The sequence below is a fragment of the Clarias gariepinus genome, chromosome 19, assembly GCF_024256425.1.
Source record: "Clarias gariepinus isolate MV-2021 ecotype Netherlands chromosome 19, CGAR_prim_01v2, whole genome shotgun sequence".
NCBI lineage: Eukaryota > Metazoa > Chordata > Actinopteri > Siluriformes > Clariidae > Clarias > Clarias gariepinus.
The window spans coordinates 1876503-1947087 of NC_071118.1; the positions used below are offsets into that span (position 1 = coordinate 1876503).

General features: G+C 40.0%; 4 protein-coding genes and 1 non-coding gene across 9 annotated transcripts in view; 1 reads left to right on the plus strand and 4 right to left on the minus strand.

Annotated features, from left to right (window-relative positions):
- Positions 1-692: 692 nt before the first annotated feature.
- zgc:77151 (uncharacterized protein LOC337153 homolog) lies at positions 693-12934 on the minus strand. Its single transcript, XM_053479312.1, has 10 exons — positions 12883-12934; positions 9736-9996; positions 7825-7993; positions 7479-7715; positions 6806-6918; positions 6560-6704; positions 6337-6389; positions 4405-4502; positions 4157-4307; positions 693-2515 (listed from the first exon to the last, which is right to left on the minus strand). Exons 1-10 carry the CDS (start codon positions 12901-12903, stop codon positions 1250-1252), a joined length of 2514 nt encoding a protein of 837 aa, XP_053335287.1. The 5' UTR covers positions 12904-12934; the 3' UTR covers positions 693-1249.
- Positions 12935-18089: 5155 nt separating this feature from the next.
- uimc1 (ubiquitin interaction motif containing 1) lies at positions 18090-31677 on the minus strand. Of its 4 annotated transcripts, none has more exons than XM_053478950.1 (18): positions 31226-31677; positions 31032-31113; positions 30820-30944; positions 28997-29302; positions 28423-28878; positions 27903-27969; positions 26693-26817; positions 26219-26599; positions 24701-24937; positions 24260-24315; positions 24013-24131; positions 22037-22092; positions 21623-21875; positions 21478-21538; positions 20008-20116; positions 18865-18913; positions 18681-18726; positions 18090-18575 (listed from the first exon to the last, which is right to left on the minus strand). In XM_053478950.1, exons 1-18 carry the CDS (start codon positions 31379-31381, stop codon positions 18383-18385), a joined length of 2877 nt encoding a protein of 958 aa, XP_053334925.1. In that variant the 5' UTR covers positions 31382-31677; the 3' UTR covers positions 18090-18382. The 4 variants fall into 4 exon arrangements, 3 of the variants coding, with proteins under 3 accessions (XP_053334925.1, XP_053334924.1, XP_053334923.1); XM_053478949.1 differs by having other exon boundaries at positions 18090-18572; positions 26693-26823; XM_053478948.1 differs by having other exon boundaries at positions 26693-26823.
- LOC128508121 (small Cajal body-specific RNA 14) lies at positions 27734-27862 on the minus strand. The gene has a single exon (XR_008355880.1). It is a non-coding gene; the product is annotated as a small Cajal body-specific RNA 14 (non-coding RNA).
- A 1757-nt stretch (positions 31678-33434) lies between the features above and the next one.
- Positions 33435-37656, plus strand: znf346 (zinc finger protein 346). 2 transcript variants are annotated; one of them, XM_053477753.1, is made up of 7 exons: positions 33435-33539; positions 33944-34047; positions 34386-34481; positions 35627-35780; positions 35895-36113; positions 36211-36310; positions 37206-37656. In XM_053477753.1, exons 1-7 carry the CDS (start codon positions 33482-33484, stop codon positions 37348-37350), a joined length of 876 nt encoding a protein of 291 aa, XP_053333728.1. In that variant the 5' UTR covers positions 33435-33481; the 3' UTR covers positions 37351-37656. The 2 variants fall into 2 exon arrangements, with proteins under 2 accessions (XP_053333728.1, XP_053333729.1); XM_053477754.1 differs by having other exon boundaries at positions 33436-33539; positions 35895-36101.
- Positions 37657-62081: 24425 nt separating this feature from the next.
- Positions 62082-70585, minus strand: part of fgfr4 (fibroblast growth factor receptor 4) — a 10720-nt gene continuing 2216 nt past the window's right edge. The window contains exons 3-21 of the mRNA XM_053478413.1: positions 69236-69417; positions 69000-69138; positions 68845-68898; positions 68349-68612; positions 68161-68250; positions 67895-68061; positions 67667-67790; positions 66871-67061; positions 66622-66760; positions 66336-66529; positions 66103-66248; positions 65897-66018; positions 65700-65810; positions 65382-65572; positions 64699-64821; positions 64324-64394; positions 64056-64193; positions 63846-63951; positions 62082-63734 (exon numbers count right to left, since the gene is read on the minus strand). Of these exons, the coding sequence (XP_053334388.1) occupies positions 63558-63734; positions 63846-63951; positions 64056-64193; positions 64324-64394; positions 64699-64821; positions 65382-65572; positions 65700-65810; positions 65897-66018; positions 66103-66248; positions 66336-66529; positions 66622-66760; positions 66871-67061; positions 67667-67790; positions 67895-68061; positions 68161-68250; positions 68349-68612; positions 68845-68898; positions 69000-69138; positions 69236-69417 (2729 nt within the window). The 3' untranslated portion in view covers positions 62082-63557. The remainder of the gene's footprint in view (positions 63735-63845; positions 63952-64055; positions 64194-64323; positions 64395-64698; positions 64822-65381; positions 65573-65699; positions 65811-65896; positions 66019-66102; positions 66249-66335; positions 66530-66621; positions 66761-66870; positions 67062-67666; positions 67791-67894; positions 68062-68160; positions 68251-68348; positions 68613-68844; positions 68899-68999; positions 69139-69235; positions 69418-70585) is intronic.

Consider the following 70585-nt stretch of genomic DNA (forward strand, 5'->3'; position numbering starts at 1 on the left):
CATTTAACAATCAAAAAAATCTAATCAAATCAATGCCCTTATTAAAAAAAATATATGAAAATCAAATAAAAACCCACAACTCTTGCTGGACCCTTAAAACCTAAAATTCGCTAATTGCACAAGTTTAATATGAACAACCACCAAACATGAAACACTCAAAGAATGTTGACTGCATGGCTAGTTTTTGGTTAACAGAAGGGAAAAATGTGTAAAAGATATAAAAGGATAAAAATCATAAAATTAACGGCACCTTAAGATTTAAGTCTTACAAAAAAATAAAATAATTTTTAAGTCCACTATATATATATATATATATATATATATATAAAGCAATAACGATAAAGCTAAAAATAGCATATTTATGACTGTAAAATGACCCCAAAAAATTTAAACTAACTACAGTAGCAGTCCAATTCCTGTGGAACTGTTTTTCTTTTTAAGTTAACACGCATATTTGTGATCTGCTAAGTGACATTTTGCAAGTTATCTTAAAATACAGGATTACGAATTAACTGTCGACATAAAAGCACCGTACATGTAGAGAACAAAATCTAAATGTTCCCCCGAGTCAAGTGAAATACCCTTCGTTGGCTGGGCCGCGCTATGTTGTGTAATAAAATAGGCTAAAAGTATAAAATAAGTCTTCTGACTGCATAAGACAATTGGTCTTTTGTTAAAAAAAAAAAAAAAAGAGTACAGTAGTAGTGTTTTAGATGCTTGGGCAAAAAAAAAAAAAAAAAAAAAAAAAAAGCAGGACTGTCCACCGACTGGTCACTTTTACAGGAACACCCGTACTCCTGCTCATTAACGCTGATGATCCGAATCAGCCAATCAGGTAGTGGCAATGGAATATATTAATGTTGAGAGAGGTCTGAGAAGAACTGGACTGACTGGTTTGAGGTACAGAACCTTAAGTAACCACTGTGTAGAGCCGTGATGAGCAGAAAATCATCAACACTGAAGTCGAAGCGGTTGAGCTACAACAGCGGATGACGTCTGGTTCCTCTCATTATAGTGAAGAGCAGAACTCTGAGGCTACCTAGTGGACACGTTTGTCCAAAACGGATTCCGTGCTGATGTTTGATTTTGACGTTTCATAGAGCGATTCTGCTCCAAGATTGGCTGATTTATGTAATTACATAAATAAACAGAGGAACGGCGATAGTGTCCAGTGAGTGTACGTACAAAAAGGAGTGAGGAGGACAAAGTTGGACTTTTCTTCAGACAGACATGCCTTTATGCCTGCACATCAACAACTTTGCGATGGCTTGGAAAAACTGGGGAACTCTTTGAGAGAGGGAACTTTATAATCCCTCGTCTTGGAATCCTCAAAAGGAATATGTTGGGAGAGCTGCTCACTTTTAGGGCAAGATTCCGCGGCCTGATTAACCACAATTCTCTCAGGAGTCTCGCCTAACTTCAGATCAACGACGTTTAAATTGTTTTCCTGCCATTTCAGAGCAGTGCCTGATGACGAGACGAGACTTAAAGGGAAAACGGAGTCTGTGGAAGGATTTAGGTCAGATGTTGGAGATAGAGGTGAATCCTGAGGTCCGGTCAAGACCAAGCTAGACATGTCCTGAAAAGCCCTGGCCCTGCGTGGACAGCTCAGATCAGCAGGCTCGTCCTGGACCGTCGTCTGTCCTGAAGACCCTCCGTTCTGCTTTAGTGTGAGACGAAGGTCTACAGGTTCCATCTTCAGCCGCTTGGTCTCAGAGTCTCTTTGCCACTGGGGATCCATGTCATCTGAAGACCTCTTGGTTGTGGGTTTCTTACTTAGGTTGAGAGGAACAGCCTGCTCCTGGGGAACCGGCACAGCATGACCGTTGGTCTTGCTAAGATCCTGAGCCAATGCTTCCGAAAGACGTTTGGTGAACGTGTTCATATGTGCGGCACCGAGGCGGGTGTGCATCAACTGCCGCAACTGAAGACTACAATCGATATCCAATGGGAGGATCTTAAGTGGAGGAAACTGAGGTCTGGCAGTCAGGCCCTCTCTTGGGCCTCCAGTCCAAGACGGATGCGTCGAGTTGCACCCAGAACACTGGTGATGCAAATCCTCTGGCGTGTCTGGACTCCTAGCATTGGTCTGGCTTGTGATTGAAGCCTCCTGTGTCGTCTCTGAACTGCTCACACCACTGAGGCCCAAGTGAGCTCTGAAGAAGTCCAGGGGACACATCCCCTTAGTCGGGCTGAAGCCTTCTAGAGAGCCCCCAATCTGCAGCTTGGATTGGCCAGACGTTAAGCAAGGACTGGAAGGTTCATTCTCCTGCTTTATCGTCTTATCTTCCTCATCTTTAGGTAGATGGGGCGTAGTGGTAGCAGTTGTGGGTGCTGGAGAAATCCTTAGCTCCTGGATGACGGAGATCGGGCTGGCGACTTTACTCACTACCTTCTCACTTGAAGGTTTAGGATGAGACGGGGGTCTACCAACTCTGCCTCGGACAAAAACTTTAACGTTCCGTTTGCCAGGAGGTCGCCCTCTTTTCCGTACACCGACGCCATCTTGTGGTGTCTGTTGAAGCGGAAAACAAAAATTCAGTTAAGGATTTTCCATAGTTTTCCCCTCCATGTCATTCTCAAATAACTATTATACAAAGGAACATTCGTAAAACCAATTTAAATTATGTGACTGATAGAATCCATATCGGAAATTTTATCTGCAGTTTTAACAATGCGCTCTTTTATAGTGACATCACAAGCTGGCTAAACTGGTTGTGTGTGTGTGTCTGTGCATTACACTTAAGTAAAGGTATGAGAAACAAAGACTGCACTGTGACAGAATACTCAAAGTAAAAGTATCTACTGTTATTAACATCATATTTCCCTTAAGCTGCTTGTGACGGTCCTTCGCTTAAAGTGTGTATAAATAAACCTGATGAATAATGCTCGTTGCTTCAAAGCTGCTACTTTACAGAAAGACACACCTCTAGAGGCTGGTTGTTGTTCTTTCCAAGCATTTAATTGGATGATTTTAAAAGTTTCGCCTGGATACAGTCAGGTCCATAAGTATTTGGACAGCATGACCATATTTAGTCGTATTTGGCTCTGTAAGCCACCACGCTAAATTTTAATTTAAGCAATTAGGATGGGGTTACAGTGCAGACGTTCAGCTTTAATTCAATGACTTTAACCAAAATACTGCAAAATAACACCCCCCCCCCCCCCCCCCAAGCTTGGCACAGATTTTATTGCGCCAGATGCCCTTTCTGATGCAACCTTCCATTTTATCCGGGCTTGGGACCGGCACTGCTTCCAGTGGCCTGGGGTTTGGGCACCGACAGGGAATGGAACCCTGGCCTTTTGCATGGTAGGTGAGAAACCTACCACTGAGCCACCAACGCCCTTTTACATTTTCTGAAGTATTTGACTGAATCTGAGCTGAAAGTGGATACATTCTATACACTTCAGAAACCACCGTGCTATCTCGAACACTAGTGAGGCCTTTTATTTCTTCAATCTGGTGTGAAAAAGGCCACAACTGGCTTATCAATCAGCTGTCCATTTAGTTTTGAACCTGCGAAGATGGAGGCACCTTCTAATAAAAGTGGCGTTAATTTTTGAACGGTTAATGCAATATTTTTGTTGAAGGTATTTGAATTGAAGCTGAAAGTCTGGACTTCAATCCCATCCTGATCACAGTGTAACAAACATGTGGTGGTAACACAGAGGCACGGAGACAAAACTGTGTCCAAATACTTATGGACATGACTGCATGAAACATAAAAACAAATAGTTTTCAAAATTAAAGCGAGATTATCTCAAAAAAATATTTTTGTATTAACTGTTTCAGATTGTATATTGTTTCAGATGTCCATAACACATAGTAACATAGTATGAAAAGCTCTTTAACATACATTTTACTTTGTTTTATCTGCAATAACTCTGCAATATTTACATAAATGCTGTATGTAATTCTTTACGCAGCATGTAAGTATTAAATCATAAGTCCCCCAAAATCATCTCTAAGCTACAATCATTTCCTTATTTTCAAAATGATAAAATCTGTTTGTTTTTCATATCATGCAAATCATCTTCAAAAACCCAAACCTTTCCTCCAGGGTGCTCTGTATTGGCCCTAATAAGCAGATTCACAAAAAACAAGCCCTGCGTCACATTGGAGAAGTTCTATTCCACAAAATCGAACCCGACTTACCCGACCGGTGATCCCGTTCTTCCTCTGAGCGCCCGGGAGTCTCCCGCGCACAGGCTTTCTGATGGACGTCACTGAAGCTGCTGGAGGTTTGGGTTTGCTGAGCTGCTGTTGATTTCCTCCCCTTATGTGCTGCTCGTACGGCAGCATCAACCTGTGGTTCCAGGAACAAATCAAATGAACCAGTGTCACAGTGTGAGCTGGGGATCATGACAGCGGCGCCACTGACTTGTTGCTGTAATGGGACTCACTTTTCATAATGTCTCCTGGTGCAGGTGGCAGCGCTGGTACTGCCTGGACTTCCGCCTAGCTCGTTGTAGACCGCTTTCCACATGCGCCGAGACGTCACCTGCAGGCAAAACACTGGCGTGAGAACTTGATATAGTGAGTCTCAGATTTACTCTCCCTTTTTCACAAGCTTTGCCATAACAAGAGCGATTCTTTCCAGAACATAATATAACATAAGCAACGTCCTAATGCACGTTTCCATCCAGCTTTAAAGCTCTGTTCTTTCTGCTCGACAGAAACGCTTGAGTAAGTGGACGAGCTTCTGTACAATTCAATAAAGAAAAGTGAACGACAAAGTCGGCGCAAGTTTCGACCGCAGGGCCTCCGAGTGGCGCAGTGGTAAAGCGCTCACCCTATCATCCGGAGGTCGCTGGTTCGAACCCCGGGTGATGCTGTTACCTCTCACAGCCGGAGGCACAGAGAGAGCTGATTGGCCGAGCTCTCTCAGGGGGGAGGGATGAGAGGTACTTGCGCTCCCACATTAGTCACGGCGCTACAGCCAATCAGGGGCGTCTGTGAGCTCGCGCACACGGTGGGAGCGGCTAGCGCTTTCCTCCGAGTGTGTTACTCCGCCCCTAACGGTGCGTGAGCGAGCAGTTCGAAAAGATGCGGTCGGCTCGCGTCACGTGGTTCGGAGGAAACACGGGATAGCTTTCGCCCTCCCGACTGAGTGGTTGTAGTAGCCTCGATGTGTGTGGGAGCCCCCTAGTGACGGGGAGTAATTGGCCACGACTAGATTGGGGAGAAAATCGGGGAAAAAAGAATTGGACAGGACTAAATTTATAAAAAAAAAAAAAAAAAAAAAAAAAAAAAAAAAAAGTTTCGACCGCAGTAAGATTTATTTGTACCATTCGGGATTTGCTAATTTTTGGGACCAGTGACCCCCATTGAAGAGTTGATGTTAATCTTTCGGCTGCTCTTGTTGAAGAGTCGCCACAGCGGGACCATCCAAGCTACACACAACTTGGCACAGGTTTTTTTACGCCCGGCTGCCCTTACTGACACAACCCTTCCAATTTAACTGGGCTTGGGACCGGCACTGCATCCAGAGGCTGGGGTTTGAGCATCGGCTGGGAATCGAACCCGGTCCTTCAGCATGGCAGGTGAGAAACCTACCACTGAGCCACCGATGCCCCATGACCACATGGAGTGCCAGTCTGAAACTAAATATTATAATATATGCTACCACTGTCTATCATATAAGCTTTAATATATTATACACAAATATATGCTTTATTTTAACTTTAAACAGTCACTCTGCAAGTCTCTGGTGTGAAAGACACTTTAATTAAAATAATAAATAAATAATTAATTATATAATAATAATAATAATAATAAGTTTAACAGTTTTGAAACCTGACAGTACAGTTTTAATTAATATTTTGCAACATTCTAGATATCAAGCTGCGTCAATAATCATCTTATCCTCACATTTTAACTCCCCGACTGTGAGAGGGGAAAAAAAATAAATCAATACAATCACACCCAATAAGGTGTATGTTTATGATTAATCTTTTATGTAATTAATCGCCATTAAGAATTTTACCAATGAAATACAGGTATATACATATCAACTAATGTTTGTCTTGCATAGTATTTCTCCCAGGCTCAAAGATTCTGTTAACTTGGACACCACAAGGGGGCGCACCTTCACGGAGGGCAGAAATGCACTACAGTAGCAGCGTCTTCAAAAGTCTGTCGATTTAAACTGTGTGGGCTTAATTAACTTTTCTCATGCAACTAATCTGTTGGGTTTTTAAAAAAAGGTTTTTGGTGATTATCGATTGTTAACATGTTCAACTATGGGTAAAGAAAAATGTGCAGGAATCGTAAACATTTCCATCTCTACACTAAAGATTCTATACACAGTATGTAATGTCATATTTAAAACTTACCGCCTCATATCCCCCCAGCTTGTTGACAACCGAGTACATCAGGAAGAGATCAACTGAGGACAAACAACCATTACTATTACACATGGAATAAAGAATTCAGGATTAATCAATAATAATGAAAAAAACAAACATGAAAAGTATGAAATGCATAGGAATTTTCATACTTTCATGCATGATCTGCCTAATAACGGCCGTGCGCGTACCCCGGGAAGCTACTACTCACTCTTTTTGAAGCCGAGGTTGGGAACCTTGCAGATGGGGGATCCTCTCCGCTCCATGAAGAGATACAGCTGATCCAGGAAGATCTTCTCTTCAGGATGAGGAAGCCAGCTTCCCGCCATCGTCTCCACGTTGCTCATGACGTTCTCCTGCACGCCACACATTAAGCACTCGATCGTCATAATTCTCAATCGCCAGAACATGGCCGGGTGCTCGCCTTAAATATGTAGGATCTCTACAGAACGCGTACCTTGGTTCTCTCTCCCCATGACTCGGAGTGGTTGAGGCTTTGCTGATCGAGTCCCTCGCCGTCTCTGCCTCGTCTTTTCCGAGGCCGTCCCTTCAGGCTCACAGAAAGGCATCCTGAGACAGACGCACAAACCGGGCAGCCATTTTAAAATCCTGATTTTAAAAGCAATGGATTGGTTTGAATATTTATTGCAATTGACTGCGTTTATTCCATTGTGGGCGTCTATGTGGGATTTACTGACAGCACAGACGCTAGACGCATTTTTATCGCATAAACAGTTTGTGATACAAAATAGACTTCTGTCTGAAGTATAGAGGAATGGAACACACTTGCTGTGTGTGCTGTTATAAGAAAATAATCATTGGCAGGACGGAGTGGTGCAGCCAAGCGTACAGCCGAGTTGATCATTTCTCTTTAACCACACGCTTTATTACTGTCAGACCGTAGCCATCTGTCAGCGATTCATTTTTTTATTTAATAATAAACGACACGCTTTGCTTTTTAACCATTTATAACGACGTCGCCTGTCTAAGAAACTACACTAAAGTTCACACGATGAAAAAAAAAAACCACGTCCATCATTATTGCACATCCAAATGCCGATAATCACGGACGGATTTCTCTGCTCGCGTGTGCCGAGCGATTTTCCCTGGAGCTCGTACTGTGGACTCACCAAACTCGGGCGTTAAACTCGGGTTGGTGCCCAGACTGGGATGGCTGAAGGTGTCTCTGCAGTACAGGACTCGGGTGTTGTGTAGCGTCATTTTGATCCAGCCCAAGGCCAGGAGGTGGGGGTCTTGCGGAGTGGACCAGCCCGCGCGGTCCTGGATCCGTTTCTGAAGGGAGCGAAAGCGGCAGTACTGCGGGTAACTGAGCACCTTGACCCTGTGCTGAACTCCTGAAACATCATCTGGAGGAAATAAATTAATAAATAAATAAACAGAAGGAATGTTCTCCAAACGTATCGCATGTAGAGCGGCGTTTCGGACGGCACGTCACACGTCATACTTAAAGCTCACCCTTGGCTTTCACTTCCTGTTGATCGGTTATACAGGGGGAACCTTTGAGCACGTGGAGGTCGCCGATTTTCGTGGCGTTCTGCTTCCACTCGGGTGGCTCCGAACAGGTCCATTTCACCAGGTTGTCCACTCGCACCACAACCTTCTTTGAGACACCGATGACTTCATCCTGGCGTGCACACACACACACACACACAAACACACACAATTATAGCGAGTGCTCAATATAATCCATACCATGATGCAAAATCTCTGTAGGTTTAAGACTGGCTTATTCCACAAACTGAATCCTGCTCATGATCCACTTAGCTTTTGTACTAATTCTTGAAGAACGTAATGCCTGTTGTTGAATTTAGAAATTTGGCTTTGCTTTTTAAGGTTTAAGTCAAACAAGGGCAAGAAATCCGAGTTCTGATCCCTGAAGCCATGACTCACACGTCGTCTTATTACACACGCACACATCAAGCAAAAACAGAACGAAAATATTGTGAGTCCTTCGTGTACTCTAAAGTATCAGAGGTTGTGAAACTCGCAGTTCCGCTACAATCCTACAGGTGGCACATTCTCAACTATTCACACATTAGCACACGGCGCAGCATCACACTCATGCATCAGGAGCCAATTATTCATTAAACTTGTTTAGAACTAACACTTATTGCAGATGACACACAAAAAACATGGGCTTCTCCTTTTCTGTTTAAACTGAATGTATGGAGGAACCTTTGGTGTTCATAATGTTCGTGGAAAAGGGGAGTCAGATAAAAGTCATGGACAAGTTAAACACCGCGATAATAAGACAGTTTAGATAAGGTGAAGCTTTCATTTAAATACAATGTTCATAAGAATAAACTTTTAGAAGTATAACTCGACATTTTGTACATCGTTTATGGATTTAACTTTGCAACAAAATCCAAAAGCATGTCGTATTAAATCAGGATGTTCATGAAATCGTGATAGTTACAGAGTCAATTCCTAGGTATTGTGATAACATTTTATCGGATGCTCCCTAAGGATTCCTCCGCCTAGTACCAAGTTTAACATCAGACTGGTTAAAAACAAAAATGATACTGGTCCAAATGGGAGGAAAGACATCACACTGGATTTAAACATACCCAGTATGGATGATATTCTCCAGTTCTGCCTGGTACAAATCAACTGTATCTAAAAGATAATCAGTTAACTTTCTCACTTTTACATTTTCAGTGGTAATGGACTGAACATCTTTTACCACTGGGTTGTCTTAAAATATCTTTTTGAAATAAATATTAGCTAACTTTTTTTTCTCTCTCTTTTTTAAAATACGTAGATGTTAAATAAATGTTAAACTGTACTCACAACCACAGACTGTGCAAAAAGTTAATTTAAAGAACGACAAGGCGATCACATGCCACTGTATTCATTTACTCAAGCTGTAAACTTTTAATTTTAGTAACACTTGAACAGCATTTCCTGGTTACGAGTTAGAATACAACTTGGACTTTTTTATGACCGTGTTTTCAATTAGTTCATTTTATATAATGTGTTTACTGCAAAAATATGCTCACTAAATAATGACCATAACCACCTGGATATTAACCGAGTCATTTCCAGAACTGTCGTGTGATTTAAAAATAAATTGAACACACCAAGGGTGGGGGTTTTTGGGGTGGGGCGGGGGGCGGGGGGGGTTGGTATCGTGGTGGTGGTTTGCTGGCACTTCTGTAAGAGAGTCTCGACAGACTCGCTTGATAATATTGTTTTCAAAATGACTCAAACACAGACATTAAGCATCAGCATATCCTGTTTCCAGACAGACCTAAAAATACTGTAAGGTATAAAATTTTGAAATGTTTAAAAGAGGAAAAGGATTGAACAGTACAGAAAAAAGTGAAAGTATTTCAGCGTCTGAACTTTTAAAACCTGCTTATTCACCTCTCCGTGTTCCTTGGTTCTGCCCTTAGGCGTGTCATCTGGTAGGTAATAAAGTCTGCAGCTGGCCAGAGGGTGACGCTGTCTCTGATCCTCCCATAGCAGGGTGATCTCAGCGATACACACGGGCTCCTGAGGGCCACAGCGCACATAGTAGAACTCTCCAAGTCTCCAGACCTTAACGGGGCCACCGGACTCGGGCTTGCAGCTCACCGACTTGTAGAAGGCGAAGGAGCCTCGCAGGCAGCACGGGGGGCCTAACCACTGACACGAAATAGGAACAAAACACAAAAACATTGAATTCAACTTCTGGTTCCTTGGAACAGAGGAATTAAAATAGTGCCTGATAACTTACATGGAAGGAGTGAAAACCAAACAGGGTGTGTTGTGAAAGAAAAATAATCAATAGACCCGTCAGGAGCCAACGTCACCATCCCAAAACCAGCACATTCTGAATTACTTAATCCTCCTAAACCAGAACGATCTGCTTCTGATTACAATTTTATATGTAATTACTTCTGAACCGTGTTGTTTTTTAACAATTTATACTTAAATGTCATGTTGTGGAATTTCCACACAATTAAAAAGTTAATTCCTGTTTACAGCTGTTACAAACAGACGCTCCGGCACCATCCCCTCTACTTTTCAAAAATAAAAAAAAAGCTCATTTTGTCATGTTATACTGCGTAACTGGGAAAACACCTCATTAAAACAAACTTCACCATATCGACAACTATTGTTAAATTGCAATATTTACTTTTTTTTTTTCATTCAGAACTTAAATTATGTGATGGAACTTGGACGAACACTTTCCTGTTTGAGAAACTTTCTGCACTTTGGTATAAAGAATTGTAAAACTTTCCTCATTTCCAATCCAAATAGCCAAATAAGACAGAAAATAACTTTATCATGGGATTTAAAGGTCAACTTTATAAACTCAACACGTTCCTCCACCTCATGTGATCATATTTCTTCTGCAATAATCCTTTCTTTTTTTAAAAAAAAAAGCAACTCAACATCTTGTTTCCCTTAAAACAAAGAGAGAGTATGTCTCTTTTCAACACATAGAAAAACCACCATGTTCAAAAACGAGGGGAAAAACATTAAATCACTGATTTCCATCATCTACAACCCCAAAACGTCCGGGTTCTGACTAGTACCCTAACGTTTCCATTGCTGAAAACAGACAGACAACTGAGGACCAGCACTGATACAGTAAGTGATGGAAGTTAAGTAAAAACTTATATGGTTCAAGAATATCACCATTTTCAGGGCAACAAAGGAGTATTCCATGCGTATATGCTTACTTATTAATCCAAAAAGACTTTTCAAGGCCATATCAGAGAGCTTGTCATGTTAGGGCTTTTAACTTCTCGTGTGATGTAAAAATCGCAGACATGTTGCGTTGCAAAAAAAAAAAATATTTCCCACTGAGCCCCCATATATATATATTTTTTATTTCTTTTAAACAAGGCAGTAGGGAGAAAGGAAATAAGCAACTGGCAGCCTTTCCTAACCCCCTTACCCCCACCGCCCGCCTCCATCGGGGCCTCCATTACCCCCCTGCAGGGTTTCTCCTATGGGAGCAAAGCTTTAGAGGCCACATGTACAGCTTCTAAACCATGAAAAACATTGTAAGACCATAACTAAAGACTGGGTTATGAGCCCAAAAATAAAATGTATATTTTTATATATATTTAATGCCTCTCATTCTCTCGTTACAGTGAACACGCAGATCGTTGAGGTTTGGGGTAGCAACTTTAATAATAATAATAGTAATATTAATAATAATAAAAAATCCAACATGGTAGTGAGCTGAAGACTGAGAGGGCTGTACTAGTAGTTGACCTTGATGTTTCTTGTAAGTTTTTTTTTTTTTTTACTTATTATGCAACATGGCTGGCTAGGACTTAAGTAAAAATGTTACAGCAAGTAGTTATAATATGAGAGAGAAAAAAAAGGAGTGAGAGAGAGAGAGAGAGAAAAAACCCACCCAGGATAAATGCCTCAGGCTGTTTGTGTGTGAATAATTGAACAACAAGTCACTTCCTTTATAAGAGTTATACAGAAAATGTTTAAGTCGTTTTGCTATAAAAGTACTTCCTATAAAGTATCAGAGAACTGTGAAATGTGCTTCTTAAATGGAAGCCATTTTGGACATTTGGAAAGCAATATTGTGTGCTACTAATATTAGCACATATTCGTTTTATTTTTAAAAAATAAAATAATGAAAATATTAATAATAAAATAGATCACGACACGATATCAGGGTTAACTATAATAAAGAGAAGAAAAAAAATCAATACTTTCTGTCAAGCCTGATGATGATATGATAGATTTTTTTTTTTAAATATACAGTATTATTATATCTCTTGATCAGCACGTCGTATAAAACAAACAGACCTTGAGTTCCTGTTTAATTCGGGTTTCTTCACAAGAGCGAGCGGCTCGGAAACAATGTAGCGATTTCAATTTTTAAACAAAAATCAAACAGAATGCAACATTGTATCCGAGCCGTTTGTCCCCCGAGCAGCTCGATATGAATCCGAGCGAACAGAAATGATTAATATTATCATTAATAAAAGGCACAAATGTAATGATAGTAATTTAATATTTCGGTTGGGGGAAAATGTAGAAAGAAAAGTGCAGTGGTGGTGGGGGTAGGGGTAAAAAGTGGTGGAGAGAAAAAGAGAGAAGGAGAGAGAAAGAGAGAGAGAGAGAGAGCTAGGTAGCTTCTACAGCACACAAAGAAATTAATCATTAACCAACAAAATAATCCCAGTGATTATGTGGAATCCACTGCCACCGGATTATAATAAAATTCGAAAGGCGACAAAAAACAAAGAATTACGCGCAACTTTTCTTTTTCTTCTTCTTATTTTTTCCTTTAAAAAAAAGAGCAATTACCCCCTCCAAAAAAACTTTCCCGTCCAAATCAACAGAAACCCGTGCAGGCTTTTGATAGGACGAGGATCAAATCAGCGTTTAAGGCGAATTCATAAAAACAAGGCGATATTAGGCGCCATAATAATCACCGAGCCCTCAGAATAAAGCGTAGAATTATTCCTAATCGGATGGATTCATTATTTCAGGGTATAAAACGATACAAGACGTTGATTTAATGTAATATAAAGTTGGAGTTTCCATTACCTGTATGGCATTCTGCTCCATTGCAGTCCAACATTCCCTCACCCCCCACCCCCACCCCCTTTCTCTCTCTCTCTCTCTCTCTCTCTCTCTCTCTGCCCCCTATCGGGTTACACAGCCGGGTACTACATCCACTAAAATATATTAAAATATACACTAAAAACAGTGCTTCACGTTATATACATATATATTTAAAAAAAAATGTAGTATCCTTTTAGTTAGCACGTGACCATGGCAACAGTTCAAAGCAAAAAATATACAGATAATGGAACATAATAAACAGCTTGTGCTTTGTTCTTTCTTTTTAAGTGTCAAAATAGGGCAGGATCTATAGGTGTGGCCAAACAAACTTGATTTTCAACGGCTGTATTATTATAATAATTATAATAAAGTATATAATTTATCAGTGACCCTTTAAACAACTCTACTGTGCTTTTTTATTTTTATTTTTTTTACTAAAAAATGTATAATTTGGTCATAGAGCTTTACATATCAGTATCAATATCAATGTTGAAATAATCCTATCTCAGGCTGTTAATGTTCCCAGAAAAAAAAAAGTTTTTATTTATTTATTTATTTATGTATATTTGATGATTATGTTGAGTCACAGGTCGAGACGTTAGACTGATATTTAAATCTATTTTGTGTTTTTTTGTGTTTTTTCTTTTTTTTTCAGTTCCACCCTGCTTTGAGGAAGACGAACTTTAATTCGGCAACTGTCGTAAAATGTGGTGAAGCCTTCTGGTCACGTGACGTTGCCACGCCATAAGGACGACGTATATGCATTTTATTTTTGGCAAAGATCAGCACGTAGAGAGCAACCCCAAGGGCATGATTATAACATACTATATGATATAAAGTGCTTATATGAGAGGGAGAGAGCAGAAAATATTAGAAATATATCAAAGTTTTTTAACTATTTTCAAATAAAAATAGTTTTTAAATAATTCATATATCATGTATGTTATTTTCTAAATTACAATTAGACTTAAAAAAAAAATCAAGTGAACAGACCACATTCATAAACACATACATCATCAAGAACAAATCAACAGAACACGTGACTAATGAACCCAAGTACAGAAGTTTTATATATAATAAACCTACTATAGGTATTCAAGGCATGAATCATATAAGTAAACTAATATTTGTAGCTTTTTTTTTTTACTTTATAAAACTAAATAATTATTATATTTATAGATTTATAGTCATTACGCATATGCATGTACCTATAGCATGTTTAAAAGATGTAAATGATTAAATAAAAAAGTGACAAATGTGCACAATTGTTTCTGGTTTCAAGTTACAAAAACTCCAGTCTACTGTTTTACCACTAATGTTAATAGAGAGGACTCTTGTAAAGTATCCTGCGACAGGTTTCTTTATATTATTCGATGCAAAATATGTATTTAAAGTCTTCCAAAATTTATCTAATGCTATTTTTTTTTTTTTTTCAGTTTCATCCTGCTTTGAGGGAGACGGATAAAACTACTCAGTAGTAAGGCTCATGATTTTAGCATAGCTATAATTTTAAAGTGTATTGATTAGAATCTTAGCTTTTTTTTTTTTTTTTTTTACTGTAGCCAATTAAGTTTGCAAAAAGGAAAAGGAAAAGGAAGTTTGCAGTGTCTCAAAAAAGAAAAGCAATATAAAGTTTCCTTAAGAGCTTCTCTCTCTCTCTCTCTCTCTCTCTCTCTGCAGAGTCAAATAACATGTATTTAAATGTTAGCTTGTTTATAACCAGTTTTCTTTTTTAAACAGATTTAACAGTCTCCTATACAGACAATGTTATTAACCATTTTAAAGACATATTTCTCAATCAAAAGTAACATTACTCAGATTACTTCCTAAATGCCTTAAAAGATCTTTTAGAGCTCTAAATATTTACATTTTATTATCCAATTTTATTTATTGCCTTTCCCCCCCTACAATTAACCGGCTTAATGTCAGCACAACAGCACAAGATTATTTTAAGCAAGAGTTTAGTGCAAATGTCTATTAAGCAATAGGTTTAATAATCTTATTAATTAAGGTTTAATATAATCTTATAAGCTAATAAGAAACACTAGATACCCTATAACTATATACAAGCTGTTTAATGGGCATAATTACTTATAATCACATGGAATAATATATAATAATTAAAGTGCTGTATGTTAAATAAGGAGTTTATGATTTCTAGATGGTGTAACGCAACTGCTGAAAGTTTACAGGATCATTGTTTGGCTGCCGCCATTTTTGAAAGAATTTCGAGTGAAGTTCCTAGTTCTGGACACTGGGTGTCGCTAAAACGTAAAAAGCTTATTGTCTTATATCATGTCTGAACAGGCAAAGAGGGGTCCAGCAGCAGCCTGTTACTCACAGAAAGAATACATAAACTCAGGGGGCTTCGTGCAGTCACCTACAACTTAAAGCTGGGGCTCGAATCCCACCAATAGTCTTAAAAAAGACCAAAAATAATATAAAAATTTGTTGCAATAAAATAAAGTAGGAAAAAAAATAAGAACTGTATAAATAAACTGTATTAAGTATGTGGAGGGTGCAGACAACAGCAGTACGGTGTGGTCATGCAGTGTGAAATGAAATGATGAGCAGCAATCATATTGTCCATCTTTAAAGTGCAGTAGTGCAATAGTAGTCCACTTCTGTATGTAAACCTAACCAGTGTACGGTACAGTACCCTGCCTTGAGCTCTCTGGCATGGGCTCGAGCCCCCTGCGACCCTAAATACATAAGCAGCAGTGTATAATTTACTGGTACGCTTGAAATGATTAAACCAGCATTGAAAATTAAATAGGTTTATTGCAACTTTCAGCAATTAGAATTTTCAATTCAAATAATAATACTTTAAAAAGCTCAACACAACTAATATAACAAATGGTTTCTCCAAAGTCAACCCAAAATGCTACATGACCACTACAGTATAAAAAAGAACCCCTTGATGAGAGCGTCTGCTATTATGACCTGCTGCAAACTTATATATATATATATTAATGTTTTATTTTGTTTTAATGCTGTGAAGCACCTTGGTTCAACTTAGGTTGTTGTAAGGTGCTATACAAATAATTGTTGATTGATTGATTGATTGATTGATTGATTAGCTCACTCCTCATGGACATTGGCCTCTAGTTCAGTAAAATTCTTGGGTTTGTCTGTTGCAACTGCTTTTTTTAAATACCACCAAATATTTTTATGGGTTTCATGTCAGGTGACTGTGATGACGACTCTAGAACCCTATCATACTTCATCTAAAACAAAGCCTCAAGGGACTTTAAAGTATGCTTGTGATCATTGTCTTGTTTGAAAGTGCAATGACGCCAAAGGTTCAGCATCCTCACAGATCCCTCAGAGGAAGCAAAGCTGCCCCAGAGCATCACTGAGCCACCACCGTGCTTCACTGTAGTTTGCACAGGGAGCAGTTTGCTGCGTAAGCTTCATTCCTTCTGCTTCACACATACTGCTGATTTATAGAGCCAGAAAGTTTTGTTTCATCAGTCCATAGAACTTGTGTTTTTAGATGTTTTTAGCATATTGGAGCCAACTTCTCCTGTGTTCTCAGGTCAGTATTGGGGTACGTCCTGAGGCGAGCTTCAGTGTTCAGTTTGCACCTTATGGAGCAGAATGTAACTTCAGTGCTGCTGCCACCAAATCTTCCTGTAGGTCCTTTGCAGTCTCCTCTGGAATCTGAGTCCAGGTATTACACATGTTCTACATCAAGTACACCTGAAGCATTTGCTCTGTGCTTGAGACAACACTCACTCTGTCATCGTCTATACCATTTTATCTTGTATACGGGGTCACAGGGTGCCTGAAGACTATCTCAGGAGACTAAGGGCACAAGGCAGGGTACATCCCCACACACACACACACACATTTTAGCCTAATCTGCATGTCTCTGGACGGTGGGAGGAAACCGGAGTACCTGGAGGAAACTCACCAAGCACAGGGGAGACCATGCAAACTCCATGCACACACAGAGCCGGGAATCGAATCTGGCCGGGAATCGAACCCAGAACCTGAAGGTGCAAGGTGACAGTGCTAATCGCTAAGCCACCAAACCGTCTTAAAACATGCCACCTTATTCTATTCATTTACATTCAGGGATTTGGCAGACACCCTTATCTAGAGCGACTTACATTTTTATCTCATTATACATCTATGTGGTCATGGGATTTGAACCTTGGGCCAGGGGTAGCTCAGTGGTTAAGGCGTTGGACTACAGTTCAGAAGATCCCAGGTTCAAACCCCACAACCACCAAGTTGCCACTGTTGGGCCCTTGAGTGCGGCCCTTAACCCTCAACTGCTCAGATGTGTAATGAAATAAAAATGTAAGTCGCTCTGGATAAGAGCGTCTGCCAAATGCCTAGTTGTAAACCTAGGACCTTCCGAACCCTAACCACTGGTTGAATAATTATGAAACTGCAGTAGTCATTAAAACTACTAAAAATATGTTGAATTTAGAGAAACTATTTATTAAATTAGTTGTGTTGACCTATTTAAATATCTGAATGTCATATCTGAGCTAGTCAGCTAATTAGGTCTCTTAGTTAGCTAGCTGGTTCCGGTAGTTCTGTTGTTAATTTGTGGTGTTGCATGTATCTAACGCCTTACTACACCTAACTCCTGGTGGAATGTTGTTTCGTTTTACTGTGTACTGAACTGTATATGGTTGGAATGACAAAAAAAGCCTACTTGACTTGACTCACTGTTTCATTTATTTATTATAAACAGCTGCAAGTTAGTAATTTTGGCCCTCCCCCCAAAAAATCTAATTTTAATCTAACGGGGGTTGAATAATTTCGAGTGTAACTGTAGGTTACTCATTTCCATTCAGTTTTTTAGGGGTTCCAAGCGTCTTTTTGCTGCTCTCCCGCTCTCTCACACACACAATTAGTAATGCTCTCACGCTCATATCACACTTCCTGTTATGTCTCAGTCAGACATTCTCCCTTCTAATATAGAATCATAACCATCATCCAATGCCTTCACAGCCTGAAGTCTGGCCTACAACCATAGCCTGTATGAGATTGTTGTGCTTTCTTCTGCAGAAAGAGGAAACTGTCTATCTTGATGGCTGATGCAAGTGGATTATATAAAAAAATAAGAGCAATTTTTACTCTTATAACTGTGTTGTTATTCTACCCAATCAAAAGCCCAGCTTTGACATGAACGCTGCTCGTAGCTCACGATCAAATTGAAAGAGTAAGAGTACAAAAAACGAAAATTTAAGTTTAATCAAGCATCAGTATTTTATAACCATTTTTATATAATCAGTTATACTGTAAAAGTTTCCTGAACGCATTCTCTTTTTTTGTTTTTGTCTCATATAACGTTACATAATACAGTATTTACACAATACAAAATAACAAGGCACCTTAAATAACATTACTAAATCATTTAATCATATTAATTACAACATAGAAATGATATAAAAACTACACAAATTATCCTCGGTGTGTAAAAGAAAAAGCAGTAAGCCATGCTTTGGAGCATATTTTCCTGCTATCTCTTAAACTTCCTCTTCCTCGTCAGTCTCTGGCTGGGCCGGTCCGAGTACTGCCGCTGGAAGTCGACGAGGCAGTCCTTGATTTCAGATATGGGAGTGAAGGACTTGATAGGAGACGAGCTCACGTAATAAGCTGAAGCTTGAGAATCCGTGCTGTCACTAGCCATCACTGGTGCGTCTGCAAGGCTGCTGAGGAACACACACACACACACACACAAACAGACACACACAAAGCTTTAACATTTAAAACTCTGCAAGCCGCAGTTGCACACAGATGAACTGTTTGGGACCTACCGGTTGTTTCTGATTGTAGTATTTGATGGTCCAGCTCCACTGTCATCTGAAACGAGTTTATTGAGGATATGGTGTTTAGATGCATTTAAAACCTGAGCATTACATGTTTAACGTCAAAGTTATTGCACAAATAGCTGAACACAATCATAATTTTTTTCCCAGAGACTAGGAGGAGTGTACGTACCTAGGTGCACCGTTTCTGTCCGATTCAAGGCAGACAGCAAGCCATTGCCCTTAAAAAAAAATAAAAAAAAATTAAGTGGTTTTTTTTTGGTGTGGAGGTCTCTCGCAGGAGCTGGAAGACCAGAATAGAATATTAATACTCCAGAGATAGCCGTATACAGAACTGTGTTATTTTAATATACATTTGTCTGATTAATCTTTTGTCCTACTTTGAATAAATATTTCAAACTGCTTTCTTGTATGAAAGTCCTTGATGCAACTTTACGTCACTTCTTTAATCACAGGATGTGTTACTATTTGCTTGCGTCTCTTCCTTTTCAGCCCCTGATTAAGGACCGTAAACTCTTTCTGCTCAAGGGGGCGCTGTATTCTGGCTGGCCCTGTGCCCTAACTTCAACTTTCTAACAGTGATATGTGGAAAAAGAAAGAAATTACACTGCCCTGTAAGGTACATATGACAAATAACTGAATCTTAATCTTAATATTATACATGACTCGGTCTACATTACAGAAACGGTAAACAAAAAAGTATTTTCTTAATGGATAGTTTTTTGACACTGTACACAAACTGTTTTAACTAAATACATTTTAATCACTTTTTATAAAAATACTTGTAATTCTTTCATTTAAAATGTGCACATTGTTTTAAGTTAACGTGATTGAAATGAGTAATTTTAAGATTGGCAGACAGAGGTGGGCAAAGTACATAAATCCTATACTTGAGTAAAAGTAGAAGTCCTTCATTTAAGTATTCGCCTTCAAATATAGTTAAGTATCAAAAGTACAGGGCTGTATCATCTCACAGTTTCCTTATTCATAGTGAACGTGCTGTTTTCCTCATTGTCTGCTGGTTTCAAACTTCTGATATATTATTAGGCGTGTCTTGATAGGAAAGATGAGTCATAATAGTCAGCAGGCGGCGAAATTTTCCTGCTTCTAATACAGCAACACCCCTGTGATTAGGGATAGCAAAATCAAGCAGAAATGTAGTGAAGTGCAAATGTTTGCTCTGCTGGAGTAAAAGTAAAAAGTATAGTCTAAAAAAAACTACTCAAAGTACAGATACATGAATTTTGCATTTAAATACTAAAATAAAGTACAAAAATTCTGTGCGCACATAACTTTTATTATTAATTTTTTTTACCTGCTTTGGTCCGTGTGTTTTCTGTTGAAGGCACTGGTCCACATGATGGCTGTACTCCTCAGTTGTGAAAAATTTACTACACAAGAAGCATTTCTCCCGCTGCTCTGATCTGACAAAAAAAAAAAAAAAATCATAAAGACCTGATTAATTAGTCAGCATGACATTGAAAAAAAATCCTTAAAAAAAAAAAAAACTTTTTAGGAATTAAGCATCACTGGAGTTTATAGTCAACTTCAAAATTATTTGCACTCATAACAAATGGTTCAAAAAACTGGACAGGTGTCGATACACACCAGTCTTATTATTTTTTACCAGTCTTGTATTTAAGTTAAATACATACTTAGCAGTATAGAGAGTTTAAAGTTTTTAAAGTTCAGTGGTTAGTCAGATACACTTCAATTAGTCTAGCGTTAGTCTCTGAGTAACAGCTAGAATTAACATCACTTGTATATAAGCGTTAAAGAGAATGAGTGAGAGAGAGAGAGAGAGAGAGAGAGAGAGAGAGACTAATTCCTAAATAAAATTCTACATGCCTAGAACTTCGGACATTCTTTAATTTGAACAGAAAGTAACTGTTTTCATACTGGTTTTGCACCACTTTTTTTTTTTGTTGCAGTATACAGGTAGTCCTCGACGTACAAACGAGTTCCGTTCCGACAAAGTGAGTCTTATACATCTTTGACACGAATATATACTATGTAAAGCATACCAATCCACTTGACTAAATCTCTGCCTCCTTTCCCCATACTGCCATGTGGCCAAAAACTGTAACCGCGCAAAAATAAATGAATCTCACAGTGAAACGTAACAGTGTTGTCTCTGCGCCTTAAAACGCCATTTTGTCTCAGAGCTGTTTTCCACTGTATTAGACTGAAACTCTGTTTTATCAAGGATTTTCCGGAATTAAGATTATTCACCATCAGGACAGACATTTTCTATCATCGTGCTCCCGGACTGATTCATTAACAGCAGTGAGGCCGACTCATTTCTTCCGCGCGCGCACACGCACACACACAAACAATATACCGGACTTTATACATTATACATTCTTTTACACACTGAAAATATTGTATATAATTGTAAATATTGGTATCTGTTGCACTGTAGTGTCTTTTTTGTACAATACACGTGAGCTACTTCAGCGATTTGTTCGTATCTATGAACATTTGTAGAATTGCGGTCAGTTCGTAACTCAAATGTTTGTAAGTCGAGGACAACCTGGTCTACTATTTTGATGTATTAAATTAAACCTTATTCTCCTCAGAAAACCTTACTACTTGATGAAATGAAAATCTCATAGAAAAAAACCAAACAAACCCAAAATAAACTTAAAACCTGACCAAACTCCAAGACGGTTTATAACATGAGGGTTAAAATATTTAAGGCTTTCCATTCTTAAAATTCCAAATGACGCATATATAAAAGCTTTGCAGATCATAAAATGATGTGTATGATACTTACAGTACTTACTTCTCAAACCTTACATCATCTTCCATCTGTGCTCTTTTTCCTCGTCTCCTTCGTGCACTCACTAAAACCAGGAAACCAGGGAGATTTAAAAAAATGTTTTTTTTCTTTGTATTATGTTGTAAAAACTAAAAGAAGACCAGCTGACCTTCTGAAAGGCCTTCCTGCTCGTTCTGCTCGATGACGACATCCTGGCTCTCTACAGCGCCGTTACAGTAGGCCGCATGCACCTCGATCTTGCTGAGAGGGAAGAAGCGGGTGCACATGGGACACTCTACCTGAGAGGGAACGGATTCCCTCCACGACTGCTCCTCACCCGGACGATCCTGGTCCATTCTCTCGTCACCTTCAGCTGCTGGACCCCTCACTTCATCCACCTCCATGACATCAGTCTCTGTTTGCTGGAAGAGGAGGACAGGAGAGAGAAAGAGAGAGAGAAACAAAGATAAAGAGGAGGATAGTTAGCAACTTTTAGTTAGCAAATCCTCTGTTTGAATAAATACAGCTAATAACACTGCATTATAACAACAGGTGACATAGTGGAGTTATTTTAGGGACGTACCTGGCCAGGACTGGTCACCATCAGCTCGGGTGTGTTGTCTTCAGTCATCTGGGTTTCTGTATTTAAGAAGGGAAGGGTTCAAACTCATCCAGATTAGCAGTAAACCATCAGGTCAGATTGTTGTGTAAATAATTGTTATGCTAAATAGTAATTGGATCACATTAAACATCATTCCTTTGATTTTTCTTTTACAAATTGGCCTTTTTACTGTAAATTATGAATGATGAAATATATCTACTGATCGGTTACCTGTCTAAGGTAAGAGTAGAAGCACCCAGGGAGCACAACGGACCAATAATATGTTTAAATTTTGTTATTTTAAAGACTGTTCAATGTGAAGTCCATAAAAAATATTTTAAAAAGTCCCACAGAGATAGTTAAAGACAATAATATTATTCAACATATCGCATTGTTACAGTTTGTAAGCTTGCCTAATCAGTCGTGCTACTTTTACGTTGTTATCTTGATTTACATTTAAGGCTTTTGTCAGATGCCCTTATCCACAGCGACCTGTCTTTATCTCCTTATACATCTGAGCGGATGAGGGTTGAGCGTCTTGCCCAAAGGCCCAACAGTAGCTGGATGGTGGTGCTGGGCTTTAAACATGTTATCTTCTGATCAGTAGTCCAATGTTGATGAAACATTCTGTTTAAGAAACTGCTGTTAAATATTGCTTACAGCTGACAGCCAAGTTACATCACTGGAGGCAAAAGTGGCCCGTGTCCTTTTTACTAACTCGAATCAGATCGATTATTTCTTTCTTTTAGACTGTTCATATTAAGTATTAAGCAATGATTCTGATTCGTCTCAACAGATCAAGCTTTTAATCTGCCTCGCATGCACACAGACACAGGAAAACAGTGTCATGTGATGTGTTCAAGCTTACTGTTTTTTTTTTTAAAGAAAAAAAAAAGCATGTTATCCGGCCAAGACTTTGGTTCACATTTTTTGTTGCTTTCGGTTTTGCTTATGAACTTTTAGCTCTCCTTTGAAATTAAAATCAGGTTCATCTTTAGCTAGGTGTAATGCCGTTTAAATTTGTTTAAAACACCTGAACGTAGTGGCTTTTACTTTAGTTTGCACAGACCCTTAATACCTACATTATTTTTAGTTGTTCGTTATCTTTTTTTTTTTGTCATCTATTCCAAATACAACTAAGAAGACTGCTGTGTAATTTTTGTTAGTTAATATTCTTCTTCTACTTCTGTTAAGGCTATAGATCTTTTTACAGTATTTAATTTTTTTATTAAATTTTTTATTATTTTATTTAATTTTTTTATTTAATACTGCCATGTCAGTGTTACATGAGTGTTACATTAAATTCACTGAATGCTTTAGATTTCATGATGGATTTAAAATATAATATAAAATATAGTTTCAAGCAACGATGAGCGGGCCCAAGCACCCTGCACCATTGCCACCTGGGTATATCATGCATACAGAAATAGGGGACATACCAATACCATTATGACATAATAACCGCTTTTTGTCATCACGACTGACTTATTTGTGATGTCAAAAATCCCTCTACAACTCTGCATCCTCGATGTCTTTGAATAACATACTGTAGTCCCCAATGGCTAGCAACTGTATAAATCTCCTGAGAGGATTATATCAAAATCCCTTGTGTGGGTTTTTTTCAAAACTACCTAAAATAACTGACTTCCTGTTGAGTTGAGCCCATGATACGAAAGTTGTTCGGCTCAATGAGCTCTAAATTTGTACCAGGTTTCATGTGCATGTGTGCAAGTGTGTATGATCTATACAGAAAGATCTTGTGTGAGACTCACTCAGACATCCTAATGACAGCAGATTCCAACCTGTCTGCTGATTTTCATGAGCTTCACAGCTCCATCAAAACCCCTAGACACCTACACTATCCACGGAGTTATTTTATACCCTAAACTGAAAATCCAAAAAACCTTATCAAACCATGTCTGGATATCTACATCCCGAGGACCGGGACGTTTGCGTACCTGGGCACACAGCGCTCTCCACTTCAAAACATCCGTTCTGATTGTCTTCCTCATGCTCTTCGGGTTGAGATTGAATCTGAGTGTCTTGAGAAAGGTCCTGAGTAAGCAGCTTTCGACAACTACAAGACAAATCATTGTGTTAAACATCCAGGCTAAATAGACAGGTATTAGTTTAATCCACCAAAATGCTCTATATTATTATACTGAGAATGCAGAATACAGTTAATTAGTAAAAGACAATAGTTACCTGGAAGGTTTAGCTGAAGTTGTAGCCTCCTGTTGTCTAAACAGCAATGGTGATTTCTGTAGTAGAATTTTTTTTTAAGTGCTTGCGGTTTTTACTAACCAAAATGAATAACATATAGTACAAAAAGATTCATATTCCCTGACCTAGTTGAACAGGAAAGAATATAAATGTTATATAATAATTTGAGTGCCACCTTGTGGTAGGGAAAAAAACAAGAAAAAAAAACTCAAAAGAACAGAAAAAAATAAAAAAAAACAGAAAATAAATCAAGCTAATCAATAAGACTGCCGTAATATGCAATATATAGTCCTGAGTATTTTAATGACTGGCCATATAAACAAGTGTTCTATTTATAAATAGTATAATTTTTTATAAATTATAAAGTGCTGCTTTATGAGGTCATGTGTACACCTTAGAATAATAAAAGCGAACAATACACACCCCAAGCTCTTCCTGTGTCTCGGGAGAGGACACGACGACGTACGTTTCCTGCTGTCCGTTCTCCGCTTCTTCTGAACAGTGCTGAGGCTCCTCCTGCTCCTTCCTTTTCTCTTTCATCTTTTTCTCTTCCTTGTCTTGTGCCTCGTCTTCCTCGTCCTCTTCCTCCTCCAGAAGCTGAGGGGCTCGGTGGCGCTTCAGTCTCCTGCCATGGGGTCTCTCCACCGGGCATGGAATCATCTGAAACAAAGAACAAGACCAAACTTTTGGTTTGGGTTTTCTGTATAGTCATAATCTATGTGTTTAAAACTGACTGATTCAAATTACAAAATTTTTATATACTTTGTGAAACCTTAAAGGCGAAGGTGAGGACCTTTAGGAGGCTTTATCACATTCCTGAACTTTTAATAGAATAAAAAGATAGTGATGGCTCAAAGCTGTTTATGACATGCTAAATAAAGAATCCTACATATTATTGTACTTTAAAATCCATAAGAAAAGAGGCACAAATGACCGACAAAGTCTCAAAAGATCTACAAACTGCCACAACAACTTACAAATGAACTCTGATTTACTGATTTTTGATGAAGACTATTAGATGTTTTACAGTGTTAATGTCACACCAGCTTACAATCACATTCTGGAACACGCACGATTCCTTAGTTGCAGGGTGAACTGTTAGTGCTTAGGCAATGAGCCTTGTGTGTACTGACAATTTATTAATCATTTATCAATCTTTTATTAGCGCGTGTGCAAATCAAGCTATCATTTACAAATGTTTCACTGCGTACTTTTGTACGGTGAAGGGCAAAGTGAGCTCCTAACATGGCTCAATTGCATGCAGAGATAACCCCAAAACTCCATAGAGAGTCACGTGGACAGAACCCAAATAATCAGTTTAATTTGTTTTATTTTATGTAAACGTGTTGGATTGCTTTCTTCCTAATTAATACAAATAAATTCAACAAAAAAAGAGGCTGATCTTAGTTCCTATTCTAGTAAAAGTGTTTTTGTTCAAGATTTGAAATTACTCCTGCTGTATAAAAACCTCTAGATGAGGCGGCAAAATAGTTAGTTTAGTAGAGTTTTTATATAACTTTACAGTATATTCCATGTATAAAAATGCAATATTCAGGGCAAATTCTTTGTTTAGTAAATGATCTGTTTGAGATTTACATTAGTTAGTGTTTTTATATGCAGGTTTACACACAATCAGGAGAACGAGTTGAATAAAAAACTTTTTAAATTTACAGGATTGTCATGAATACCAGATTTCTTGTGCAAATACTTAAATGATTTACATAATCCAAGCACCCTCCAGCTTAACAAATAATGTTCATTGTACAGAAATATTTTTTGTCCTCAATTATTTTTGTGCATAATGTCAGACATCATCAAACTGCTTTGTTTAGTTTTCACACTAGTCTTGGGTCAGGGACAGACTTTCCTTGATAATTTAAAATATAATGCTATTATTCTCACAAGCACTATATTATATAAATCATAATGGGTCAAACTCACTGGAAGACCCCAGTCGGCTTTGCGTAGCAGCTGTCTCCGAGCCTCTTTCAGGCTCTTCTCATACACCTCCAGCTGGGTGAGGATGACTCGTGTGTAATCATCCGGACGTAGGCCCTTGGGGCAAAAAGGAATGCCCCAGTAGTACGATACAGGAGCGTTCTCGTTCCCCTTTGCCAGCGGTGCGAGTCTACATTCAGGAGACTTTATAGCAACATTTGACTGCACAGACTCGGATACGGCTCGGTGAGGAGATTTGGTCAGAAGCGAGTCTTGTGTGGTTTCTTCAGGAGGTGTGGATGAGCAGGGTTGCGTTGGTGAGAGCTTTGGCTTTCCTGCACATGAACCACGGCCCTGAGGAAAGACTGGGCTCGGAGGGATAATCTGTAACACATCAATACACCGATGTACCGAAGTATAATATTTAAAAAGAGACTTAAAAATCCCACACAAGAATATGTGTAATAAATACAGTACCTTATCATCGTCTTCATCATCATCATCATCGTCATCATCAGACAAATGAAGTACCATGTGACTGGTGAACTCGTCCAAAGATTTGGCATCTCCAGGCAAAGACACATCCAAGTTTTGTGCTCTGACTGCAACTTAATTAAAAAAAAAATAATAATAAATTAAAAAAAAGAAAAAAACAGGAAAGAAAGCAGATTTAATACAATATTATATTATCAATTATATTATCATCAGAATTTGGGGGTTGATTCAATTAACATTATAAATCTGTAAATATCACGATTTTATAAATATCAATTTTATATATATACCAATTATATATCCCAGATATTAGATTTTTCCCCGATTTTGTTATACAGCTAGTCCCCGACTTACAAACATTCCATTTACGAATTTCTGCAGATACGAACGAACCATAGTTCTACTTCCGGTTCAATCACAGAACTACAGTAGCTCACGTGTATTGTACAACAATTAGACACTGCAGTGTACCAGATACCAATATTTGCAATTATATACAATATTTTTAGTATGTAAGTGAATGTATAAATGTATAAAGTCAAAGTGTCAAAGGAGTATATGACTCACTTAAGAACAAATCGGTAAGTCTGGGCCTACCTGTAATCTTAAAACCTAGAACATTTAAATAAAAAGTTGAGTCATATCTCGAAAGTTTTATACCTTAGCTTTAATCAATAGCTTTACAACCGAAATGAACACAATCAACTCAATGTAGCATAGTTCCTTATAGCATCAGTTTTCTCAAATAAAAAACACAAGCGCAGGGTAATAAGGAAACTGTGACGCTGTACCGCCTCAAATGCCTCCAGATTTGTGGGCACGTGGAAAAGTTTGCTGTTCCTCTATAATCCTACAGGTGGCGCAGTCTAAATGAATCACACAGCACAACGTCTTGTGTGGTAGTTATAGTTATGTGGTAGATTAAGTAAGATAGTATTGTTCTATTTACAAAATCGTGATATGGGTATCGGGAGTTCCCTAGAGATTCCCGAAACTTGCTTAAAACTTTTTCATGTTAAATTGTTTGTATGGAGCCATCGCACAGGAAGCCCAATAACTTGGCAGGCCCTGTCGGCAGGAACCAGTCACTCTGCGTGGTGCGTACGTGCTGCAGGACACTGCTCAGTTTTGCAGCCACGGTGAAAACACCACACACTCAACACACAACACACAGTAAAAAGATGAGCTCTACCTGACACGGTGCTTACGCCGGTTTCCCGAGAGGATTCATCCTTCACCTGCTGCAGCATGACAGCGTCCTGTGATTAAAGCGAGAAATTTTTTTAAAAACGTTTAAAAAAAAAAATTTAATAAAAAAATAATATATATTTTAATTATATATAATAAAAAACACTGCACAATGTAAAGATGCACAATGTAATGTGTCTAGAAATTGAATAACCACACAATTTCAGGAACAACAAGAGTGCAATCTTTTTTTTTTTTTAAATAATGTGTTGATGTGTTAACATTTAAGTGAGTCGAGACTGCTTCTGTACAGGTGTGTATATCCTACACAAAAAATTATTCTCTGCCTATTTTTTACAAAATGAGCTGACGTTATTTATACACGTTCTTGTTTTTTAGTAATTAATTACTACATGAACTTATATATAATACTAGTGACTCACATGTTCTTATATCCCATAGTGAAGTATGTAATCAAAAAAAATAAAAATAAAAATAAAAAATACACCAACACCTGTACAAACCTGTTTGTCGGCTTTGGTCACTGAAACGCGTGAGGATGTCTGAGCTTCCCGGATGTCTGGAAGGCGTTCCTGGGAATCTTTCCGGCTTTTATGGCTTGGAGGTTCTTGAAACGCGTCGTCAGGTTTGCAAACGCTGCTGTCCGGAGTGCAATTGCTAAGATCATCCTGTGTGAAATTTGTGCATCTTTTAAAGTCAGATTTAGGAAATACAGGGCTTTTAGGTGGAAGTGGGCTGTTTTGGGAGCGGTCGGGACTGGGTACGCTGAGAGAGCTGTCGTTTGTAGACGCGATGTTCCTTGAGGATCCGGTTGTGCTCGGGAGGTTCTGGATCAGTCTCACGCTGCACTCACGGAGGAAGACGGGTGACTTCTGGAGCTGAGATTCGCTCTGTGAAGGCTCGTCCTCAGGCGAGCGCTCTAAAAATTCCCGTTTAGCCGGAGATGAGGATTGGGATTCCTGTTAAAAAAAAAATTTTAAGTACACGTTGTTATTTATTCTAATCACTACTGAAAGCCATCTAGCTTTGGAAATTTTTCAAGTGAACCAGACGTAATTTTCATGCAAACTGACTCACTTGAGAAGCTGCAGAAGGCACAGATGGGTGAGCCGGACTTGGAGGCGAAGGTTGCGACAAGGTCTTCTGAGATAGATCAGGCATCTGCGGTAGTGGACTGATGTCCTCAAATCGTTCCGAAGTGTTCATTCGTGAGAACGGGACTTCATCGTCAATGCTCCCGCTGTCTTTGCTGTCCTTGCCATCTTTGCCAGGAAAGGACAGCTTACACCGAACGTTTGAGGTCACAGTGTCTCGGCCTTGGTGAGGTTTTGCTGCAGACCTGGCTCTCTTGGAGCTTGTTTCTGAAGCTTGACCACAGCTGACCTGAAAGTTAAGAGGTTAAGCCTTTTGTAAATGTTAAGTGGATTCAAAAAACTCGTTCAAATGTTTAATATAAAGGAACAATTCAGCATTATTTAACCCTTAAAAGGATGCCAAAACTTTTACTCTATGTCACTGATAACGATAAGCGGTACCATCACACCACATGAATAGAAAATGCAGAAATAACGTTGGATAGCTGAGCATCTCTTACTCTCTTTCTATTAACATGCTGTGTAACAAATTCACAAATGATGACAGAACAGTCATGGCTGGATGTTGTGCATAATACAGGGTGTCCAAAAAAGATCCCAACCACTTAGGGGACCAGATAGGATGGTTGGATCAACAGGTTTTGGGTTCTTTAACTGGTCACCATTGCCTGAAATGACCACTGAGATCCTCAGACCTATACCTAGTTTGTACTTGTAGGCGGCATTCTGTGTGTAAAAAAAATAAATAAATACAAAGGATCATTAAAGCTCCCATATTTTACCAGTAACACAATATTTTTTATTTATTTGATATTTACATTCTTTTTCACATTTCAGACATCCAACCTACAAACCCTCTCCTCCAGATACCCATACAGTAAGTCAAGAGTAAGACGAAGTACAAATGGCACAGTTTTCTTTTGAACGATAATGAAATTGAACAATAAAAATAAAAAAGGGTCACATAGGTAAAAGTAATAGCACAGACTTTTTATGGTTGTTTTTGTTTGTTTCTGTGACAAAAAAAAAATAACATGCAGATTTTTTTGTTTTTAAGAAGAGCCTGCTTACCAAGTGAAACTGTTCTCTCAGCAGAGCATGTGTGACCATCAGTACACCCATTTTATTCTTTTTACAGCACCATGAGAAACAGAGTAAATGTACATACCCCATTCCAGCCACCCAAAAATATTGCCAATAATTAAACATAAATAAATGTATTTAAAATCACATAGCTTTTGAGCGCATACCGAGGACAACGTTGGTGTTGGTGGGTTGACCCCTTCGAAACAGCTTTCGCTGACTGAACTTTTTTTTTGTAAAATTCGTAAACTCATTTCGCTTGGATTTCTTCTGACGCAAACAAGTTTTTAACAACTCCTGGGCGTATGCGTAACTTAACCAAATTTCCAATTCTTAAGGCGAAAATTCCTAGGGAGGGGGCATTCGTTCTGGGGCCAAGGTTCTGCTGTACTCGGACAGCCTGCCACAGTATGGTCTATGTTTGAGAGACACTGCTTAAGCTGGTTTACTCCTCTTTCAAATGTGCCGTTTTTGTGTTTATGTAAAAGAGATCCTGCTGAGCCACCCCTCCCCCTTTAGTGCAGGAGCAACCAAAGGGGGGTGGGGATTAGAGATTTATGTCTATGAGGTTATCTAGGGAGAAAAATCTAATTGGTAAATGGATTTAACATAATAAACCAGGTGCATACCTGTAAATAAAGTTGCATGTGCTTTTAAAAAGTGTGTGCGCATGGGCCGGTCCTGTACCTCACTCTGTGATCACAATCACGCAGGCAATCTTACCTGAAGACTTTCTGCGATGGCTTTTCTCATGTCGTCATCTTCCACCTGTTCTCTCTGGGTTGCACTCTTCGCCTCCTGTTTACTCAGCCTCAAAGCCAGATCCAACATCTCATCCTCAGTCATGTCTAATGGCACAAACGCAATATTTTATAAAAACATGTTTACCTGGAATGGTTTCAGTGATGGGAGCAGCGTGGAAGTGTTGCTGTAACCTTGCATGTGTGTTTTCTTTTCTCTTTCCCGGCGCCTTGCAGCTCTGGGAGTCACTTTCACTGAACTGTCTCCTTCCTGATGCTGTGGAGTTAAAAGTAATGGCACACACACACACAACTGTGAGACTCTGCTAAACAAACTACTATTGGGTTGTAAAATAAAGCTGCATGGTTAAGATTTGACACACACACACCTGTTCATCACTATCCGAGTCGGAGATGACCAGAGTGTTATCCTCCTCCTCTTCTTCTTCATCCTCCTCTTCCTCATTCTCATCTTTAATATGTTCTCTTCGACGAACTTTACTTTTCCTTTCATTGTGACCTGTGGTTCGCTTTCTCCGAGGCATAACGTTAACTTACACTGTATAGAAACCTCAAGAAGATTCTAGAATCTCTCGACCTTTTCCAAAGCTACTAAACATTAGCTAGCTAGCTAACTAGCTAGCTGGCTATCTAAACCTCGCCTCATTTACTTGTATAAAATGTACCGAAAATCAACTTGCTAATTAATATTACCTATCTGTCTTACTAGCTAACTAGCTTCTTTCTTGCCTTACAAAAAACTATGCCGTGTAACTATAACTAACAGCTAGCAAGTAGCACTACACCATTTACCTACTAGTTTCTCGGCCCAAACATTGCGTTTCCCGCATACTTCTGTACTAAACAGTACGCAAGCTAGCATGTTGACTGGATTCTGGCGTACTATTTTGTTCATACTATCTAGTGCGCTAGAACGCGGCAGCCATTTTCTAATCACGTGACACGCTTGGCGCACTGAGGGAGGAAACACAAACGCGCGGTTTTAACTTAAAATTCCATTAATGCAGAAAAGTAAAAAATCTTTATTAGAATTTCTTTTTAGTTGTTTTATATATGAAATATTTTAAAAAACAACATATGTATACGATCTGAGTTTTGGACTTAACACGTTTTTATGTTTTGCATGTTCTATGCAAATCTGGCAACCCTAACCATGAGTATTTCATTCCGATACGATATAATCTCAATACTTAAACCAACGGTTCGACGATATTGACGATATTTTCTGAATCTGCTACACTGTGATATTTTAATAATAATTTGCTTTGTTAACTCAACTTATACTTAAGTATACTGTACAGGCTATTCAGCCACGTTAAAAGCAGTGGCGCAAGACAGGACATTTTAATAAGAACTGATGAGTGTGTAAGGAACAAGTGAACAATGGGTCATTGCTTCCCCGGAAGTGCACATGAAAAAAGTTCCCATCAGTCGTTGCACCTCATTCGAGCGTAGAAAAAAATGAAGCTTAAAAAGGGTCGAGGATTGCACATTGTTCTGCTTGTGATTGGACTAATTTTTCACACAAATGAGGACTAAATGCACTCAGTTGTAGTTTATCCTGCATAACCTACAGTATACACTTAACATCTGATACAGTTCTATTTCAATGCTATCCTTTTACTTATTACTTGTAAATTTTACAGCTAAAATGGCTGTGTATGTGACAAATAAACTTTTTTTACTTAAATAAAATACTACTACTAATAATAATAATATTGAATAATATTTTTTATTTATATAGCGCCTTTCCAGAGCTCAAGGACACTTTACAATGAGTAAAAACAAAAGAAGATAATACAAACACACATTGAAGTACTGTAGTAGAAAACAATTAAGTTAACAAACAGACAAAAAAAAAGGACAGACATGCAGAGAATTCAGCTGTAACATTGGGAAAACAAGTGAGTTTTGAGTTAGGATTTAAATACTGAGATGTTATTAACAGAACAGAGAGAGTGTGGTAGAGAGTTCCAAAGTTTGGGTGCAATAACACTAAATGATCTGCTGCCCATTGAAGAGAGACGGTACTGAGGGGCAGCAAAGCCAGAATCGGAGGAACGTGGTGATCGAGTCGGAATGTAGGCGGCAAGCAGATTGAAAAGATACAATTTGGGTTCAGTTCCAGCCTTTGTGTCTGTGTGCATAGAGTTTGCATGTTCTTAGTGGTTTTCCTCCTGGTACTCTGCTTTACTCTGTTTATATGTAGATTAGGCTAATTGGTGTCCCCAAATTCCCCGTAGTGTGTGAATGCATGTGTAAATGTTGACAGGAGGTCGTAAATTGGGAATAAATACAATGGTCACCATGGTCCCTAGTTGGATTACAAAGGTTACCAGATGGATGGATGGATATACTTTACATAAAAAGCATGAGAAATAATATTTCGGCCAGTTATTAATAAGCCAGGAAAAAAAAGACTGCCAATTATCAGTAATTACTGTCAATATTTATTTTAACATAAAATGAATGAAGGTATGACCTGGTTGTGGTGTCAATAGTGTGCAGGTTGTCGAAATGCGCATGCGCAAGGCTTGTGCGAATGAACCAATCACAGCGCAGGATGCCCGATTAGACGGAATGCGGGTGGGAAAATAACGTTCAGCGCACCGTCTTTATTAAACATGGCGACCCAAGGACCGAATGGAGATTTTCCTTATTTACCCTGTGGGGCAGCGGAGGGTAAATATTCTTATGCACATAATATATATATATCCTTTCCCACAATATAATTTACAATAATACGCGACGTATGCAATAAAATGCAGCGCACAGGGAAATGTGTTTTACGGTAATGCTACTGTAAAACCTAGCTAGCCTGTTTAGCCGCTGAGCTAGGTGCAGAATTTGAGTCAGTTAGCATTCGGCTAGTTTTGGAGAGACACCACAAGGTCGCTGGATGGGTAAGGGGATGGTTCGTAATGGTCCTGCGAGTGTTAATAAAAAGCGTTTTGTTCTATCCTAAGTCTTAAACATTAGATTATAATAAAGAATGTGTAAGAAAGAAATGAATAAATTGCGTTCATTTGAGGGAAAAAAATGTCATTCAGACTGATTCGTTTCAACAAGTCACTTTTGTGTTCTAGTGAACCGACTCATCCAGGAGAACGGCGACCTGTTCTCTGAGTCGCAGTGTCGAGTGTGCAGCGCTGTCCTCATTTCAGAGTCACAAAAGCTCGCACATTACCAGGTAACCTCGTTTTTAAATTTGGATCCAAGTCAAGTGTGTGTGTGTGTGTGTGAGAATCAGTTTGATCTAGATTCCTCTTTACTGCACCGTGCGAGTCGATTCACAGATTCGAATCACAGATTCGATTCATGGATTTGATTCATTGAACAGTTTTTGTTGTTGTTTATATATGTGTACTGTTTTATCTTATTTTTTGCTTATTGTAAAAGTATCAATTAATGGAGACGGTTTATGTTTTTAACTTATGGAGCTGATTCATGGATTCAATTCATAGAATCGATTTTATGTATTCAAATCATGCAGTTGATCCATAGATAGTTTGTCCTTTATATTTCCAGAGCAAGAAGCATGCAAGCAAAGTACGGCGTTACATGGCCACCCACGAAGACGAACCCTTCGCCAAGAGATTCAAACCCTCTTCACAGGATGCTGAAGTAAGCGATTGACAGTTTATTACATTTTATTCCTCACAAAGTTCTGTAAGTTTTACATATCTCTCTACTTGTTGTGCAATCATACCTCAGTTAAGTAAAATTTCTTTGCAACAAAAGCCAGGAACCATACTGGGCCATGGTTCGGGCCACTTAAGGATCATTTTCACATTAGGGCCCCAAGATCGTTTCACATGACCCCCACGTCATTTTGATCAGTGAGAACACAACCGTTCTGCGCTCGGGATCCATCCTTAAAAAAAACATGGTAGAGCGATACAGCACGAACTTGAGAACGAGAGTGAAGGCTGTTTAGACACAACGTCATCAGTGCCGTCTCCTTAAAAATTTCCGTGTGAGGGTAGCATGTGCGCCAGTCTCTTACAGTAGGAAGTATACATATATATTAGCCATGGTGTCAAAGATAAATTCCTTAAATAAATAAATAAAATAAGAGTATCAGCGAGAATGAAAGAAAAGGTGTACAGGACAGTGGTGAGACCAGCGATGCTCTAGAGCTTAGAGACGGTGGCACTGAAGAAAAGTCAGGAGGCAGAGTTGGAGGTAGCAAAACTGAAGATGTTGAGCTTCTCCTTGGGAGTGACAAGGATGGATAGGATCAAGAATGAGTTCATCAGAGGGACAACCCCAGTTAGATGTTTTGGAGATAAAGTCAGAGAGACCAGATTGAGGTGGTTTGGGCATGTTCAGAGGAGAGATGGTTAATATATCGGTAGAAGGATGCTGAGGTTTGAACTGCCAGGCAGGAGGTCTAGTGGAAAACCAAAGAGGAGACTTATGGATGCAGTGTGAGAGAAGAGGATGCAGAGGATAGGGTTATATGGAGGCAGATGATTCGCTGTGGCGACCCCTGAAAGGGAACAGCCGAAAGACAAAGAAGAAGAAGTCAAAGATAAATTCCTAGTTTTCTTGTGTTTAATGGTGGCTCACAAACCAAGTAAATGCATATAGGCTGTATGGGAGGGTGTAACTAGGCACACATACCCGAGATCGGAGCACAAAAAAAAAAAAAAAACAGTGTAATAGTGGGGAGAAGAGAGCTATCATTAAATGATGATTGAAGTTGTCACTTGTATGTTTTTTTTTTTTTTTTTTTTTTTTAGTTTATGATGTCTCATTTCTTGCAGAGTGGTGAGGTCCTGCAGTATGAAGGTGATAAATACAAAGCTTGCACCGTATGCAACATGAACTTTTCCTCTGCAGTGGTGGCTCAATCTCACTACAAAGGCAAAGTGCACGCCAAGAATCTTAGATTAAAAACCTTTGGGGTGCAGCCACCGGGTACGAACGTGTCCTGTTTTAATTGGACTTGTTAATTACCCTTCGTATTTTAGTAAAAATGGTGAAAGTTTTCACTTTGTTGTTCATTATAAGTGCTTCTGGTTTCTGTCTTAGCCATACCTCAGCCTGTTGTTCCAGTGAAGAAGTTAGACATACAACCCGTGGGCCCCGCTGTTAACGACCCCAACCGCTTTTGCAACATTTGTCAGGCTTCCTTCAACAACCCATTGATGGCTCAACAACACTACAGTGGCAAGAAACACAAAAAACATTTGACCAAGCAGAAACTCATGGAGACCTTTGGGCCTTCTGCCACACCAGGTGAGAAAGAAGGTAGATTTGTGATTATTTTGCCCCAATTGCATGCCTAAGTAATAAAAATGACATCTGAGAAACAGCAGAAGTGATTTGCTAATGCCTTCCTTTTCAGCCTCTACAGTAAAAGGCTATCCGTGTACCATGTGCAATATCGAGCTCAATTCAGTGGAACAGTACCAGGCTCACATCAGCGGCGCCAAACACAAGAACCAGTACGTATACCAGCTCTGAGACAAAATGACATCCAAGGTTCCCCTCACAATTTAAAGCCGAAGAGACAACACCGTTACATTTCACATTTGAGATTCATTTCCTTTGGCACAGTTATGGTTTTTGGGCACATGATAGCAGTATTGGGAAATAGGACAGATTTAGTCAAGTGGATTGGTATGCTTTACATTATATATTCATGTCAAAAGGCATATAAGACTTACTTTGTCAGACTTAAGAACAAATCAGACTTACGAACAATGCTTCTGGAACAGAACTCATTTGTAAGTCAAAGACTACCCGTGTCTTTAATCTTATTTTTTGTTTTATAATATGCTAAATTATTTTTTGTACATGTCTAACTTTCCAGCACAATAGAATTCAAATGAAACAAGATCCAACTGAAGTGTAGGCTTTCAGCTTTAATTCAATATAATATTGCATTATGACCAATTGTGGCCTAGTTCTCAAGTAGCTCAGTTAAGTTCTCAAGTATCTCAAGTTGTGGATTTGCATTTGGTAGCTGTACTTGGGCTCTCTAATTAAATGGTCTAAAACGGTACGCATGAGGGAGGACGTCATTAAAGGCTAAAAAAAAATCCAACTATTAAAAATATATTAGAAACTTTAGCAGTGGCCAGATCAACAATTTTTTACAATCCTGAAAAGAAGGAACGTACTGTCGACTTTCCTAAAAAACAAACAAACAAAAAAAAAATCTGGAACACAATGAACCTTTTTTTTCCCCCATTAAAAGTTTAGCACAAAAGAGTGAACTTTTAAAATCGGTACCATGCCATAAAACATACTTTTTAGAGGGAAATATAATATTAATGCATCAGTCACTTATCATATCCAGGTCTATTGATTTCTTCCCCCTTTTATTATTTTTTGCAGCGTTCGACTAAAGGAAGGCGGCAACTCCATGGTGAGCCCCTTGAGAAAAAAACAGCCGGACTATCTGTATGGCTATAACCAGCAGCAGCATGTCCAGGAGGACTGGGGCAGTTTAAAGCAGGACTATGAGTCAGGAGGTCTGTAAGGCATGACTGCCCTCGATGTACGTTCCCGACAAGCTGCTTCCGTTCCGGCGAAGGCTACGTCTCCCTTCACTACACCAGATCCTGCTCCAGCATCGCTCGTTATTCTGTATGGTGTATCGTTCTTGCTCGGAGGTAGATGAGTGAACGCCTCTCATCCGCACCTCCGTACTGTTTTGTTGTTCTAAGGATATTTAAATTAGAGTATAATCTTACAGTAATACGTTAGATAAATAGTTCAGCCGCTGCACAGAGCTGTGTAATGACTGAAATTATTCCTGGAGAGTCAAAACCGGTTGTTTATTTTTTTTTTACCCCCACTGTTATACTTTTGGTCTTGTAAGAGTTGTTTAAGAGCTAAATTATAAAAAAAATAATAATGTATTGTTCATGTTGACTCTTAAGCTTTTTAGTCCTTCGTTTCTTTATCTTTGTTTTTTTATGGTCACTGTGAAGTCATTACTTTATTTGTCCAGTGGAGGGCAGAAGATAGCCTTTTCTTATTTTATTTTAGATTTTTTTTTTTTTTTAACGACCTAGGTCAAAGCTGAGTTAAAGTTTGTGCTGACTGGATAACTTTTAATTATTATTTTTTTAAATAAATATGTTTGTATTCTGTTTTGTACAGGACTTTGCTGATGACATTCCTACTTAAAGGGAAAAACAACAGAATTGCAGGGGCAAGGGAGGAAGTAAATCATTTTTATTCGCAGGTTTATATGGTTTTACAGGAACCATCATGCCTGAAGGGGAAAAGCTGCTGCACAACTCTAATAGTTATATTATAGTATAAGCCGTAAAGAATTGTATGTGCACAGTTCATCATTAATGATGAAAAATGTTAATTTAGTTAAAGGGTCGCCACAGCTGACCATCCCTATCTACACACAACTTGGCACAGGTTTTGGGTGCCCCACAGGTGCTCTTCCTGACGCAACCCTCCTCTTTGATCCGGGCTTGTGACCGGCACTGCATACAGGGGTCATTACCACGGCATCTTTTTCCTAGAAAAGCGTTTGTGCAATACTCAATTCTTCTTAATGGTGGTTAACGCTATGAGCATGGGACCGAACTATTACATGGCAGATAAAACACGTTTAGGGAACTGGCTTTTGACCTGAAATTTGTGTCTTGAAATGCGTGTTTGTTTTTAAACACTCTTCCTGTTAGTCATTTTCTGGACACATTACTACTGAGCTGCTGTAAATTCTGTGTGTGGAGCTTCAGGACAGGAAGAGGAAAGAGAGATCTGCCACTTACATGGCCGTTAAGGGCCCAATCTTGGTGTGAAAATCAGCTAACCCTACGTAATGCCCCTTTAATTAAAATGATAACAGAATTAAAAAAAATTTATTTAAATAAGTTTGCAGAGTAACTTGACTGAGCAATTAAAAAGGGATCTTTCATATATTGTTTCCTCTACTTTCTGTTAAATTTTGTAAATTATAGGGTTCAAATGATAGTTTGTTTTCCCAGATTCCTGTTAACATCTCTAGCATGAGTGTTGCTGCTTACGAAAAGCACCAGGGGGCGCTGCAGCACACTGCTTACACAACACCAGTGCAACACACTTTGAGGAAAGTGTTATCCACCCACTTCCCGCCTGCGTGCTCTCTCAGACGCCCATGATTGTCTGGGTGTCACTTGATCCAATTAGATTCAAGGTCAAAAGGTCTGAAATAGTTTATTTTTGGTTATTATTATTCTGTAATATCGTCCTTCCTGTTTTGAAGCGTATTTTAAGATCGGACTAATGCACCTTGAGAGTTTGAGTTTTGCTTGCTTATTTGCATAAGATTTTAATTTTTTTGTTTTTTATGTGTGGGTATGCGCAGGAGCTTTTCTTTAAATCCTGTAAATGTTCACGATGACAATTTTTCATTCACACATTTAACTAAACCATTGGGACCTTTCTAAGATGAATGTCATCAGTATGGTTCTATAATCATGTGTGTCTGTGTGTCTTAAGTTTAACTGACTGAGGAACATTCTGAATGTGTGTTCATGCTGTCACGGCAGTAATCTTGCATCTAAACAGTTACTCTCTCTGAAGGACGTTCGTTTATCCTTTCAAAGTGTTCATAAAGGTTAATAACTAACATTAAATGTAGCACAACATTTCAATAGTGTTCTCCTCGTCAGGTGGTGAAGCGGTCGTACGGATACCAGAGGCGTAATTAAAATTCCTCTTTCGGTTTACGATGTTGTGGGAATTGCCAAGTAAAATTTCCTCCGGGGTTAAATTCCTGGGCGGAAGTTCTCTGCAGCCTGGAATGGTTATGTCTGCAGATTTTTTTTTTTTTTTTAATCTATAATATAAGTGTAATAAAATCTATTGTACTACCCTACATCTTTAAAAAAGAAAAAAAAAAAGGTATGTCTGAACTTCCTAAGGATGTGTGAACATGTCTGTGTTAACTATCAAGCAGCTTTGATTCATTTAGGAAAAAAGACAAAAAACATGGTCCATATAATGATATTCCATTATTTTATTTATTTTGTTATTTTACACTTTGTGCTGAATCTAACAGGTGAAAAAGCTAATGAGTCATTTGTTATGCCACTGCAGCGGACTAACCCTTTATACTTACACACCATAATTAAAAAATATAATCAAAGGGCCAAGGTTCATGCATGCCGGAACATTTTAGTTGTTTAACCTTCAGGATATTAACAGACACACGCACACGTACACTCCTAGCAATGTGAAAGGCTTTGTATCATTAGCAGAACTGAAATTATTGTAAGAGATATCCGTTATACAGAAACTGTAATTTGATTACAGATATTCCTTCAACCTATAGAACTGTTAAAAAGCTGCGTTGTTACCTTCCGTTATGGACAGCTTTGTTTTATCATGACATGGTTGTGTTTGTCTGTCTCTTTCTTTTAATACATTGTGATCACCAGTTCGTACGTCTTCTGTTTAGTAAATTGTTTTCAGAAAAAAAGAAAGAAAAAGGTTTTGTCCTTTTTGGGGGGTTTGGGTTGGTTAATACTTTAACCTGAACTTTAAGAGTGCCAAAGCGACCAAAGGATGAGCTTATGTCCTCTAGATGGTGCCGTTGGCATTCGAGGTAGATATTGATTGATGATTGTTGATCTATTCCTCCTGTGGGTGTAGTCATGAACCGGAAATTTGTCCTCCAGAACTATGTTATAGCTTTTCCAAGAGTTATTAAAAATGTGCGTGCGTGTATTATGTTCCCATAAAACCTCACATTTAACCACTTTGGTAGAAAACTTTTAAGCTGCACTGGAATGGATTCAACCCCTTCCGCGTGCCCCCCCTTCTGTTTAAGTCTGAATGGTATGTTCGTTCTCAGCAGTAAAGGTGAATGAATCCTGTTTTTTTGGCACAGGTAGACGTCCATTCATAAAAAACGCACAGGAAGGGTTCACTGTTTTCATTGATAAGATCTATTTACTCAGAGAGAGGAGCTGGAGGGGAGGAGGGTGGCCTGGTTCATAGTGCGTGAGGCGCCACAATGTATAAACAGGCCTGCTCTATATACAGCCGACACACATATACACACATACACACTCCGTCTGTGCTGTTCAAACCAACCAAACACACCATCATTACTTTTTCCATAAGCATTTAGGTTTACGCTATGCGTTCTTCACTTTTCTTAGTTTGTCTCTGAAAAATGTCTCGATCGAAGAATGCAAAGGATCTAAACTTTTATGAAGTTGAACTTTTGACTAGTCTAAAATAATCTTCTAACACACAAATGAAGTGACGAATACTTTTGACACATTCCAGTCTTTTATCATAAGTGACTTTATGGGAAAAAAAATCTCAAAATGAGCTTTTTATTAATACATTTGTAGAACTTTGTATATTAGAATACATTTGATTGTTACTTGAAGTTATGTTTACACTGAAAAATTTAACCAAAATATATATATTTTTTTTTTTCGACAAATTATCAGCTGTAAATGCTCACATAGCTTGTGTTTTTTCCAGGACTTGGCTATACAAACAGACTTCTTGGACATGGTGTTGAGGTGAACGGACCATGTACAACCTTTACTCCAATACAACCAGGCTGTATTTACATACGGATAAAGGTTCGCTGATAGATCATAATATTAAACTGATACCTTTTTGCTTTTAAAGATCACATCTAGACCCACTTAAGCATCATATCCCATTTCAGCGATTATTTTTCTAACCCTAACGGTCAGGTCAGGGTTTTTTTTTTTTTGCAAAAGCAAGCCATACACTTCTCTGTATTATGACTTACTTCTAACTGACAGGCCCTGGGGGTAATGCGTGTTGGAAATGATGTTTTCCTTCCTGTACACACTGGAGTCTGTGTATGAAGGTGGAAAGGGGATACATTCACTGCCATTAGGTTATCCCCATCAACAAAGCTTATTCCCTTCAGCTTTTAAATGAAGTCTGGCAAATTACAGGGATTTTCTCGATTCCGAAAGTGGGTGAAAATCTTGTTACGATTTAAATAAGCAAGAAAGATCCTAGCTGTGAATTTTAGTTAAAGTACAAATACAAAAAAAATTATATATAATTCACAACGGAAAAGAAACAGAAACATTTTAGTTAATGCTAGCTGACAACATTCTTCGAAATGTGACACAGCATACAAGAAGAATCTGAATAGCTAGCTAAATAGAAAATGGGAACCGAACCCAGATCCTGGAGGCGCAAGGTGACAAAGCTAACTGTTGTAGATAAACACAGAAATCTTACAGAGTTTACTACCACGTCCTATTCCCGCCGTCTCATCTGTTAAAAATCCCTGAATAAAAACCTGCAAGATTCTTCGTTTCTTATTTGTTTGCTTTTTTTACGAAATAATTTGCATTACTTGGAAGTGCTCGTTTTACTAAAAAGGGAAAGGCATGGTAGAAAAAGGTGTACATTTAACAGGAATGAGCGCAGATTGTCAAGCGGAGCCGATTCAACGGCATGTGAAAGCTCCACAAGGATTGGAGTGAGGCTGGAGTCAGTGCATCAAGAGCCCCCTTTAGAAAATTGGAACTGCTGAATTTCTAATATCAAGCCTCTCCTGAGCCAGAGACAATATCAGAATGGTCTTCCCTGGACTAAAGAGATAAGGAAATGCACTGTTGGTCAGTGGCTCTTCCAGTGGCCTCTTTTCAGATAAAAGTAAACATTGCATTTCATTTGGAAATGAAGGTCCCAGAGTCTGGAGGAAGTTGGGGGATGCACAGAATCCAAGTCCAGTGTGAAGTCTTTACAGGCGGTGATGATTTCTGATGCCTCCTGGTGTTGGTCCACTGTGTGTGTTTTAAGTCTAAGGTCGACGCAGCTGTCTAGAGCACTTTATGTTAAAGTGCTTAAAGCTTTACAATGATGCTGATTTCCTTTTCCAGTGGGACTTAGCACCTGCCCACAGAGCTAAAAATAACAACTAACAGGTTTCCTGACCGTGACTGTAATATTACTGTGCTTGATTGGCCAGCCAAGTCGCCTGACCTGAACTGCATAGAGTATCTATGGTGTATTGTCAACGAGCAGATGAAAAACACCCGATTCATTAATACAGACGAGCTAAATGCTGATATTAAAGCACCCTGGTCGTCAATAAAACCCCAGCAGTGGCACTGTTAATCGTAATTTATTAATTTTTTCCCCACTTGAGGAGTCCCAAACTGGTCACTCACTTTCTCACTCATCTTTTATGCAGCTTTATCCTGTATTCAGGGTCACATGGACCTGAAGCCTATCCCAGGAGGCTTGGGGCACAAGGCAGGGTACACCCTGGGCAGGGGCCATTCCATCATAGGGCACACATACATACACTCATTCTCTCACTACGGGCAATTTTGGGGATGCCAATTAACCTAATCTGCATGTCTTTGGACAGTGGGAGGAAACCGTAGTACCCGGATGAAACCCACCAAGCACGGGGAGAGCATGCAAACTTCATGCACACAGAGCTGGGAATCGAGCCTGGCCGGGAATCGAACCCGGACTAGTCAGGTCACATTTTATTTAATTAGTTTGCTTGTTTTAATAAACCATTTGCATGTTTTGGTGCACAAGATACAATTTCGGTCCCAAGTTTCCTTTAATCCATGCGCATAGTTTAGTAAAATGATACTTTCGCATGTGTAAAAAATTATGGTGCTTTTTAAAATTCTTTTCTGAGCCACAACAGAAATTGTGGTTCTTTGCACTTTTGTATCAAATCTTCAAATCAGTTCATTTATTTTTGTGCAGGATGAATCTGTGATGGTTGAGATAAAGATGTCTAGAGGTCAGGGCCTCAAAGTTCGAGTGAAAGTGATGAACCAAATAGGGAGAACCAAATGCGGCTCTGCCACAGGTGGCAAGAACAGACCACATGAAAGGCCTGAGAGACAGATTTTCCTAGCCTGATTTAGCATGAGTGCCTCTGGATACTGTATTTGTTTTTTGTTTTTTTGGAGGTATTAATTCACTCTCTCGGGAACATCATTAAACTGTATGTCTGAGTTAACTCAAGTACGTGTTTGGAAACACTACACCAGAAGCAAATTATTCCTGCCCTGGGTGGTACAAATAAGTGTTTAGTTATTGGGGTTTCCAGGTAATCTGTTTGTCACTAAAATGACTTTTTCTGCGGCTCATTAGCTGTGCAAAAGGCTGACAAAGGAACCATACAGCTGTTCGCATATGCCAGATCTAGCCGTGATTTGGTCTCCAAAAGGAGCAAATTCTCCACTTGAGGTTTTGCGATATTTTTGAAATGTTTATCCTCTAAAAACAAACTCGAACTTCAACTCAAACATATTATGTCGAAAGCGTAACGTCCCCGATGATTCCACGCTGCCAAATGTTCACGGCTCGTTGCTGTTTCAGCAACACTGTTTCATAACCCTGGATCGGAAGTAGGGCCGATGTAGCCCAACAAACACGGGGTGAAATTCTGAGCCGGAGATAAGGGAAGGTCAAATGTTTGTTTGGCTGGTGGCTGAGTTTCAACTTCGCCTTGTGGATGAACTGCAAAAGAACAGAGAGCAAGGAACAAACATACAAAAGTATGGGTGATTTGGGGCCTGAAACCTAGGGTTGGTGTTAGTGGTACAGTGGCTAGCACTGCCACCTTGTCCAGGTTCGATTCCTGGCCAGGTTTGATTCCCTTCTCCCTGTGCTTGGTGGTTTTCCTCCCACAGTCTAAAGACCTGCAGATTAGGCTATTTGGCGTTCCCAACAACAGCCTCTGAATAGCAAGCCAGCCTCATAATAACTGATGATAAAAACTAGTTCAATGCTAAAAGCTAGCTGAGAATATACAGTATAAACCTCTAAGACTGATGGCCGTTGGAGCTTGTTCTTGTCATAATATTACAGATATTCCTTCTTAATGTAGAACTTGTCATAAATTATTAAAACATTGCTAAATAAATCCTGGAGAACACTCTTGTACAGTAGTTAGCTCGTATAGTAAATTTTCTAGGAATTAAGTCTCTTTTAATAAGGAATAAAACTTCCTGTTAGAGGATGGGTACGGCAAGACGACATTCCCTGAAGAACTACAGCAACTCCACCACCACTACAAGAGATGTTCTGCTGCGGAACTCACGGTTTTTCAGACAAGGTAATGTTTTTTTTTAGGGGTAGAATCTGATGTGATCTTGTTGTGCGTTGTGGAAAACAACATTTCTGGAAATACCCAAACCAATCCATCGGACTTTAACATTAAAGCACGCCACGCTGCTGAGATCACCAAGTACATTTTTATTGTACTGCTGTCACTTGCTGGTGTTCCTATTAAAGTGGCCTGCAAGTGCAAACATCTGCTTGAGTCTTGAACAGGGATTAGATCTCTCGCCGGGACCTGAGAGAAAAGTCTCGTGCCCTCCACTTCCTGAGACCCGGGGATGGCTGCAGGTGGCTGTGGGGTTCAGATTACTGTTCTCCCACCAGATCAAAACGCTTAGCAATCTGAAAATTCCTGCAGATTACTTCTAAATCTCCTGACAGATGTTATGGACATAATCCGCAGCAGTCAGCATGGTAGAGGCAAGTGCTACAACCTGTGAACGGTTCAGCTGGAACAGGCACCTGTCAGGAACCCTGTCACATGATCATGTGGAGTACGGAGGGAGAAAAAAAACGGACTCAGAATAATTTTTATAAATCTAAACACCTTAATTTGATCACATATATATATATATATATTTATTTAACCACAGCAGTGCATCATAACTTGGGGCCTATAATCTTAAGGATTTGTGACGTTCTCTATATTTGGTGGAAAACGTCAAAGTCGCAATTATAGAAATGTTATAAATTCATGGACAAAATAAACTCATTGGTACTCTTCACGTAGTCTTGATATTGAATTTCTGGTGTTGTTGGACACACAGATTCTTGCATAAAGTCAATCCTTGCAAGTCAATTCTTTATTATTTATTTAACCAATAAATTTTGTCAGAAAGTTATAATGTGGGGCAGCACAGCAGTTTAGTGGTTAGCACTGTCACCGTGCACCTCCAGGGTTGGGGTTCGATAAGGGCCAGGGGTAGCTCAGTGGTTAAGGCATTGGACTACGGTTTGGAAGATCCCAGGTTTAAACCCTCAACTGCTCAGATGTATAATAAAACAAAAAATAATAATAATAATGTAAGTCGCTCTGGATAAGAGCGTCTGCCAAATGCGTAAATGTAAATGTAAATGCCCAGTGATGGATTCCCGTCCAGGGTGTACCCCGCCTTGTGCCCTAAGTCTCCCGTGTTAGGCTCCAGGTCCACCGTGACCCTGAATACAGGATAAAGCGAGTTAGACGATGAGTGAGTGAGTGATTTATACGTGTTTATTACAGTTATTATTTATGTTCATATAGTTAATGGATGGGTTTAATTTCAGCTGCAAAAACAAGTAGTATCCGTTCATTATCTTTACCACTTATCCTGTGTAGGGTCACAGAAGCCTTTTATTGTGGGCAGTATAAGGTACACCTGTGCACTACTCATGATGTCAGATCAGCATCTTGATGTGGCACACCTGTGAGGTGGGATGGAAATGGTAATATTGTGTATCTGGAATAAATTTTAGATCTTTAAGTCCATCTCATAAAAAAAATCGGAGCAGAAACAAAGGTGTTGCGTTTATATTTTTGTTAAATGTATATATGTATAAATATATTATATATGTAATTTTCTAGTGTATTTTATTTTCCCTTTATATATTAAGTTTTCAGCAACAGCTTGGGTGAAAAATTGTGCTTGCAGACTTATTTTTGCGATATAAGAGCAAATTCATGGGCGTGTCATGTGAACAACAGATGAGAACCTATTTTAAATATCTTAACTTCTTGTACAACGGAGTTGCGCTGAATGTTGTATAAATTTATCCTAGAAACGCGAATATGCAAAATGCTGCACATTTCTTCTCTTTCTTTTCTATTTTTAATTTTAGTGATGTAAAGTTTTTTTTTTAAATCCCAGATTTTCCAGATGGTCTTGGAATTTGAGACCCCACCATAGAACACTTGTTTTAAGTTAACAGGTTATATATATGGGTCTATAATATAATAGGTTAAGTTAATAAGCTAAAAACATCCTGAAATTAGTCGTGTATGTTCATTCCCAATCTAATTATTGTTAGTTACATGCTTCCCTTATAAGAAAGTGCCTTTTTTTTTTTTTTTTACAGAAAGTGTCCTCCAGACCACCCCCCCCCCTCCCCTACCACCATATGGATGTCATTTCTAGCGTACAAGTGTTTGAGGAAGTGGAGATGAAGTGCTTCTGCAAATGCCCAGCCGGACCAGACAACAGGTGAACAGTTACGGTCCACTGGCAAATCTCAGTGATATTCTAACCTATTGCACTTTCCCAGAGAACAGCTCCCCCGTGGACACACATTATTGCATTACAGAGCCCTTTCCCTGCGCTTTGATCCGTTGAATGTGAAGCAGATCTGTGGCACCGGCCTGTACACGAAAAGCTAATGAAAGCAGGCTGGCTAAAAAGAGAGAGCTGTCCTGCGAGAAGCCGGGACAATACCCTTCTTTCAGGGTGTTTAGCGGGATGTGGTAGATTCTTGTACTACAGCTAGGAGAGTGGTTCTCCAGATTCGACACCTCCACCTTCAGCTTGGCAGAGAACAGCATAACATTCGGGAGACGCAGAGAGCGCTTGTTTGATCCTTAAGGTTGGGATAAAGGTCTGCGATGTGGATCCAATAATGTAATCGCATCTCTGAGCATCTGCTCTTGGTAACAGAAACAGAGGGAGGGAATAAGTCACACTAATTAATACAGTGGTTCATTAACTATTATTATAAACAATCCTTCTTGCATTCTTGAATTTACTCCAAAACTTAACATAATATATAATAAATAAATAAATGATTTCAACTCAGAAATAATTTGTTGTCAGGAATAAAAAGCTGTATTAAGTGCCTTTCGATCGTCACATTGGTGTGTTTGCTCTACCGGAAACATCTATGAACACCGAAGTGAACTTTAAACCTTTTTAATCAATAGACTCCTAACCGAAGACCTTTACTCTCACACTGAAGTCTCAGTCACAGCTAAGAAGTAGCACAGAAAGAGTTGCGTTTATGGACGTGCTGTAGTCAGGTGACATGCTTAAGTAACAGATATGAAAATGAACACAAAAAACTCTCTATATAAACAGTATATACGTAATATCTAGAATATTATCATAAACAGTAAATACAAGTGATGAGCCTAAAACACAACAATTATTTATTCAAGATTCATGGAATATGTCCGTGCCACCAGGGAAGAAGGACAAATCCACTAACTGGTGGTTCAGTACATTCAGGTGGTCAGCTGACTTCATTTTATTGCCCCATAACGTTACTGAGTCTCGACCTGAGTAACTGATCAACCCCAGATCATAACACTGTCTCCAGAGGCTTGTACAGTGGACACTATGCATGATGGGAGCATCGCTTCATGTCCTTCCCTTCCCTATATATATATATATATATATATATTTTTTTTTTTCGGCCAGGCAGTGTAATCTGAAATGAATAAAATTATAACCTTAAACAAGACAAAAAAGTCTACATATAATTGACTTTGTCCATCTACTTTATATAAATAAAGGAAAGGTTTTGTCCGTGCATTGGTCAGAACTCTCTCTTTCAATTATATCTTTATGTAACCAGTCTCCGTAACCGTCTGTCTTCATGTGATATCTAAATGTGGAGTAAAAGTGATGTTATGAACAGTTATGTGTGGGATTTAATAATCTACTTTATAATAATCTACTAATGCGCTACTGTCTCAATGTAAACAAACACCTGCACCAATAGATATTAATTAGAAAAGATAAAGTGAATATTTTGACTGGGATTAGTTCATATTTTCACTTTGGCTGAAATAACAGCGCTGAAGTGGTATAAGTGAATTTTAACACGCTGGAGTGGTTTTAAGACAAAACTTCATCTTTATCCTTTGATCTACTTTTTCCATTTCTCATCTGTGATTCACTCTCCGATTACCGAACAGGGAGTGTATTTGTCTGAGCACCAAATAAGGACAACTTAGTATAAACAAAGCGTAATATACTCAACCTTACAGAAAGTGATTTCTTTGCATTAATAAGTCAGACAGAGAGTTCTGCTGTACAGAGAGACACACAGACATGTACGTGGGCTTCAACCTCAAATAATAATAATAATAATAATAATAATAATATCACTCATTACATTAAAGATCAGCAGATTATTAGTAGCTTTAATCTTATATCTGTTTCTACAAACTCTTTAACCGTCAACGATTCGTATTTATGCTAATTGGACCTAAATACCTAGAATCTCACCGCACTTATGTAAATAATGAGCCTAATATTTTAATTCTTGGATCAGGATTGTGAAAAAAATTTCTTCTGAAATGACCCTGTGGATTTCATTGTGCAGTTGTTGTTGTTGTTGTTTTTTTTGGACATAAAAAGTTCAAGAACCTCACAGAATACTCATATCCCTCTAATAATAACAGTGCAGTAAGTCTGAATGAACCAGTCATATCCATGGTGTCCGAAATGATCCTTATTTCTTTGGAGAACCGGTGCACAGAGATGTAACTGAGGTGCAAAACGTCTCCGTTGTTCCACATCACACCCCTGCTGTGTCTTATCCCGAGCAGTGCTTTTGACCTTGTGATGTTGATGGCTTAAAGGAAGACATCTTTCACTCTGGAGCTTTAAATCAATGCCTTCTCCTGTTTGAACACAATGGCCATTGTGATGGACGCTTTTTGAACCAGTTGGGCATGACACGCTCTGACAACCGTCTGACTCAGGACAACTCCAACTTCAGCCTACAGCAATGCTTTTAAGAAGATTATATCCTCTACCAGGGGTGATAGGAAGGCCAAGAGGAATTGGACAGCGCTAAAATAGGCAGGAAGGATGTCGGCGTTTGCCCAAAGTGACTGTTAAGTGATGTAACCAGCGCTCTTATGACCGAGCCATAGAGAACCTGCGCAGTTCTTTTCTAAGCTTCCTTTTTGCAAAGAAAAATGGTTAACATGATGGCAAATTCACATACAAATCCTACTTGGCAGCGCCTGTGTAGGTTTAAACCAGCGTCCAATTACTTGTGGTTAAATAGAGACTTCGAAAAACAGCGGAATTGTGATGGTGTCAAGCCGAGCTTTTATGCATTTGCATGGAAATGGGTTCTGTTCAGACGTCTGTTTTTAATGGACCGTGTTCCTAGGGCGTTTGGCAGCAAAAACAGACTGACTGCAAGTAATTCAAGAGGAAGTCCTGTCCACATTACTAGAGCAACACGCCGAGGATGCGTTTGTTAAATTAGATCGTGCTCAATAAACGGAAAAGACGGAGAAGAAGAAGGAGAAGAAGAAGAAGGAGGAGGAGGAGAAGGAGGAGTTGGTATGAATGGCTCCACCAAATGAATACAAAGGTATTTCGTTTCAAACTGTCGGGATCCTTCTTTGAAAGAGGGAGTTAATCTGCAGGAGAGGCTGGCAAGATGTAGCCCACGGGGAGGTCAGTGAGGCAGGCTGGCACGGTTTCTGTTAAGGCCCGTCAGTGAGGTCCGGCAGCTTCCAATGCGCGTTGAGGAGCATATGGTGTGCGAGCTTTTCCAGGTCAAACATGCCTTTGTGTTTGAGAGCTGGATGAACTGCTTATCTCTGTTTCCTGTTATGCGTATATCGATAACGCCAGGCTCGATTGCAGTCATGGGGAAAAGCAACGGGTATATGGGAACGCCATGAACAATAGCTACGGAGCTCTAGCACGTCACAGAACTCTGACTGCGACTGCTACTGCTTCTGCTACTACACTCGCTCATCGTTGTGCAGTGACTGTGTAATGTTTTTTTTTTTTGTGCCGTAAGCCAGGAAATCCTGGATTGGTGTGCTGGCTTGGCTAACATTCTATTGTCTAGCCGTGGCTTCAGTGGCTCCATTGAAGCTCTCTGTCCAGCTGTAAAATTGGTAGAGACGAGACTCCCACTGAAAACAAGATGCTGCCCCACTGGGTTGGGTCCGGCCCAGCTAAAGATGTGGATGTGGATGTGCGGGTGGAGGGGTATGAGGGGGTGATGAGACATGCTGTGTTTGCCCGGTTTGCTTCCTGTCACTTCCTTCACTGGATCCCAGCTTCCTGCCCTAAGCTATTGCGTTTCATGGTGCATTTCCTTGCTCTGGCTACAGACAATCTGCAGTGTTAAACACGGGCCAGATTACCATAACAGTCGCTCCAGGAGCTCTCTCAGTGCTGGAGACATTTCCTCAGGAAGTGATTTGCAACTTAGGCTTCACCTCCTACCGGCTAAGACAGGAGACTTAAAAATGACACACACAAAAAAAAGAATATATAATTGTACAAGACTGGAAAGGACAGGCACGCGGGGGGGAAGAAAAAGACATCTTTGGTTTTGGAATATGTTTGTCCATTCACGAAAGCATGCGAAGAATCCGATGTGCTCAGCCAGGTGGTTTCATTCACTGCGGACCGTTTTAAATCATTTAAAAAGAACAGATTATGTCTGATATATGAGCTAAACAATCTGTTGCGTGTTTCTCCAAGCATGCCGGTCATGTTCGTCCGTATCGGTCCAAGGTAAATGCGCGGGTTTCTGAATGAAGGTCAGGAAAAGCGATACCGATCTCCGCACATTTCTTCCCGCTAATTGTTAAAAAGGCAATGGATTTGCAACCAAGATATTCCTTAAACTGTTTGTTTCTTTTACAAAACGCTATGTTTATTATTTTTTTTCCATATCAAGATTTGAACGTTTCCCGTTATGGATGTTTGTGAATCCTGCGTGTTTTTTTTTTCCCTTTGACTTTTATGACGTCTCTCTTCATTCAGAATGGACGTGGTGGACGCTCACAGCATGGGGTTCCCTGCATCAGTGCCGGGATGCTCGGCACACCTTTCTGTCCACTTGTACGGAAACAAAGGCTGCATTGAGTTGTGTTGTGCTTGTCTCTGGGTCTTGACCTGCAGCCCTGAGCCTTGAAAACAACAGCTGTGTTGGAGGGGTGATGGAGGCTTGGGCCTGTGGCCACGGTCACACATGGGAGGCCTGCTGTTCCTCTGGACACAGGCGTCCACCGACAACAGGAGGCAATGGGCAGTTTTTCTAAATTAGCCGTAAGAATCTTCAGATCGGACTACGGCGGGGTTTGTTTTTGTTTATCGTTTATTTTATTATGTGATTGAAGTGAGAAATAACTTCAATAAATTACAGCAGAAATTGTGTTTCTGAGACTCATATGAAGAATAATTATTATAAAATTGTTCATGTATTTGCTCTCTCTCTCTTTCTCTCTCTCTCTCTCTCTCTCTCACACACACACACACACACACACGCACACACGTGCAAAGCCTCATTGCCACAGCCTAAGCTTAAAGATATTTTCAGCTGTCAGTGCTGGCAGAATAAGTGAGTCTTTGTTTCCCAAGTGTGGTGAAAGGACTAGTTTGAGCCCCGGCCGGCCTTTCCGTCCCTCCCAGCTCGTCAGTTCTGTGACGTGAGGTCACTACTATTCCTTACCTGAATCGACGGCCTTTGTTAGGTCACGCTACCTCGCGAGGAGCACAGAGGGAGGCCTGCAACAGGATCTGAAAGTTTCTTTTGGGATGGATCCTGCCAGGCTGTTTTCTCTGTCAACACACCACTTGAGAGAGTGAAGGGGCAAAGTGCTTTCGGTATTACGCTGTTATGGGGGGGGGGCAAGTACAATTTAATCCTGTTCAGCCCTCAGACCTCAGCGCAGTGCAATGCGTTCATTCATTTATCTTTAGTGAGTGTTTTAATCCATGAACGCTGGGGCAAAACACTCACTCACTCACTCACTCACTCATCTTCTATACCGCTTTATTCTGTATACATACAGGGTCACGGGGGGCCTGGAGTCGATCCCAGGAGACCTGATGCACGGGGCAACTCGTTCACACACTACAGGCAATTCAGGGAACGACGATTAGTCTAATCTACACGTCTCTGGACTGTGGGAGGAAACCGGAGTACCTGAAGGAAACCCACCAAGCACGAGGAGAACATACAAACTCCATGCACACAGACCCTGAGGTGGGAATCGAACCCAGACCCTGGAGGTCAAGGCAACAGGGCTAACCACTAGGCCACCGTGTCAGCCGGAGCAAAAAACTGTCTGGGAATTCCCATCGATGCGATGCCATGGCACACCTTATTTATACTCACACTTAGGAACATGTTACTGTTACTGTAGCATGTTTTTGAGAAAGGGCTGGAAACCAGAGATCCCATGGGGAGGACCATCGTAACTCAGTTCCCAGTAATTCATTAATTAACTTGTGATCCAGTAAAAAGATGATCCAAATTCTCAGAGAAATATTCGCCAAGTAAAAAAAAATATGATAAAATGTTATTCTCTCATGCGTCTCTCATGTACTTGGGTCGGGGGTAATCTAGACCAACGCCAGGGATCTAGACCAGGGATTCCACACCAAGCTGTGAGAAGTGTTTAGTCATAACAAAAATATCCATCATAGGGACGAGAATTCTGTCCATGTTCAGCCCAGCCATCAGTGTGTCAGAGAGAGAGCGAGAGAGAGAGAGAGAGAGAGAGCAAGACTTATGAGAAGTGACAAGTGAAGTGTTATTCTGATCCAGGTAGCTAATATTAAAACACTCTAATATTTCATGTGTGAAAATGATTCTTCATGCTCTCAAAAGCACTCGCGCGTGCCATCAGGGAAGAAGAAAACCTCCTTAGATAATAGTGATTTTCTGGTGATTCAGTACATTCAGGTCATCAGCTGACTTCATTTTATTGCCCCATAACGTTACTGAGTCTCGACCTGAGTAACTGATCAACCCCAGATCATAACACTGTCTCCAGAGGCTTGTACAGTGGACACTATGCATGATGGGAGCATCGCTTCATGTCCTTCCCTTCTCACCCTGACACGCCCATCACTCTGGAATAGGCTCAGTCTGGACTCATCAGGTCACATGAACTTTTTCCATCACTTCCAACATAAAGTTCAATCTTTATGCTCTCTAGCAAACTGAAGCCTTTTTTCTGATGAGTTTCAATAACAAGTGGTTTTCTTATGGAAACGCAGCTGTTTAGTCCCATACAGAAGCTCTGATTTCTAACCTACAGTATGATGCAACTTCCACAAGTGTTTAAGCGTTTTAAGATTTCCCATCACACTCATTTTTATTTCATTCTGGTTGTTTATAGAAAGACTAGAGAAAAATAAATGTGAAATAAATTAAACTCTAGTGAAAGTTAAAAGAATGGTAAAGAGTATTTCTCATTTTAAAGATAAATTATTTATTATAGATCAGGATTCGTCCTTCTTTAAGAAAATGAACGAGTCACTTTGTATAAAACACTACAGTAACAGAACTGGATGGAGGTGTAGTTAGTGTTTGTGTCTTTTCTGAAGACAGTAATTTAAGAATCTAACCACACTATTGCATTAAATTACCTTTAATGTATGAAAAGTGAGCCAGACTAATGAGGCAGCGCATGAACAAAGATGAATGGTTTTTCTTTTTCCTTTTTTTTTTTTTAAACCCAATTGTTGAGTTGGATCTGCTTAATAAATAAAGTTAAAAAGCACAGAAATTGGATTTCTATTGGATTGGAAGCCAGGAAAAGGAAAGCGTATCCGGGCCACGGCGTACATGATCTAAGTTAAAAGAAAAAAAAAAGTCAAACATATGTTTATTATAAATTATAGAGTACATGTTCAAGGTTTTGGTTACGTTCCTCATGTTCTGTCCACCTCTGTTAGGAAGACGAAGAATTCATTCTGTGCTTTTTTTCTTTCTGCGTTCTGTCATTTCGTTTATTTATCCTCGTGTTTCAGGTTGAAATCGAATCTTTTTTTTTTCTTCTTTTCCTAAAACCTAAAGCTTGCACGCAAGACCATCCTGTCACTGAATATATTCCTTCACTATAATAAGAGAAAGTACAACAAAAACCAGCAGGAGAGAGAGGACAGCTAAGGTTTCTGCGCTGACCCATATACGGTCGATCCCACAAATATCAGCCTATACAGCTTTCCCAATCAAAGACAATGAAGCGTATTTTTGACAGAGAGACTGTGTGATAATGTGTGTGTGTGTGTGTGAGAGATAGAGAGAGGGAAAAGGAGAGGAGACAGAAAGCACCAAAACCCCTGGGACATATCGCTGGTAATGGCTTTTGACGCGCAATTCTTCCATAATTTGGCGATTAATGGGTGACAGATGCGAGTAATGCTTCTGTGAGTGTAGAGGATGGAGCGGGAGTGTTCAGGGGATGAGATAATGCCTACAAGAGGGAAAGAAGCCACACTGAACCCCCTCCCCGCATCCGAACACCCTACACGTCCCCCTGTCCTGACTGCGCCTGCCCCTGTGCACTTCCCAACAGATGTTCAGCATCTCCTCGGTCGTGAGTCATTCAGCAGCGAGGTCGATATCAGGGAGAAGCTGTGCTCCTGTCCATCATCAGGCCTGACACGACGTGTTGGAGCAGCTTGTGTGCATCACAAGACAAAAAGGCCAGGATAAATTACAAATAATAAATCACTCCTGCTGTTAATATCATATTATTTACCCAAATATTTAAAAAGGACCCTTAAAATATTGCTTGACTTTTTTACCCATGGTTTAAGCGTGTCCTGTATATTTCTGGCAGACGCTCACGCTTGCTCATCGTTGCCAGAGGTTATGTAGACTTTATAAACCTCGTTTTTATGCATCTCAGCAGAACAGAGCACGTTTTGTGGGATATTTCGGTCCTGCGGTTTGGATACGCTTCGGCCGGGTAATTTTTGTCCGGGTCGTAAATTGCTCGTAATGTACAAATCTGTATATCTCAGGAATAGAAAATGCATCGTGCATCGCGTGTAAATATAATTATTTTTTCCCCTTACCGACCGAAAAAAGTCGGTATCGGTATGCTCCATACTTAGGGAACATTAGGCCTTGTTAAATTTTGTCCTTGTATGGTTTTATTTATTTATTTATTTATTTATTTATTTATTTAAATGCAGCTTTTATTCCTACAAAAACCAAACAAACAAAAAAAACATTATGAGATGAAGGTCATTGTTAAGATTTAGAATTAGATGTAGGTGTAGCAAAGCATTCAGTAGAAACTGCTACATTGATGGAAGGTCCTCAGAAAGACAGTAAGACTAACCCTGTGTGTGTGTGTGTGTGTGTGTGTGTGAATGCTGGCAGACATGTGTCTGGTGTGCTAAATGCTGAGTAGATTTCCTGCAGTGAGTTGCAGGGCTCCGGATCTGAGCACAGCGTTCCCCACTAATCCCCCCTTCCTGTTTTGTGTAAATGCAGCACCGCAGAGGAAGAGCGGGATTTATTTGATAATTAGGCTGATAATACCTTACATCCAATTACCTGAGATGGTGAAAGGAGAGTGTTGTTGTTGTTGTTTTTTTTTTTGCATGATATAATGTGTGTTTGTGTGTGTACATCTGGATGTAGGTTTGTGTGGCTGCGTATGCTCGGATGTGGATGTGGGTTTGTGGGTGAATTCTCATTCTGCGATGGATGTTTGTTCCAGTCTGGTCAGTGTGCTACTCATCGGATCAGACTCTAAAACGTGCGGCCGTGTGATCATTGCTTTTGGGCACCAACTTGTCCGGCAGAGCTGTCAAAAAACAGATGAATGCAATGGTGCGGAAAAGCTTGTGGCTGGTTTTTTTTTTTTTTTTTTTTTTTTTAGAGATTCCTGGTCTCTAAACTCCCCCACCAAAGCCCCCCCCCCCCCCCCCCCCAAACTCAGAATTACACCCTTCACGCATTTTCGCTTGATACACACACATATGGGCATTGAGCAAATGATTTCAACGTGGTTGGAAATCATAATGTGTCCCAGAAGCCTTGAACCTGACTCCTTTAAGAAACTTTAGACACGTGTAGACAACCAAAACATGGTATTGGTGCTAAAAAGTGTCTCACTTGGGTGAAAAAGTGTATTTTCAGATATGCTTTTTATCTCCAAGTCCATGCTTCTTTTTTTTTTTTTTTAGGAAATATGCGTACACAGCTATATTTTTTATTAGATACAAAGAAAAATACAATTTCATGGCCTTTAATGTCTGTAGTGTCCGTAACCTTTTTTAAAATTCAAATCTTTTTATGATCTTAACTGTCATTCAGAAAAAACTTGGCCAATTTAGAATTCACATGCAAAAAAAGACATAACCCAGAAAAAGTGTATTATTCTAAAATGCTAAATTGTCAAGATATTGCAACATGAATTTGACACGGTTACGGACACTACAGATTTTCTGCTTTTACCAAAAAAAAATTTAAGCATCCATTTTTACAGGTCATATGCTTCTTGAAGCTTAAACCAATAAAAATATTAATAATCATAAAGAAATATGAATAATTTGCATTAAATTGGGCAAACATTTTCTGTATTATATGTATAACAATAATAATAATAATAATAATAATAATAATAACAACAATAATAATGATAATAATTTTATATATATATAGGGTCGGGACTCGATAAAAAAAATCTAATTAATTAGAGGCTTTGTAATTAATTAATCGAAATTAATCGCATTTTAATCGCATATAAATATTTGACCTGAGAACAGTGAGAAGTAAGTTTTTTCATATGGATTTTTAGTATACCATTGAATAATGACTAAATACATAAGCTTAAGCAACAAAATGTTGTTTATTTTTGTTCAACCAAGTCCACCAGACCAGTGCAATATTGCCATTAAGTGTAGCAATAGAATACGAATGCGAATTCCTTGTTGCATAGCTTGCACACAACCATGCTCTTATCGATGCTTCCATCCATTTGTTTTTTATAGCAAAATTTCACAAGGCCAACCAAAGCGGTTTCATCAGCTTCTTTGTCCATGTTCACTGTGGTTTGTTTTTGTCTGAACGCTAGTTAGTGCTCCTGTATAATCGGTCCGCCGAAACTCATCCAGTGCAAAAATAAGTGCGATTAAAATGTGTTTAAAAAATGTAACATGTTATTTTTATTTAATGAATTAATTAAAATTAACGCGTTAAAGTCCCGGCCCTAATATATATGTATATATAAAATTAGCACCAATACTGTGTTTTGGCCGCATATGTAACTCTACATGTACAGTATATAGGTTTAAATACTTATATTTGCTTTAAAGTGCTGCACCTGGCCAAGAGGAAGTTGTATATTTTCAGCTGTGTGTTTGTGAGGAACTCTTGCTGGCCTGACATTTGTTGTTTTGTTTTGTCTTAACGCCTGTGCTTAATAGTGTTTAGGGGTGAAGTGTGCCCTCATCCCTCCCCCTTCGAGTTCAGATGTTTTTCTAATTATCTCTTGCTAACAGCTTAGCTACACAGACACAATATCGTGTCTCGATCTTGATCATTTGTTAGCTCGTTCGGTCTAGACGCTGGCTCCTCTGCGTTTAAGTACTTTCCATTTTCTCAATAAGGTTTGCGCTGGATCGTGTCAGCGTTCCCCGTGCGCTCGATTTGTTCAGGGTTTGCGAGCAAGATCATATCGTGCTATCAACCTTTGCGAACGCTTCTAATCGCCACGCTGAAGTTTAAAAGAAAACTGAACGAATGTCGTGAGGGCGCCAGACCACGTCATGCTGTGGGAACACTGATAACCGGGCTGGGAAAGCGAGTAAAGAAAAGGCTCCAGATCCTGGACTTCTGTACCCTGCCCTTCCTGCTCCGTCTGTGCCTGAAATCCAAGCCAAATCAATTACGCTCCCAAATTACAGAACAATAAATAACCACGGAGTTAAAAGAGTCCACCGATGACAAAGATACCGCGACAATCTCTTGCAAATAAACTCCTCTCTACTCCCCCTACTGTCTCTGATATTATTCCCTTACACACTGGATGTAGATGATTCCTCGGCCTTCTTGATTCCCTACGCTCCGGTTTCAGCGTGCTCTATCGTCCGTGACCTCGGGCCTAGCCTCAGGATATGTGATCCGGGATGTAGCAGACACCCTGCTTCGACTATGGTGGACCTGGACAGGTAAATATTTATCTCCTGGCTCTCAAATCATCTGAGAGGGAGGGAAACACGGACATTCCGTAACCCTCTGCTTTTTCATTTACAGATTGTGTCTCCCATAGGAGTTACACATCCTTGGATAGCACAAGCTTCCAATATATCTTACAGCTTTTTTTTCCCCTTCTTCTTCTTCTCTCCGGAAAAGGATATTCTTTCAATTTCATTGTGAATGAAAGTTTTTTTTTCGATAGTATGACATTCCGGATTATTGGGAATATTTCACGATAAGCCTGTTTAAATTAAAGGCATGTGTTTTATGGTTCAGCTCGGCAGCTGGAGGAGCTTGACGTAAAAGCGAGAGCTCTTTCGGTTCGCACACCTGTGGGTGAAAATAAAATACTGCTGTTTTGCATGGTGGTGGTGGTGGTAGTGGTGGTGGTGGTGGTGTTTACCCTTTACACTTCCTGGGTCCACACTCTCGAGGCATTATCTGCAAAGGAACTGTGTATTGAGAAGTGTTCAAATACTTCCTGCGATCAGCAGATACCGAGAAAGAGAAAACAAAACCGCAGATAAGGCATTGTGCTCTTGTCCGGAGTGGGGCTCGTCCAGTGGCTACACGGTTGAACATTAACCGCGCAGAGCTGACTTTTCCAAGCATGAGCGACAGAGTGTGTGTGTGTGTGTTCTAGTGTCTGATTTTACATGCGTCTGTGCAAAAGTTTCCTGGAGTGATGCTGACAGTTTCAATCAAAGCGAATCATTTCTCAATCCATCATTTCAGCATTTAAACAGAATCGTTGCGTTTGGGATTATGCGGCACGGTGTAACCCTAACCCTAACACACACTTCTTAGGAAGTAAACCCTCCCAACTAAAATTTCCTAATGTTATCCGAGGCCAAGGCAGGAGCAATGTCCTCTTTCGACTTACCCCTGGCAAAATCCTATGTAATCTGAGCTGCAGTGCATGTTATCAGCTGTGTACACAAGCGCTGCACATTATTACATTTCTTCCTGCTTTCAGGGCTTTGCAGTTGAAACGGGGATCATGATTGATAGTTCAGTGCCGTAATCTTAATTGGAACGGAAACCAGGAACAGCGAGCAGCTGATGTAATGTGATGTGATGTAATGACATAATCAACCCTGGCGAGTCGTGTCCAGATAAACACCCAGGATCCTTCAGATAACCTCGCTGCCGATATCGTACCCGCTCGAACGGGATAACGGAGGAAGGTGGAGAATATCAGGAACTGCTCTGGGCTGAGGTTCGGCTCGGTCCTTGGGCTGCTCGATGATGTCAGTGCCAGGGTTTTTGTTGTAGGACCTGCAAGTTATTACTCAGCCCAAGTGAAAACAATTTACAGCACATGAACCGTAGATGGCTAAAATGATTTCCTTTAACCACAGACTTCCTCGCAAGATTGATTTTAGTCAGGTGTGCTGTAACAACTCAATGCATCATTTCCCCTACCAACTTTACACTCTCTTAGCCTTATGCTTATCACCGTACGGACTCTTTTTTTTTTTTTTTTGCCTTTTCAATGTATTCTTTGTTAAGCTGTGGCTGGAGATGTTAGCTAAATAAAACCCGCGTTATGCTTCAACCTGGCTGCCTCTCAAGCGGACCTCACTACTGGCGAGCTGAACAGCAAGTAGACAATAAGCACTAGATCCTAATCACGTATTAGTAACAGAAATAATAGCGAATTGCTTACTGATTAACGCCGGTGGTTTCTCTTGCTATAGGGATATTAGACAATCAGATTTGAAGTCAATCATTTACTCTACAAGCTTGAACGAACCAATCGTTCCATGTGAGTGATGAGTGTGTGTTGTTTTCGGTCTGCTTTTGATCTGCCATGTTTTGACCCTTAATTAGGTTTATATTAAGCTTTCGGCCAAAACACAGTATTGGTGCTGATTTGTTTTTTTAATGTTATACATATAATACAGAAAACGTGTGTGGCAAAGAAGCTACTTTTCAAGTTGTTGCAACATGGAAGTGACCAATCTCGCTTCCCCAAAAATTTTAAGTTGTTAAGCCGGTTTGTGCCCCAAAAACTTTCACTTCAAATAATAATAATTAAAAATGCTAATTATTATTAATAGTATATTTATATAGTATATTTAGTATTGATAATAACATTTATTTAAGCTTTTTATATATAAAAATTGTTGCATAAATTAAAGCATAATTAAGGATTTTTTCCCCCAATTTATTAACAACAGTGCTTTTGTTTAAATGTTCCAAATTAGACATGTGGCCATAAAACATAGAAAACTATAGTATAAACAGTTACAATTGCTTTTTGGAATCCGCCCAATAGTTATTATTAAGACATAAACCATTAAAATTGCAGGACTACCTCAGTGAGAGATGCATATGAGGTGGTTTTCCGTAACAACTTAAAAAGCAGCAAAAAAGCTGTAGTGTCCGTAACCATGTCGAATACACGTTGCAATTTTTTTTTTGCATTTTAGAATAAAACACTTTTTTCAGGTTTATGTCTCTGGTGAAATCTAAATCTAAAATGACAACTAAGATTATTGAAAGATTTGAATTCAAAAGGTTACGGACACTATGGACATAAAAGGGCATAAAATTGTGTTTAGAAAATGTGTTTGTTTTTTTTATCTGAGAAAAACATAAATGTGTATGGATATTTACAAGAAAAGAAAATGAAGAAGCATGGATGGGGAGATAGGAAATTATGAGTATTATGAAAACCGGGGTGTTATATAATCCTATCGGAATATTCACTTTTTCACCTAGGTGAGGCACCAATACCATGCTTTTTGATCATTTACATTTTCTCCATCGTCCTCTGGTTCAATCCTGGGTTAGGAACACATGTCTGCAGGTCCGATTTCATTTTGTAAATTGCTTAATGATGTACCGTCAGTTTAACCCACGCATAGTGGCATTAAACTAGGCTAGGATTTGTCACGTGACGCAGGCCATTTTTGGATACACGTGTGATTCAGAGCTCTGTGTTTGACTAAGCGAACTTTCCGAGATAGCCGTGTCTGGCTTTAATTGTAAATACAAGATATGAAACCACTCTAAGTTAAGTGGCGCTGATAAGTGTGTGTTTTAACGATAAGGTATGATCTGCACGTCCTCACATGTTATTATAATATTATGTGAAATAAAACACTACCTGTCGTGTGATATACTGTCGACTATAGACTATAACCTGTGTCTATAAACCGACACTCGGTTATATGTTTTAACATTTTGCAAATAATAATAATAGAAGCCATGCATGTAGTTTAAATTATCCTTTATTTAATATAAAACAACACAATAAACAAATAAATTAGATATTTCTAAAATAATTCTCTCAAGGGAAAATGCATAAGAACATTGTTGATTGCTATATCTTTTTCTTTTATATGGAGTACATAAATGGAATGTCATGCAGTTTATTTTTTTTTCTTTCTTGCTTTCTTCATCCTTTTAGGCCACGTAAAGGGATGTGACTATTTTTTTTCGTTCGAGCCCCCTGGTCAAAGCTCTTGTAAGATAATGCCATTTTCAGCTCTGCATATAAAAGAGGGAGGACTGGCTGGTCGACTCATTTGGATGCGCACACGGAGGGGCCGAATGTTTTTCCCCCCCGAGGGATTCGGAGGAGCATCGCTGGCTAGGCATTAAAAGCAGCAAGTAAATTAACTTGAGAAAGCTGTCTTATCAGCTTGCGGGTGAGGCCTCGCATTCCCTGAAGAACACTGCAGAGTTTGCTCAGAAAAGGCCACCATTAGAATTTCTATATAAAAAAGATAGTGGATGGGCAGCTGGATCCATTACCATAATAAGGGGCCAGCTCATTTGCACGCAGGCTCAGACAATCCCCCCAATCACCCTGTCCTGTGGTCACACCCATTACATCTGCATGGACCTATTGTCCAACTTGGCCTGCGCTTGGACCCTGCAAACAATCTACGCTAGGTAAAAGGTTACAATGGAGGATTCTCCCATTTTAAATCAATCATCTGCCTCAGGGGTGGTTTTCACATTCAATTCAGTCCTTTCCTCTCTGCACAGCATAGCGACGCTGGCGCGGGGCTCGGCTTTTTTTTTTTTTTATCAGCGCTGTCCTTGCAAACTCGACTAAACCGTTCCGCTTCGCCTGTGACGAAATGTGACGCGATGCCCAGACTCTTCACTCAACACCTTAACTTCATATGCTTTAGAATAATTTATAGAAGGTAATTGTCTTATTCGATGATATGTACATAAAATATTTTCACAGGAAATCATAATTCAGGCACATCGCTGCCACTGCAGCGATTTCACCGATGCGAGATCCTGAGATTTTTAAGACAAATCTTTAAATAGGAAAAGTATAATAATCTTTATATAGAGAGAATTTTATATTTAACAATGCTATCAACTTTTATATCAAAATAAATGTTCTCTTTAAAAAAAAAACAACAACATCTGGTTGATACAGCACACTTCTATGCAGTTTCCATGCTGCTCAGATACTGTAGACATAATAAGCAGCATTTATTCTTCATTACACAAGGGAACCGAGACTTCTTTACCAGGCAGTCCAGTCCTAACTGTATTAGAAACCTGAATATTTGAGGCAGCCATTTTTGTCACCAGGTTATTCTAGTGCCAAGCATTAAGGTGATAATGTTCTTTTGCGCAGAGCGATCGTGGGCCAAAGTCCGCTCCTCGTGTGACTGCTTTGTTCCGCAGATCGTGTGAGTGTTTTTTTAAACGGTATCCATAAACTGGAGTCTGGTCGAACCCTTATCGTATCGCCGTCTTCATGTCCAGACGAGAGCGTACGTCGTGATAACCGAGCAGGCACGGATCGGTGGACAAGGCATCGTGGGTAAACACTGAATCGTTGTCTGAAGAGCATGAGCTGGAAGTGTCCTCACACGACGGAGAGTACTGTTCGAAAGGGGTCGACAAGTCGAGGTACTGCGAAAGGAAATGAAAATTCATTTAGTGTGTTGGCTGAACAAGGATTGTAACGATCCAGCGCATTTAGAATGCTGTACAGTATATAGGAACCACGTCAAGGGTATTTACCTCATCTGAAATAGACAGCAGCACTCTGTCCAGCTCTTCCACCAGCTGTTTGAAGGTCGGCCTTTGCGTAGGAACTGCGTGCCAGCATTCTCTCATCTTCATGTAGCTGGAAGAAAGTAAACAATAGGATAATGAACCAGTGAATTTTCGCATTAAAATGCTCGTACGAAACTAAAAAAGAATGTTAATGAAAATGATAACAGCACTTACAGTTCATGCGTGCAGTTAGAGGGTTTGTCCATACGGTGGCCTTCTTTCAACAGCTTGAAAAGCTCCTCTACTGGGATCCCAGGGTACGGCGAGCCTCCCAACGTGAAAATCTCCCACATCAGGACTCCAAAAGACCAACTGCCGAAGCAAAAGATATATATTAGCTTTAAAAGGTGGATCAGGGGCACTTCTAGATTAAACTAAGGTACTCCCAGGACTGGGTATTCCTGATCAGATTGCTCGGCAAAGATGCAAAGATTAGACTTACACATCGCTCTGGTGTGTGTAGACTCGGTCAAACAAGGCCTCTGGTGCCATCCATTTCACTGGCAGGCGTCCCTAAGATCAGACACATGAGGGAAGTGAGCATGGTGCGAGACGATTACAGAACAGCACAGCCAAAAGCTTTCCTTTTGATCCATAAAAAAAAAAACATGGTTGTCCACCCTTTCACTAATCCTCCCCGAACTATCCAATTATCCCCCATTAAACTGCCTGCCAATCAGCAGGGACACGGCAAACATCTGTCTTTAAAGGCACTGCGACCGCAGCAGACATGTCAGATCTATACATTAACCAAGGTCAGAATTTCAAGAATTTGCTTTTTGAAGACAACAAAGCCAACTTCATTTCAGCTGCTTACATTTGTGGTTTTCTTGTAGTAATCGATCTGATGCACGCCTCTCGCCAAACCAAAATCTGCAATCTTCATGACGTTATCTTCTGTGACAAGAACGTTCCTTGCTGCTAGGTCTCGGTGAATGCACTGTTGAGGAAGAGGAAAAGACAGGACACGGATCAGTGATCGCGCTATTTCTAAATGTCTAAACCGACATGCAAAGAGTGCGTTCAGTGTACGCTCCAAAAACAAGCCTGGCTTTATATAGATGTGGGCTTTTGCAGAAAAACAGCACCGGACTGTTTGCTCAAATGAACTCATATTATTACGTGTATTTTGGTTTTAATTTTAAATAGAAGCGGCATTTGGGGACCGAAAAAAAAAAGGGGGACGAAAAAGCCCCTGGTTTGCGGCCCTTAATGGAAGGGTTTCAGACAGCTGCATTCTTAGCAGGCCACAAAGACCTAGTAATATGATCTTGCGCACAGGCGGATCTGTGCGCCTGCATGCTAACAGATTTATGGCAGTGCTAAAAAGGACAAAGCCCACAGAGACAGGACAGACGCAGCGGTAAACACAGCACACCACCACTCTAGTGAGGAATGCCTGGCATCGTGTGTCAGACAAAGGGACGTGTTGATAAGACACAGGGGTAGAGGTTAGGGGTTAGGGGGTAGTGTAAAGGTTTCAAAAGACAAACAACTCACCCTTTTAGAAGCCAGGTACTCCATGCCTCGTGCCACTTGGTAGGCGCAAGAGAGCAGGTCCTTGAACGTGAGCTGCTCTTCAGGGACCTTGGTCACGTCGAAGGTGTAGTCCATTCCGGGAGGACGGCGTGCTCGTAGGTACTCACGCAAGCTACCTTTGGAAGCATACTCAACCAGCACGTAGAGCGGACCTACAAAACCAAATAAAAAATGATAATTCATGAAGTTTAGTGGGAATCAATGAAGTTTTGAATGCATGAAGAGTTGGTGGCATGTTTAGGTTGGAATCTTCATCAGATCCTTTTGACTTGAACTGACCTTCCTGAGTACAAACTCCGAGAAGATTTATGATGTTCTTGTGCTTGTCCATGCCCTTCATAAGCTCCATTTCGGAGATAAGGTCCGCCAAGTCTTTGTCCGTGGCATCATCTGGAAAATGATCAACCGATGCTTACGTCAGCTCACATCACCATGTTTATAATATATATCTGATCAAGCATTTGAGGAATACCTACCTTTCAGCATTTTGACGGCCACAGTGGTTATTTGATCTGCATTATCCTTGTTTATTCCATAAGCCTCCGCTCTCACCACCTGACCAAAGCAACCCTCTCCGAGAGGTTTCCCTAAAGTCAAACTGGGTAATAATACACCATTGTCAGTACATCATCAAAATTTTATGGCAGGATGATCAAAACGCATTGTATCACTTGGCACGTACTTCTCTCTCGGGAACTCCCAGTCAGGATCGTAGGGAAGCTCGAACTCCATGACTCCGGCTAACATTGGCGAGCAGCTGGATGAAAGACGCGCCACTCTCATTAGAGAAGCGCTGGACTTCCCGGAGGAGTTCGACTCGACGGAGTACTGTGTTTCCAAGATACGCAAAATTAGTGTAAATATATTCAAAATAAACATGCATTACAGAAATGTCCTAGTGAGTTACTCTCTCACCTGTCTGCGAAGAGGAAATTTGGAAAGTTTCTGCACAGGAAGGGTATCAAAGTGTTCCCGGCTGGGGTGGGTCTGCATTCGGCACAGAACCACAATCACGATAGCCATCACCAATGCCAGGAAGCCTGAGGCGTATATGATGATGTCAGTATACTTGGTCTCCATAAGGTCCACCTCTTTGGTCACTTCTTCCTCTGTTTAAACAAATAAACAGGTGTTAACATCCATGAGAATGATTATTTATAAAGATAAAAGACTAAAATGCTGGTTAAAGATGGTAACGTACCAGATAGGACCGTGAGCCATGCAGACTGGTGCGAGAACCCGATAGAGTTTCCAGCTAAACAGGTATACTCTCCAGCGTCCTCCATCGTGATATTCGTCAGATACAGGACCTCCACCTCGGACATGTTCAAGCTGCCCGTCTGAAAAGGGAAACCAAATGCGAGTGAAAATGCAGCCTTTAAATTATACTCTCATGTTAACACTAATTGACAAACGGGTCGGTTTTCAACCAAGGTATTTCAAACCATACCTTGACGACCTTGACGTATGGGATGCCATCAGGTCCGTACCGGCTGCCGTTCATCTCGATGTGCTTCAGCCACTGAATGTGCGGCTGCGCATCACTGTAGACCTTACAATGGAACTGGGCATCCCCTCCGACCACGGCTGTTGTGTTGGTTGGTAGACCGGCTTGTAAAATGGGTCTGTGAGGAGAGCGTTCTGAAATGGAAACATTTAGAAAAATTGCTTAGAATGTGCAAAATGACTATCTAGAAATGTTCCAAAAGCTTGCTTTTGTTAAACTTGTTAATTGCGAATCCTAATCAGATCCAAAAAAAAAAAAAAAAGCTAAATAGATAAGTACTGCTTAAAAAAAAAGAAAAAAAAGCTGGAGGCATGCACTAATTGGTTCCATTAGGGAATCCCAGAGCCAAGCCTGTACACTGGGATGCTTTGAAGTCATTAAGAGACAGCAGTTGTTCCGACACTGAACTGTCACAGGTCAGGTAGAAACCTCGTCTGGATGCCTGGCCAACTGCTCGTTCGGCAACACAAGCTAACACTAGCCCTCCTATTGTGCAAGTAGTTGTTGCCCTTTTCCAGTATAGCCCCGAACGAACCCTGTAGCGGACACACTTGCCCTGTGGTTATATCTGAGGTGCGATTGGTGCCTGTCTCACTGTGAGACACTGCTGAGCTGCCAGAACCGCGGCTCCCCAGTCTAATACTTATTACCCCTGACAGGCGCTGAGAGGAGGCCAGCTCCAGCCACTCTGCATGGAGCCAGACCACTGTCTACTGTAAGCTACTGAGAGCCGTCTTACCCAACACATCGAGGAGGTAGCTATGAGTGATGGAGCCGTATTTGTTCTCCACCACACAAGTGTAGTTCCCACGGTCTGACGGCACCACGCTCTCCATGACCAAGCTCCAGTGCTGATGCCGCAACTGTGGGAAAGAATTAGACAAGTATAAGCATCAGACGGATTATTCCATGTGCAAATGTTCAGCTGCAATGTTAACGGACTGCTTTACTTTCACAACGTTCTCACCTTGATCCCTCCAATCCTGTGCTCTCCTCTGAATTCCCTGCCATTCTTCAGCCAGCGGATTGTAGGCAGAGGGCTTCCCGTAGCTGGACAGCGAAATTTGACCGTGTTTCCAGCTGGGACAGCATAAAGCTTTTTCTCCATTCTCTGAACATGAGTCCAGTATGGACCTGAAGAACAAGACGTTGGATCATGAAGCCCAATTTCACATTTTCTTGACGTAAACATTATTTAGTTTTGATTTGAGTTCCAACTTATACAACACACACCTCTGGAGAAGAAGACTTGATCATTTTCCGCCTCTGTAACCGAGTCTTCCTGACCAGCGTCCTCATCATCATCACCAGATCCCAATGCATCTGCAATGTTACAAAAATAAACGAATGTAATTAAACCTTACTATTATTAGAAAGTATTTAAAATGCTCACTCTTTTCGTGTTGCGCGTCTGAACGTGCCTGCAACTGTGATGGTGAAGTTCCGCAAAGCCTCTCTGGAGCCACGGATCGTACACGTGTAGACCCCCGAGTCCTCGTATGTCGCGTCTGTAATCTCCAAAACTCCTGCTCTGATCTGGATACGAGCGCTATGTTGCACTCGGGTATCTCCTTTGTACCAGTGGATCAGTCCTGGGCGGTTTGTGTCACAGCGCAGTTTGAGAACATCACCCGGTTCGAGCAGGAGGTATTCCGACAATTCTTCGCTCTGCTCCTCTGAAACTTCTATAAAATAAAATAAAAATTAATTTTAAAGATTCCAAAGCTTTATCTTTTATCCTTAAAGTTCAGCTCTGGATCTACTATTCCTAAAGATACACTAAGATAGTTCCATAAGGCTCCCTCAAGCCGTGTTTGGTGTTTGCTGAGCTACCAAAAACTGCTAATTATAAAAATTAAGTAATGATCTTCATGCATTTCTAATAAAAAAAAAAATATATATATATATATATCATACCTGTTGGATTCTCTGCTGTAGTCAGCTGCTCCATAGATTCAGCAGGAAGGATTTCTAGAAAGGAATATTCAAAGCTTTATTTCTCAACCTGTCCATTTAATTTGGTACTGTAATGTTCTACTCATAATGAGAAAAACAATAAATAAACATCTCACCTGTTAAGACTTCCAACCATGCCGAATTACTAGTCCATCCAGCTTTGTTTTTCACCATGCATATATACTCTCCTGCATCCTCCAAGGTGACATTTACTAAAGGAAGAACGTTGACTTTGGAGACATTGTCTTGAAGAGGCTGCAGGGGAAAACACATCTTCAGTTACATCCCCTCTCTTACAGGAAAAAAAAAACAAAAAAAAAAAACAGAGGTGCTCTTTAAACGACTTCCTTACAGTGAGGGGCTTGAGAAGCGGTGATCCGTCAGGCCCCAGGCGATCCCTGTCCTTCTTGAACCACTGGAGACGTGTCGTGGCTGGCCGGTGGACTTTACATACTAGTTTCACCTGGCCCCCGGCGAGCACGGTGGTGTTCTCGGGGAAGCCCGGCTGAAGAGTCGGGCGCTGCACTCTGGAATCTGGGAAAAGGTAAAATAAGAAGCTATTTTAGACATGCTGATGTGTGTACACAACAACAGGTGTGATTAATTACAAAACACAACTGCTTCCTGTATTTATGTACTAAGCAAGCATGTGTTGTCTAACTGCTAACCCTGAGTCTGCCGTGTTTTTTTTTTTTTTTTTGGTGGGTGGGGAGATTTGAAGGGGAGGAGGGTGAGAGGGGTTGTAAATTACATCTGAAGGAACAAAAGCGAGAAAAGATCTATGGTGCTCATTGGAAGTTTGACTTCACAGCAGTGTTCCTGGCTGTCCAGCAGTGAGTGTGATAAGCATTTGTGCAAAGAATCCCTAAACCAGCAATGTCACCTCCAGTGCTGAGGCACAGCATTCTCCCACCAACACACTAATGAACTTCACTGAATGAAACCCGGGCCCTGGCCTGAATCTGACCCCAAGAGAGGGTGTAAATGGTCAGAGAGGAAAGAAAAGGCAGAACACACAAACAAATCCTCAGCCTAAATTTAGACCGAACAGACGAGTCTAAAGAAAAAAGTACGCTCATCACCTGAGATGCCCGAACACACATGATCAATAACATAAGTATGGAAAATAATCTCAAGATTATAATTGATCAGGATAAGATTTGATTCACAAGTTCAACAAGATTTCAACAAAAAAACGTCCGAATATGATTTCATATTAGACTTTTTCCACTCAAGGTATTATAGTTGTAAGATGACTTTAATTTGCTTTGGCAGGCGTTGTTTGGCTGCACCGCAGGCTCTCTCAACCTTCACTGGACCCCAGGTTCATAAAAGGACGCTTTTAACAAACACTCTGCCCCTGTTCTTGGCAGGGTCTCCACCTGCCCTCTTCATTCTCTCACTAATAACCATGTGGTCCTCAGCAAACCACCCTGACCATGGTAATCATACTAGATCAAGTCTCTTTCCAGGCCTGCTAACGTATTCCTGAATATAAATACTGGGTTAAGCTCTGCGAGCCGGCGCTACTGCTGCTGCTCCTTAAATTGCATACATCACCTGGGACCACAACCGCCTAGTAAACATCTTAATATCAATCAGAGATAAGAGAATAATAACGTCTGAGCAGGTAGACAACCAGGACAGTCCTGTATTTGTAAAAAAAAAAAAAAGCTCCCCAGATCTCCCTACAATCCCCTGT

Bases quoted from the DNA above. Each gene is read 5' to 3' on its own strand.
- zgc:77151 (XM_053479312.1), bottom strand. From the start codon at position 12,903: ATGGAGCAGAATGCCATACAG. The intron at 4,503-6,336 runs GTAAGTTTTAAA...TTTTGCCTGCAG, and splicing joins AGCTGGGGGGATATGAGGCG to GTGACGTCTCGGCGCATGTG. The intron at 2,516-4,156 runs GTAAGTCGGGTT...CCGCTTCAACAG, and splicing joins AGAACGGGATCACCGGTCGG to ACACCACAAGATGGCGTCGG.
- uimc1 (XM_053478948.1), bottom strand. From the start codon at position 31,381: ATGCCTCGGAGAAAGCGAACCACAGGTCACAATGAAAGGAAAAGTAAA. The intron at 24,938-26,218 runs GTGAGTTTGACC...TCTTTGTTTCAG, and splicing joins AAGCCGACTGGGGTCTTCCA to ATGATTCCATGCCCGGTGGA. The intron at 20,117-21,477 runs GTAAGTACTGTA...TTTTTTTGTCAG, and splicing joins GATGATGTAAGGTTTGAGAA to ATCAGAGCAGCGGGAGAAAT.
- znf346 (XM_053477753.1), top strand. From the start codon at position 33,482: ATGGCGACCCAAGGACCGAATGGAGATTTTCCTTATTTACCCTGTGGG. The intron at 34,048-34,385 runs GTAACCTCGTTT...TTATATTTCCAG, and splicing joins AAAAGCTCGCACATTACCAG to AGCAAGAAGCATGCAAGCAA. The intron at 34,482-35,626 runs GTAAGCGATTGA...CATTTCTTGCAG, and splicing joins CCTCTTCACAGGATGCTGAA to AGTGGTGAGGTCCTGCAGTA.